The 63,240-nt window shown below is 43.5% G+C and overlaps 1 protein-coding gene across 1 annotated transcript; it reads right to left on the bottom strand.

Annotated features, from left to right (window-relative positions):
• Positions 1-2,869: 2,869 nt before the first annotated feature.
• Positions 2,870-45,797, bottom strand: tprg1 (tumor protein p63 regulated 1). Its single transcript, XM_041840710.2, has 6 exons — positions 45,693-45,797; positions 44,397-44,726; positions 40,979-41,067; positions 32,705-32,881; positions 6,903-7,056; positions 2,870-3,546 (listed from the first exon to the last, which is right to left on the bottom strand). The coding sequence occupies exons 2-6, from the start codon at positions 44,706-44,708 to the stop codon at positions 3,352-3,354; spliced, it is 927 nt and encodes a 308-aa protein (XP_041696644.2). The 5' UTR covers positions 44,709-44,726; positions 45,693-45,797; the 3' UTR covers positions 2,870-3,351.
• Positions 45,798-63,240: the final 17,443 nt, after the last annotated feature.

The raw sequence follows: 63,240 nt of genomic DNA, 5'->3' as shown, positions 1-63,240 counted from the left end.
CAGGCATGTAATAATAATAATAATAATAATAATAATATGGTTGTTATTCTTCCCAGTAAAGAAGTGGGTATAAAGTGACTGCCAGGCTGACACAGCCATTGTGTTATTTGTCTGACCATCAGGAGGCTTAACACATTTGAGTGAGAATATAACACCAGCGAGACCAGAGCTATGTTGTTATACATAACATCAGCGAGACCAGAGCTATGTTGTTGTACATAACATCAGTGAGACCAGAGCTATGTTGTTGTACATAACATCAGTGAGACCAGAGCTATGTTGTCGTACATAACATCAGTGAGACCAGAGCTATGTTGTTGCACATAACATCAGTGAGACCAGAGCTATGTTGTTGTACATAACATCAGTGAGACCAGAGCTATGTTGTTGTACATAACATCAGTGAGACCAGAGCTATGTTGTTGTACATAACATCAGTGAGACCAGAGCTATGTTGTCGTACATAACATCAGTGAGACCAGAGCTATGTTGTTGTACATAACATCAGTGAGACCAGAGCTATGTTGTTGTACATAACATCAGTGAGACCAGAGCTATGTTGTTGTACATGACATCAGTGAGACCAGAGCTATGTTGTTGTACATAACATCAGTGAGACCAGAGCTATGTTGTTGTACATAACATCAGTGAGACCAGAGCTATGTTGTCGTACATGACATCAGTGAGACCAGAGCTATGTTGTTGTACATAACATCAGTGAGACCAGAGCTATGTTGTTGTACATAACATCAGTGAGACCAAAGCTATGTTGTCGTACATGACATCAGTGAGACCAGAGCTATGTTGTTGTACATAACATCAGTGAGACCAGAGCTATGTTGTCGTACATGACATCAGTGAGACCAGAGCTATGTTGTTGTACATAACATCAGTGAGACCAGAGCTATGTTGTGCGTACATGACATCAGTGAGACCAGAGCTATGTTGTTGTACATAACATCAGTGAGACCAGAGCTATGTTGTTGTACATAACATCAGTGAGACCAGAGCTATGTTGTCAGTACATTACATCAGTGAGACCAGAGCTATGTTGTCGTACATAACATCAGTGAGACCAGAGCTATGTTGTCGTACATAACATCAGTGAGACCAGAGCTATGTTGTTGTACATAACATCAGTGAGACCAGAGCTATGTTGTTGTACATAACATCAGTGAGACCAGAGCTATGTTGTTGTACATAACATCAGTGAGACCAGAGCTATGTTGTTGTACATAACATCAGTGAGACCAGAGCTATGTTGTTGTACATAACATCAGCGAGACCAGAGCTATGTTGTTGTACATAACATCAGTGAGACCAGAGCTATGTTGTTGTACATGACATCAGTGAGACCAGAGCTATGTTGTTGTACATAACATCAGCGAGACCAGAGCTATGTTGTTGTACATAACATCAGTGAGACCAGAGCTATGTTGTTGTACATATGGTCTCACCCAGGCCGCACACAAACACACACTGTGGAGAGTGGTCCCATTGGAGATATAATGTACAGTATGATTAGGATCGTTTCTGTCACTTAATTCCTAGATATATACAGTGCTATGAAAAAGTATTTGCCCCCTTTCTAATTTTCTCTACTTTTGCATATTTGTGATACTGAATGTTATCAGATCTTCAACCAAAACCTAATATTAGATAAAGGGAACATAAGTGACCAAATAACACAACAATTACATATTTATTTCATAAACAAAGTTATGCAACACCCTATTCCCCTGTGTGAAAAAGTAATTGCCCCCTTACACTCAATAACTGGTTGTGCCACCTTTAGCTGCAATGACTCCAACCAAATGCTTCCTGTAGTTGTTGATCAGTCTTTCTTGTCGCTGTGGAGGAATTTTAGCCCACTCTTCCATGCAGAACTGCTTTAACTCAGTGACGTGTGGGTTTTCAAGCATTAACTGCTCGATTCAAGTCCTGCCACAACATCTCAATTGGGATTAGGTCTGGATTTTGACTAGGCCATTCCAAAACTACAAATTTGTTGCTTTTTAGCAATTTTCATGTAGATTTGATTGTGTGTTTTGGATAATTGTCTTGCTGCATGACCCAGCTGCGCTTCAGCTTCAGCTCACAGACGGATGGTCTGACATTCTCCTGTAGAATTCTCTGATACAGAGCAGAATTCATGGTTCCTTCTATTAAGGCAAGTCGTCCAGGTCCTGAGGCAGCAAAGCATCCCCAAACCATCACATAACCACTACCATGCTTGACCTTTGGTATGATGTTCTTACTGTGGAATGCAGTGGACATAAAATACTAAATTCACCAGGATTTCTTTTATTTAGGAAATCTGTTTCCAAGAATTCCACTCATAAATAGATAGGCATATGTCATCGCATCCCAATGTTATGAAGGTTTGAAATGATTCTGTTTTTTGGAAATACTATATCTGTTTGGGATTATTGCAGTGTAGAAATAATTTATTCAGGCCCCCCGACCGTCCACTCAAGGAAAAATCAGCCACCGGCTGAATGTAGCTGGGGGGGCCTACCTTGTGTACATATAGTCTCTCTCTCTCTCACTCACTCACTCACTCACTCACTCACTCACTCACTCACTCACTCACTCACTCACTCACTCACTCACACCAGCTTGGCATTGGTGAAAAGTAGTGCACTACATAGGGAATAGGTGCCCATTTGGGACACAGCCAATGACCGTAGAGGGAGAAGCTCCCGTTGAAAAGACTGGTGAATGATTATAGAGGTAAAGCTCATGGAAGAACGGGATCAATCATCCAGTGAAAGGACCTGGTGAAATGTGGATGTTTCTGTCTGTTTGTACACCAAGTTAAGTAATTCAGTTAGAGAATGGTAAATCAGAGCTGTACGTGAGAGTCACGGATGGTAATGTGAAAACTTTATTAACTCTGTGATGGCAGGAACAATTTGGCATGGTAATTGTGTATGAAATTACAGTAGACTATTCCTTAGCGCTTAGGGTAATCCAAATGATGGAGAACTACATACGTTTCAATTTCAGACTGACGGTAGTTGAACATGGAAAGTTAGAAAACAAACCAACAAATAACCTCTAAACCACATTTGAAATTAGGGTAAAAACTATTCCTTCCAGGTTGTGAACTATTAAATAGAAAATACACAATACTACTTCAAATCTGTAATTAGGACAAAAAAAATGTGAACAAAGCATTCAAAAACAGAAACTAATCAAGTACAAATGTACATTTAAAAATGTTTAAAACCCGATGTATACAAAAAATATACAATATTACTGCAAATCTTTAACTCGGCCACAACTGTAAACTATGATTAAGTAATCAAGTAGTAATGTACGTTCAAAAGCACATAGCCAAATCCTAGTTTAAAACCCAATGTTTCCCCGTGCCAGGCAGTACCCCAGTTTGTTCTGGTTGCCAATAAAGGACATGAGACCCACGTAGGCATCGATGAGCAGGGGCTGGTTCAGCACCAGGACCCCGTTGGCCTTCCCAGGGACAGGATTCTTTAGGTGGGCCTTCTGGGCTGCCTCCGTCAGCTGCTCACGGAAGCACTGGATCTGAGAAAGGGAAGGAGCGAGAGATAGCGGAAGAGTGGGAGTGAGAGAGGGAGGAAGAGAGAGAGAGAAGAGAGAGGGAGGAAGAGAGAGGGAGAGAGAGAGGAAGAGGGAGGGAGGGAGGGAGGGAGAGAGGAGGGAGAGAGAGAGGAAGAGGGAGGGAGAGAGGGAGGGAGAGAGGGAGGGAGAGAGAGGGAGAGAGGGAGGAAGAGAGTAGAGAGAGGGATGAGGGAGAGAGGAGAGATAGGATGGAGAGGGAGATGAAGAGAGGGAGAGAGGAAGAGAGGGAGGGAGGGAGAGAGAGAGGAAGATAGGGAGAGAGAGAGGAAGAGAGGGAGAGAGAGGAAGAGGAAGAGAGAGGAGGGAGAGAGGAGGGAGAGAGAGAGAGGAAGAGGGAGGGAGAGAGAGAGAGGAAGAGGGAGGGAGAGAGGGAGGAAGAGATGAGGGAGAGAGGCCGGCATACATTAGGGTGTGTGTTGTCGTTTGAGAAAGGGAGGGAGGGAGAGAAGGAGGGAAGACTCTACCATGTCTGGAGGAAGGAGGGAGGGAGAGAAGGAGGGACCCAGGCCACGTTAGATTAGACAACCCTAATGACTGGTTACATGATCTGGGAGGACACCTACATCAGATTCCTCACCTGCACTGTGGCCACAGCCCAAATGGCACCCTTTTCTCTTTATAGTGCTGGTCTAAAGTAGTGCACTAAATAGGGAGCAGGTTGCCATTTGGGATGCAGCCTGTGACTGAACTATGGGCCAGGGGTCCAGCCAGGTTCAACGAGAGGTGGGCCTGGAGGGGCCCCTGGAAGAGAGGTGGGCCTGGAGGGGCCCCTTCAAAGAGAGGTGGGCCTGGAGGGGCCCCTGGAAGATAAGTGGGCCTGGAGGGGCCCTTGGATGAGAGGTGGGCCTGGAGGGGCCCTTGGATGAGAGGTGGGCCTGGAGGGGCCCCTTCAAAGTGAGGTGGGCCTGGAGGGGCCCCTTGGAAGAGAGGTGGGCCTGGAGGGGCCCCTGGAAGAGAGGTGGGTCTGGAGGGGCCCTTGGAAGACAGGTGGGCCTGGAGGGGCCCTTTGGAAGAGAGGAGGGCCTTGGAAGAGAGGTTGGCCTGGAGGGCCCCTGGAAGAGAGGTGGGCCTAGAGGGGCCCCTGGAAGAGAGATGGGCCTGGAGGGGCCCCTGGAAGAGAGGTGGGCCTTGGAAGAGAGGTTGGCCTGGAGGGGCCCATTCTTTGCAACTCTGCCTAGGTCAGCATCCCGGAGTCACCTCTTCACTGTTGGGGCGGCAGGTAGCTTAGTGGTTAAGAGCGTTGTGCCAGTAACCGAAAGGTCGCTGGTTCTAATCCCCGAGCCGACTAGGTGAAAAATCTGTCGTTGTGCCCTTGAGCAAGGTCCTTAACCCTAATTACTCCTGTAAGTCGCTCTGGATAAGAGCATCTGCTAAATTACTGAAATGTAAAAATGATGTTGAGATATTTTGCGGGTACTATTTCATGAAGCTGCCAGTTAAGGACCTGTGAGGCGTCTGTTTCTCAAACTAGACACTCTAATGTATTTGTCCTCTTGCTCCCACTCCTCTTTCTATTCTGGTTAGAGCCAGTTTGCGCTGTTCTGTGAAGGGAGTAGTACACAGCGTTGTACGAGATCTTCAGTTTCTTGGGAATAGGGAATTTCTCGCAACAAGAATAGACTGACGAGTTTCAAAAGAAAGTTTGATGCTCCAGATACTGAACTAGTCTCAAGAAGGCCCGTTTTATTGCTTCTTTAATCAGCCCAATAGTTTTCAGCTGTGCTAACATAATTGCGAAAGGGTTTTCTAATGATCAATTAGCCTTTTAAAATGATAAACTTGGATTAGCAAACACAACGTGCCATTGGAACACAGGACTGATGGTTGCTGATAATGGGCCTCTGTACGCCTATGTAGATATTCCATTAAAAATCTGCTGTTTCCAGCTACAATAGCCATTTACAACATTAACAATGTCTACACTGTATTTCTGATCAATTTGATGTTATTTTAATAGACAAAAAATTTGCTTTTCTTTAGAAAACAAGGACATTTCTAAGTGATCCCAAACTTTTGAACGGTAGTGTACATCTACCCTACAACAGATATATACCTACCTCTACCCTAGTGTAGTGTGGTAGGGTGTAGGGTGGTAGGTGTAGGGTGGTAGGGTGGTAGGATGGTAGGGCGTGGGGTGGTAGGATGGTAGGGAGGTAGGATGGTAGGGTGGTAGGGTGGTAGGATGGTAGGGTGGTAGGGCTTAGGGTGGTAGGATGGTAGGGTGGTAGGGCGTAGGGTGGTAGGATGGTAGTGTGGTAGGATGGTCGGGTGGTAGGGCGTAGGGTGGTAGGATGGTAGGGTGGTCGGGTGGTAGGGTGGTCGGGTGGTAGGGTGGTAGGGCGTAGGGTGGTAGGGCGTAGGGTGGTAGGATGGTAGGGTGGTAGGGCGTAGGGTGGTAGGGTGGTAGGATGGTAGGATTTAGGGTGGTAGGATGGTAGGGTGGTAGGATGGTAGGGCGTAGGATGGTAGGGCGTAGGGTGGTAGGATGGTCGGGTGGTAGGGTGGTAGGGCTTAGGGTGGTAGGATGGTAGGGCGTAGGGTGGTAGGATGGTAGGGCGTAGGGTGGTAGGGTGGTAGGATGGTCGGGTGGTAGGGTGGTAGGGCGTAGGGTGGTAGGATGGTCGGGTGGTAGGATGGTCGGGTGGTAGGATGGTCGGGTGGTAGGATGGTCGGGTGGTAGGGTGTAGGGTGGTAGGGTGGTAGGATGGTAGGGTGGTAGGGCGTAGGGTGGTAGGATGGTAGGGTGGTAGGGCGTAGGGTGGTCGGTTGGTAGGGTGGTAGGGTGGTAGGGTGGTAGGGCTTAGGGTGGTAGGGATGGTAGGGCGTAGGGTGGTAGGATGGTAGGATGGTAGGAAGGTAGGGTGGTAGGCTTAGGATGGTAGGATGGTGGTAGGGCGTGTGTAGGGTGGTAGGATGGTCGGGTGGTAGGGTGGTAGGATGGTCGGGTGGTAGGATGGTAGGGTGGTAGGGCGTAGGGTGGTTGGATGGTTGGGTGGTAGGATGGTAGGGTGGTAGGGCGTAGGGTGGTAGGATGGTAGGGTGGTAGGATGGTAGGGTGTAGGATGGTAGGGTGGTAGGATGGTCGGGTGGTAGGGCGTAGGGTGGTAGGATGGTCGGGTGGTAGGATGGTAGGTTGGTAGGATGGTAGGATGGTAGAATGGTAGGATGATAGGATGGTAGGATGGTAGGGTGGTAGGATGGTAGGGTGGTAGGGCGTAGGGTGGTAGGATGGTAGGGTGGTAGGGTGGTAGGATGGTAGGGCGGTAGGATGGTAGGGTGGTACACATCACAAAACTCACCTCACAGAGAGCAGTGAACCTGTGGTCTATGTTCCTGACAGGGTGATTGGTAAAGGTGCTGAATGGGTAGTCTGTAGCGAACGGGTTCCATCTAGACGAGAACGAGGGTTCCCTTAGCCGGTCCCAGAACACACGCACACCCTCTCCTTCTCTCCTGAAAACATACACAACAACAACAACAACAACATCAACAGAACCATTCAACACAAATGATCAGCTAACAGTAAACTGCACATGTCTACTGTATGTAACCTCCTACTTTTGAGCAACAACAGCATTCTTAATACGTTTCCTTCTCTTCTCAGGAATACACAGGAAGCTGGGTCTCATCATGCGCCTACTACTGAACATTACTATCACGTTGAAACGTTACAGCAGTTTCTCAGCCTTCCTGCCTGGATGGACAGTCTTCCTGTCTGGATGGACAGTCTTCCTGTCTGGCCCGTATGAATGTGACAGACTATGGTCCTATATGAATGGACAGTCTTCCTGCCTGGCCCGTATGGATGTGACAGACTATGGTCCTATCTGAATGGACAGTCTTCCTGCCTGGCCCGTATGGATGTGACAGACTATGGTCCTATATGAATGGACAGTCTTCCTGCCTGGCCCGTATGGATGTGACAGACTAGGATACTATCTGAATGGACAGTCTTCCTGCCTGGCCCGTATGGATGTGACAGACTAGGATACTATCTGAATGGACAGTCTTCCTGCCTGGCCCGTATGGATGTGACAGACTAGGGTCCTATTTGAATGGACAGTCTTCCTGTCTGGATGGACAGTCTTCCTGTCTGGATGGACAGTCTTCCTGCCTGGCCCGTATGGATGTGACAGACTATGGTCCTATATGAATGGACAGTCTTCCTGCCTGGCCCGTATGGATGTGACAGACTAGGGTACCAAGGTCATATTGCAACCTAACTGCTGTTGTTCCATACATTCACAACCCTTTGACTTACACAGTATTTTTATAATATATATACAATGAGTTTACCAAACATTAGGAACACCTTCCTATTATTGAGTTGCACCCCCTTTGGCCCTCAGAACAGCCTCAATTTGTCGGGACATCGACTCTACAAGGAAATGTTGACGCCAGTGCTTCCCACAGTTGTGTCAAGTTGGCTGGATGTCTTTTGGGTGGTGGACTATTCTTGATAAACAATCCATGTCTCAATTGTCTCAAGGCTTAAAAATCCTTCTTTAAGCTGTCTCCTCCCATTAATCTACACTGACTGAAGAGACGTAAGTGGCAGGGTCTCCAGACAATCACGGATTACAAAGGGAAAACCAGCCACGTCGCTGACACCGACGTCTTGCTCTCAGACAAGCTAAACACCTTCTTCACCCGCTTTGAGGATAACACAGTGCCACCGCCGCGGGCTGCTCCCGAGGACTGTGGGCTCTCATTCTCCATGGCCGACGTGAGTAAGACATTTAAACGTGTTAACCCTCGCAAGGCTGCCGGCCCAGACATCATCCCTAGCCGCGTCCTCAGAAAATGCGCAGACCAGCTGGCTGGTGTGTTTACGGACATATTCAATCTCTCCCTATCCCAGTGTGCTGTCCCCACATGCTTCAAGATGGCCACCATTGTTCCAGTACCCAAGAAAGCAAAGGTAACTGAACTAAATGACTATCGCCCCGTAGCACTCACCTCTGTCATCATGAAGTGCTTTGAGAGACTAGTTAAGGATCATATCACCTCTACCTTACCTGTTACCCTAGACCCACTTCAATTTGCTTACCGCCCCAATAGATCCACAGACGATGCAATCGCCATCACACTACACACTGCCCTATCCCATCTGGACAAGAGGAATACCTATGTAAGAATGCTGTTCATTGACTATAGCTCAGCATTCAACACCATAGTACCCTCCATGCTCATCATTAAGCTCTGGGCCCTGGGTCTGAACCCCGCCCTGTGCAACTGGGTCCTGGACTTCCTGACGGGCCGCCCCCAGGTGGTGAAGGTAGGAAACAACACCTCCACTACGCTGATCCTCAACACTGGGGCCCCACAAGGGTGCGTGCTCAGCCCCCTCCTGTACTCCCTGTTCACCCATGACTGCGTGGCCAAGCACGCCTCCAACTCAATCATCAAGTTCGCAGGCGACACAACAGTGGTAGGCCTGATTCCCAACAATGACGAGACAGCCTACAGGGAGGAGGTGAGGGCCCTGCCGGAGTGGTGTCAGGAAAATAACCTCTCCCTCAATGTCAGCAAAACGAAGGAGCTGATGGTGGACTTCAGAAGGCATCAGAGGGTGCACCCCCCATCCACATCCGCAGTGGTGAAGGTGAAAAGCTTCAAGTTCCTTGGCGTACACATCACTGACAATCTGAAATGGTCCACCCACACAGACAGTGTGGTGAAGGCGGCGCAACAGCGCCTCTTCAACCTCAGGAGGCTGAAGAAATTCAGCTTGGCCCCTAAAACCCTCACAAACTGTTACAGATGCACCATCGAGAGCATTCTGTTGGGCTGTATCGCCGCCTGGTACGGCAACTACACCGCCCACAACCGCATGGCTCTCCAGAAGGTGGTGTCGTCAGCCCAACGCATCACCGGGTGCACACTGCCTGCCCTCCAGGACATCTACAGCACCCGGTGTCACAGGAAGGACAAGCAGATCATCAAGGACCTCAGCCACCCGAGCCACGGCCTGATCCCCACCGCTATAATCCAGAAGGCGAGGGCAGTACAGGTGCATCAAAGCTGGGACAGAGTGACTGAAAAACAGCTTCTATCTCAAGGCCAAACAGACTGTTAAATAGTCACCACTAGCCGGCCTCCACCCAGTTACTCATCCCTGCACCTTAGAGGCTGCTGCCCTATGTACATAGACATGGAATCACTGGTCACTTTAACAATGGAACACTGGTCACTTTAATAATGTTTACATACTGTTTTACCCACTTCATATGTATATATACTGTATTCTAGTCAAGTCCATCCTTTATAGCTATTGCTGTACATATACAGTGAGGGAAAAAAGTATTTGATCCCCTGCTGATTTTGTACGTTTGCCCACTGACAAAGAAATGATCAGTCTATAATTTGAATGGTAGGTTTATTTGAACAGTGAGAGACAGAATAACAACAAAAAAATCCAGAAAAAACGCATGTCAAAAATGTTATAAATTGATTTGCATTTTTATCAAGCATCAGGATAGATAATGATAAGGTATTTGAGGTAGATATGTACATGAAGGCAGGGTAAAGTGACTAGGCATCAGGATAGATAATAATAAGGTATTTGAGGTAGATATGTACATGAAGGCAGGGTAAAGTGACTAGGCATCAGGATAGATAATAATAAGGTATTTGAGGTAGATATGTACATGAAGGCAGGGTAAAGTGACTAGGCATCAGGATAGATAATAATAAGGTATTTGAGGTAGATATGTACATGAAGGCAGGGTAAAGTGACTAGGCATCAGGATAGATAATAATAAGGTATTTGAGGTAGATATGTACATGAAGGCAGGGTAAAGTGACTAGGCATCAGGATAGATAATAATAAGGTATTTGAGGTAGATATGTACATGAAGGCAGGGTAAAGTGACTAGGCATCAGGATAGATAATGATAAGGTATTTGAGGTAGATATGTACATGAAGGCAGGGTAAAGTGACTAGGCATCAGGATAGATAATAATAAGGTATTTGAGGTAGATATGTACATGAAGGCAGGGTAAAGTGACTAGGCATCAGGATAGATAATAATAAGGTATTTGAGGTAGATATGTACATGAAGGCAGGGTAAAGTGACTAGGCATCAGGATAGATAATAATAAGGTATTTGAGGTAGATATGTACATGAAGGCAGGGTAAAGTGACTAGGCATCAGGATAGATAATAATAAGGTATTTGAGGTAGATATGTACATGAAGGCAGGGTAAAGTGACTAGGCATCAGGATAGATAATAATAAGGTATTTGAGGTAGATATGTACATGAAGGCAGGGTAAAGTGACTAGGCATCAGGATAGATCATAATAAGGTATTTGAGGTAGATATGTACAGTGGGGAAAAAAGTATTTAGTCAGCCACCAATTGTGCAAGTTCTCCCACTTAAAAAGATGAGAGGGCCTGTAATTTTCATCATAGGTACACGTCAACTATGACAGACAAATTGAGAAAAAAATCCAGAAAATCCCATTGTAGGATTTTTATGAATTTATTTGCAAATTATGGTGGAAAATAAGTATTTGGTCACCTACAAACAAGCAAGATTTCTGGCTCTCACAGACCTGTAACTTCTTCTTTAAGAGGCTCCTCTGTCCTCCACTCGTTACCTGTATTAATGGCACCTGTTTGAACTTGTTATCAGTATAAAAGACACCTGTCCACAACCTCAAACAGTCACACTCCAAACTCCACAATGGCCAAGACCAAAGAGCTGTCAAAGGACACCAAAAACAAAATTGTAGACCTGCACCAGGCTGGGAAGACTGAATCTGCAATAGGTAAGCAGCTTGGTTTGAAGAAATCAACTGTGGGAGCAATTATTAGGAAATGGAAGACATACAAGACCACTGATAATCTCCCTCGATCTGGGGCTCCACGCAAGATCTCACCCCGTGGGGTCAAAATGATCACAAGAACGGTGAGCAAAAAATCCCAGAACCACACGGGGGACCTAGTGAATGACCTGCAGAGAGCTGGGACCAAAGTAACAAAGCCTACCATCAGTAACACACTACGCCGCCAGGGACTCAAATCCTGCAGTGCGAGACGTGTCCCCCTGCTTAAGCCAGTACATGTCCAGGCCCGTCTGAAGTGCATTTGGATGATCCAGAAGAGGATTGGGAGAATGTCATATGGTCAGATGAAACCAAAATATAACTTTTTGGTAAAAACTCAACTCGTCATGTTTGGAGGACAAAGAATGCTGAGTTGCATCCAAAGAACACCATACCTACTGTGAAGCATGGGGTTGGAAACATCATGCTTTGGGGCTGTTTTTCTGCAAAGGGACCAGGACGACTGATCCGTGTAAAGGAAAGAATGAATGGGGCCATGTATCGTGAGATTTTGAGTGAAACCCCTCCTTCCATCAGCAAGGGCATTGAAGATGAAACGTGGCTGGGTCTTTCAGCATGACAATGATCCCAAACACACCGCCCGGCAACGAAGGAGTGGCTTCGTAAGAAGCATTTCAAGGTCCTGGAGTGGCCTAGCCAGTCTCCAGATCTCAACCCCATAGAAAATCTTTGGAGGGAGTTGAAAGTCTGTGTTGCCCAGCGACAGCCCCCAAAAACATCACTGCTCTAGAGGAGATCTGCATGGAGGAATGGGCCAAAATACCAGCAACAGTGTGTGAAAACCTTGTGAAGACTTACAGAAAACGTTTGACCTGTGTCATTGCCAACAAAGGGTATATAACAAAGTATTGAGAAACTTTTGTCATTGACCAAATACTTATTTTCCACCATCATATGCCAATAAATTCATAAAAAATCCTACAATGTGATTTTCTGGATTTTCTTTTCTCATTTTGTCTGTCATAGTTGACGTTTACCTATGATGAAAATTACAGGCCTCTCTCATCTTTTTAAGTGGGAGAACTTGCACAATTGGTGGCTGACTAAATACTTTTTTTCCCCACTGTACATGAAGGCAGGGTAAAGTGACTAGGCATCAGGATAGATAATAATAAGGTATTTGAGGTAGATATGTACATGAAGGCAGGGTAAAGTGACTAGGCGTCAGGATAGATAATAATAAGGTATTTGGGGTAGATATGTACATGAAGGCAGGGTGAAGTGACTAGACATCAGGATAGATAATAAGGTATTTGAGGTAGATATGTACATGAAGGCAGGGTAAAGTGACTAGGCATCAGGATAGATCATAATAAGGTATTTGAGGTAGATATGTACATGAAGGCAGGGTAAAGTGACTAGGCATCAGGATAGATAATAATAAGGTATTTGAGGTAGATATGTACATGAAGGCAGGGTAAAGTGACTAGGCATCAGGATAGATAATAATAAGGTATTTGAGGTAGATATGTACATGAAGGCAGGGTAAAGTGACTAGGCATCAGGATAGATAATAATAAGGTATTTGAGGTAGATATGTACATGAAGGCAGGGTAAAGTGACTAGGCATCAGGATAGATAATAATAAGGTATTTGAGGTAGATATGTACATGAAGGCAGGGTAAAGTGACTAGGCATCAGGATAGATAATAATAAGGTATTTGAGGTAGATATGTACATGAAGGCAGGGTAAAGTGACTAGGCATCAGGATAGATAATAATAAGGTATTTGAGGTAGATATGTACATGAAGGCAGGGTAAAGTGACTAGGCATCAGGATAGATAATAAAGGTATTTGAGGTAGATATGTACATGAAGGCAGGGTAAAGTGACTAGGCATCAGGATAGATAATAATAAGGTATTTGAGGTAGATATGTACATGAAGGCAGGGTAAAGTGACTAGGCATCAGGATAGATAATAATAAGGTATTTGAGGTAGATATGTACATGAAGGCAGGGTAAAGTGACTAGGCATCAGGATAGATAATAATAAGGTATTTGAGGTAGATATGTACATGAAGGCAGGGTAAAGTGACTAGGCATCAGGATAGATAATAATAAGGTATTTGAGGTAGATATGTACATGAAGGCAGGGTAAAGTGACTAGGCATCAGGATAGATAATAATAAGGTATTTGAGGTAGATATGTACATGAAGGCAGGGTAAAGTGACTAGGCGTCAGGATAGATAATAATAAGGTATTTGAGGTAGATATGTACATGAAGGCAGGGTGAAGTGACTAGACATCAGGATAGATAATAAGGTATTTGAGGTAGATATGTACATGAAGGCAGGGTAAAGTGACTAGGCATCAGGATAGATAATAATAAGGTATTTGAGGTAGATATGTACATGAAGGCAGGGTAAAGTGACTAGGCATCAGGATAGATAATAATAAGGTATTTGAGGTAGGTATGTACATGAAGGCAGGGTAAAGTGACTAGGCATCAGGATAGATAATAATAAGGTATTTCAGGTAGATATGTACATGAAGGCTGGGTAAAGTGACTAGGCATCAGGATAGATAATAATAAGGTATTTGAGGTAGATATGTACATGAAGGCAGGGTAAAGTGATTAGGCATCAGGATAGATAATAAGGTATTTGAGGTAGATATGTACATGAAGGCAGGGTAAAGTGACTAGGCGTCAGGATAGATAATAATAAGGTATTTGAGGTAGATATGTACATGAAGGCAGGGTGAAGTGACTAGACATCAGGATAGATAATAAGGTATTTGAGGTAGATATGTACATGAAGGCAGGGTAAAGTGACTAGGCATCAGGATAGATAATAATAAGGTATTTGAGGTAGATATGTACATGAAGGCAGGGTAAAGTGACTAGGCATCAGGATAGATAATAATAAGGTATTTGAGGTAGGTATGTACATGAAGGCAGGGTAAAGTGACTAGGCATCAGGATAGATAATAATAAGGTATTTCAGGTAGATATGTACATGAAGGCTGGGTAAAGTGACTAGGCATCAGGATAGATAATAATAAGGTATTTGAGGTAGATATGTACATGAAGGCAGGGTAAAGTGATTAGGCATCAGGATAGATAATAAGGTATTTGAGGTAGATATGTACATGAAGGCAGGGTAAAGTGACTAGGCATCAGGATAGATAATAATAAGGTATTTGAGGTAGATATGTACATGAAGGCAGGGTAAAGTGACTAGGCATCAGGATAGATAATAATAAGGTATTTGAGGTAGATATGTACATGAAGGCAGGGTAAAGTGACTAGGCATCAGGATAGATCGTAATAAGGTATTTGAGGTAGATATGTACATGAAGGCAGGGTAAAGTGACTAGGCATCAGGATAGATAATAATAAGGTATTTGAGGTAGATATGGACATGAAGGCAGGGTAAAGTGACTAGGCATCAGGATAGATAATAAAAGGTATTTGAGGTAGATATGTACATGAAGGCAGGGTAAAGTGACTAGGCATCAGGATAGATAATAAAGGTATTTGAGGTAGATATGTACATGAAGGCAGGGTAAAGTGACTAGGCATCAGGATAGATAATAATAAGGTATTTGAGGTAGATATGTACATGAAGGCAGGGTAAAGTGACTAGGCATCAGGATAGATAATAATAAGGTATTTGAGGTAGATATGTACATGAAGGCAGGGTAAAGTGACTAGGCATCAGGATAGATAATAATAAGGTATTTGAGGTAGATATGTACATGAAGGCAGGGTAAAGTGACTAGGCATCAGGATAGATAATAATAAGGTATTTGAGGTAGATATGTACATGAAGGCAGGGTAAAGTGACTAGACATCAGGATAGATCATAATAAGGTATTTGAGGTAGATATGTACATGAAGGCAGGGTAAAGTGACTAGGCATCAGGATAGCTAATAATAAGTTATTTGAGGTAGATATGTACATGAAGGCAGGGTAAAGTGACTAGGCATCAGGATAGATAATAATAAGGTATTTGAGGTAGATATGTACATGAAGGCAGGGTAAAGTGACTAGGCATCAGGATAGATAATAATAAGGTATTTGAGGTAGATATGTACATGAAGGCAGGGTAAAGTGACTAGGCATCAGGATAGATAATAATAAGGTATTTGAGGTAGATATGTACATGAAGGCAGGGTAAAGTGACTAGGCATCAGGATAGATAATAATAAGGTATTTGAGGTAGATATGTACATGAAGGCAGGGTAAAGTGACTAGACATCAGGATAGATCATAATAAGGTATTTGAGGTAGATATGTACATGAAGGCAGGGTAAAGTGACTAGGCATCAGGATAGATAATAATAAGGTATTTGAGGTAGATATGTACATGAAGGCAGGGTAAAGTGACCAGGCATCAGGATAGATCATAATAAGAGTAAAATAAAGAACAGAGCAGCAGCAGATGATGAGTGTTAAAATGTTTGTGTGTTTTTGATGTGTGTGAATGTCAAGAGTAGTGCACTATATAGGGAATAGGGTGAAATTTGGGACACGACCCAAATGTTCTGCTGGGAGAAAAGGAGGGTACAAAGACCCAAAGACCCAAAGCCTTGGCTCATAGACAACTGATTATATTTCGCCAAAAGAGATGAGGGTGGAGGAGAGGGGATAAGGTTTGTATACCCTTCCCTTTGTGTGAGCGTGGAGCTATTGCCCTGGTATAAATGGAGATATAAAGAGTCTGAAGAGGCAGAATTCCTCAGGTAAGCACCAAGGTGGAGGGACCAGCCCAGACAGGCACAACAGGGCTGGGCTCTCTAACTCTCTAACCTGCCGGAGGCCTTGGAAGTCTTCACTGTGTTGGTAATACACCCCAACTAACACACTGCTAAGGGGTTGGACTTTCAGTGATCGCCCCAGGAGCTGTACGTAGCGATCCCTTTTAACGCAAGTCACTTCAAATGTAGACATACACACCCACACATTTACATTTTACATTTTTTAGTCATTTAGCAGACGCTCTTATCCAGAGCGACTTACAGTTAGTGAGTGCATACATTATTTTTTTACTTTTCATTCTGCCCCCGTGGGAATCAAACCCACAACCCTGCCGTTTGCAAACGCCATGCTCTACCAACTGAGCTACATCCCTGCCAGCCATTCCCTCCCCTACCCTGGACGACGCTGGGCCAATTGTGCGCCGCCCCATGGGTCTCCCGGTCGCGGCCGGCTACGACAGTGCCTTAGACCACTGCGCCACTCGGGAGATTACACAAGTTTCAAGTTTTATTAGCTGTATATACGGGAAACACATGGTATACATCGTCCAACAAAATGCTTACTGCAGGTTCCTTCTTGACAATGCAACAACAATAAGAAAAATAAATAATTATATATATATAAGAATACAAACAAGGTAAATTGAATAAACATTTTAGCATCAGGAAGGGGCAATTAGTATAATACAGGAAGGGGCAATTAGTATAATACAGGAAGGGGCAATTAGTATAATACAGGAAGGGGTAATTAGTATAATACAGGAAGGGGCAATTAATATAATACAGGAAGGGGCAATTAGTATAATACAGGAAGGGGCAATTAGTATAATACAGGAAGGGGCAATTAGTATAATACAGGAAGGGGCAATTAGTATAATACAGGAAGGGGCAATTAGTATAATACAGGAAGGTACAATTTATAGTCCAATATTTATACATGTTTTGGGAAAGGGGGGATTGGGGGCAATTGTTTACATTGTGCAACATTTAGCAATCATAATAAGAGTCTGGTTGCAGCAGTTGTGATGCGTGAATGTACGTGTGTGTATGTCTGTGCGTGTGTGTGTGTGTGTGTGTGAGTGAGGGAGTGCATGTGTGATAAGGTGCGGAGAATCAGAGCAGGTGGTCAGTCCAGTCTGAAGGCTTGTAGATAGAAACTGTCTCTGAGCCTGTTGGTATCAGACCTCATGCTCCGATACCATCTGCCTCACGGTAAGGGAGTGAACAGCTCGTGGCTGGGGTGTCTGGGGTCCTTGATGATGCTGCAGGCCTTCCTCAGGCACCGTTTCAAGTAGATGTCCTGGATGGGTGGGAGCACGGTCCTAGTGATGTACTGGGCCGTCTTCACCCACCTGTTGGAGGGCCTTGCTGTCGTGGATGGAGCATTTCCCGTACCAGGCCGTGATGCAACCGGTCAGGACGCTCTCGATGGTGCAGCGGTAGTATTAGGCCTACTACTGTTGTGTCGTCAGCAAACTTGATGACGTAGTTGGTGTCGTGCAAAGCCACGCAGTCGTGGGTGAACAGGGAGTCCAGCAGAGGACTGAGGACACACCCCTGGGGGGCCCCCGTGTTAAGAGTCAGTGAGGAGGAGGTGGTGTTGTCTATCCTCACAGCCTGTGGTCTGCCCGTCAGGAAGTCCAGGATCCTCACAGCCTGTGGTCTGCCCGTCAGGAAGTCCAGGATCCTCACAGCCTGTGGTCTGCCCGTCAGGAAGTCCAGGATCCAGTTGCAGAGGGTGGAGTCCAGACCCAGGGCTCTGAGCTTGGTGTTGAGCTCGGAGGGAACAATAGTGTTGAATGACGAGTCAATCTGTACACCCTCCTACTGACCTTCAAGGAGAGACCCCCGCAACCCTCCCCCCCAACACCACTCCACACAACCCTAGACACACAAACACACACTGACTGTATTCTTAGTTAAGCTGATGGGCAAGCGACTAGAAATTCCTGAGTCACCCTGCAGCACTCTGGAAGGAAGGTAAGTCAACAAACTACATGCATATCAGGACTAGTTCAGCTGTCATGGCAGTGTCTCACATTGTCTCTCAGCCAACACACAAATCCCCTGATTACTAAATACAGCCTCAGTCTCTCTCTCTCTCATATCCATCCATCCATCCATCCATCCATGTACCCAGCCAGCCAACCAACCAACCTCCAGGAGAGAGGGAGAGAGAGAGGGAGAGAGAAAGGTGTGGCCCAGTGTAACCAGCAGCACTGTAAAGGAGTCTGCATACTAGGTTGGGTTTGCTCCTAGCAGAACTGGGCGAGGTGAAGCAGTGTAACAGAGTACCATACTAGGTTGGGTTTGCTCCTAGCAGAACTGGGCTAGGTGAAGCAGTGTAACAGAGTACCATACTAGGTTGGGTTTGCTCCTAGCAGAACTGGGCGAGGTGAAGTGAACGCATACTCCCTTAAAAGACCTCGCTTGAAAAATTGAGAAAAGAAAAAGCGGCATTAGTATACAGTCACCTTACCCCTATACAAATCTACCTCCATCACTCCAGTCTCCCTGCACATTGTTAATATGGTATTGGAACTGACCCTGTATATAGTCACCTTACCCCTATACATATCTACCTCCATCACTCCAGTCTCCCTGCACATTGTTAATATGGTATTGGAACTGACCCTGTATATAGTCACCTTACCCCTATACAAATCTACCTCCATCACTCCAGTCTCCCTGCACATTGTTAATATGGTATTGGAACTGACCCTGTATATAGTCACCTGACCCCTATACATATCTACCTCCATCACTCCAGTCTCCCTGCACATTGTTAATATGGTATTGGAACTGACCCTGTATATAGTCCCCTTACCCCTATACATATCTACCTCCATCACTCCAGTATCCCTGTCCCCTTACCCCTATACATATCTACCTCCATCACTCCAGTATCCCTGTCCCCTTACCCCTATACATATCTACCTCCATCACTCCAGTATCCCTGTCCCCTTACCCCTATACATATCTACCTCCATCACTCCAGTATCCCTGTCCCCTATACATATCTACCTCCATCACTCCAGTATCCCTGCACATTGTTAATATGGTATTGGAACTGACCCTGTATATAGTCACCTGACCCCCTATACATATCTACCTCCATCACTCCAGTATCCCTGTCCCCTTACCCCTATACATATCTACCTCCATCACTCCAGTATCCCTGTCCCCTTATCCCTATACATATCTACCTCCATCACTCCAGTATCCCTGCACATTGTTAATATGGTATTGGAACTGACCCTGTATATAGTCGCCTTACCCCTATACATATCTACCTCCATCACTCCAGTATCCCTGCACATTGTTAATATGGTATTGGAACTGACCCTGTATATAGTCACCTGACCCCTATACATATCTACCTCCATCACTCCAGTATCCCTGCACATTGTTAATATGGTACTGGAACTGACCCTGTATATAGTCACCTTACCCCTATACAAATCTACCTCCATCACTCCAGTATCCCTGCACATTGTTAATATGGTACTGGAACTGACCCTGTATATAGTCACCTTACCCCTATACATATCTACCTCCATCACTCCAGTATCCCTGCACATTGTTAATATGGTATTGGAACTGACCCTGTATATAGTCACCTGACCCCTATACATATCTACCTCCATCACTCCAGTATCCCTGCACATTGTTAATATGGTATTGGAACTGACCCTGTATATAGTCGCCTTACCCCTATACATATCTACCTCCATCACTCCAGTATCCCTGCACATTGTTAATATGGTATTGGAACTGACCCTGTATATAGTCACCTGACCCCTATACATATCTACCTCCATCACTCCAGTATCCCTGCACATTGTTAATATGGTACTGGAACTGACCCTGTATATAGTCACCTTACCCCCTATACAAATCTACCTCCATCACTCCAGTATCCCTGCACATTGTTAATATGGTACTGGAACTGACCCTGTATATAGTCACCTTACCCCTATACATATCTACCTCCATCACTCCAGTATCCCTGCACATTGTTAATATGGTATTGGAACTGACCCTGTATATAGTCACCTGACCCCTATACATATCTACCTCCATCACTCCAGTATCCCTGCACATTGTTAATATGGTACTGGAACTGACCCTGTATATAGTCACCTTACCCCTATACATATCTACCTCCATCACTCCAGTATCCCTGCACATTGTTAATATGGTACTGGAACTGACCCTGTATATAGTATATTGTTCTTTTTTTGTATTACATTGATATTGATTACTGCATTGTTGGGTTTAGAGCTTGCAAGAGAGGCATTTCACTGTACTTGCGCACGTGACATTGAAACTTGAAACTTTTCTTGTGAGAAAACAGCATATGTGACATCGATATTAGTCAGAAACATTTAAAAAAGTGTAAGCAGGTTAATTCTGGTCATAAAGTCACCATCTTCCTAAACGGAGTTGTGAGATTTGAGTACAAGTGTTTTTCAGGACCTAGCTGAGGGTTGGGTTTTTGATCTGCCCACTACCACAGGTTGAAACACTGTGGTGATTCATCTCTATCCAATAACACAGACAGTGAGGCAGACCTGCCCCCGCAGCTCACACTTTGTTTACATAAGACAATGCGACGCACATTTTTTAAACTTGAGAAATACCTTAGCTAGATGTCAAAGTGTGTGACTAAAAGCTTCTCTGCAAAAATATCAACCTTAATTACAGACTTCTTGACTATTTTTGAGGAAGTGATACCTGCTTTATTCCTATGGTGTCTGGGACAAACATCAGTAACTGCCACACCGAACCACACCCCCAAGACCGGAATCTTGTTTTTTCAAAAGAAAAACAAATCGGTGCATTCAGTCGCTCTTTAAGAGGCAACTTCAGTATGTCCTAGAGCGCCCTCTGCTGTTTAATCTCATTAGCTGCTACTGGTTCCAGCAGATATAGTGAGGAAGCAGGTACAGTGAGGCCTACTTTCAAATATAGAAACAGAAATACACTCAATGAAGTACAACCAAATCCACCAGTGAGTGGGATATCTATCTATCTATCTATCTATCTATCTATCTATCTGTCTGTCTGTCTGTCTTTAGATACATGGCTTTGATTTTCTCTGTACCAAAAAGCTAGTAATACTAGAAATTGCATGAGCAAATTGACCAATCCATGGTTTAGGAAAGGTAAGGGTGTGTCTATTTGAAGGTGGGATCTCAGCAGGGTATCACTTATTCCCAGACAGACACTGTTTACAGCCACCTCTCTCTGTCTCTCTCTCTCTCTCTCAATTTCAAATGTCATATTATGGCTATGTACAGTGTTATAACGATGTGCAAATAGTTAAAGTACAAAGGGGAAAATAAATAAACATAAATATGGGTTGTATTTACAATGGTGTTTGTTCTTCACTGGTTGCCCTTTTCTTTTGGCAACAGGTCACACATCTTGCTGCTGTGATGGCACACTGTGGTATATCCCCCAGTAGATATGGGAGTTTATCAAAATTGGATTTGTTTTCCAAATCTTTAAAACATATATATATATATATATATATATATATATATATATATTATTATTATTATTTTTTTTGGGGGGGTAGATCAGCTTTAATATTGCAGATAGATTGTAACTTCCATCAATGTCATTGTCTGCATCACTTCCAATCCCCCATATGTTTATTTTTCCTCGCAAATATATATATATACACATACATACATATAAACACATATCCTTTAAAAATATATATTTCCCTTTATTACTTTCCAACCCCACCACCCCTTCCCTAATTTGAGTAAACTAGTGAACAACAACGCTTAGGCCTCTACTTCCAGTTGATACATACTATATACATTTTATGGACACAGTCAATTTTACAATAAATTATATTTTGTTTGTTTTTACTCCTGAACTTCCTCTACCCTCAACCTCGCCGATCATTTTCATGATGTCCATCCGGTTTGCTTCTATATGCCATATCTTTCTAACTGTGCTCTTTCACAAAAGCTCTCAACCTAGAACCTATATTCTTATTATGGACACAGTATGCTTTACATTAGTTATCTTGTTGTTATTAGTTGTTGTTAGTTGTTATTAGTCCCATCCTTCAGCTCCATTCAACACCTCCCATCTATCTCTTAACACCATCCATATTGGATTTCTATTTGCCATATATTTTTCAACTGTACTGTGAGGCAGGGGAGACATGGAGGGGGGAGAGAAAGGGGGAGGGATCTTAATGGTTGCCAGACCCTCAGGGGTATTGCATAATGGGTATTGCGTGACGTCTGCCCCCCCTAGAGAAGACCTGGAGTGCTCCAGGGCTAGTTCTCTGCTCCAGGGCTAGTTCTCTGCTCCAGGGCTAGTTCTCTGCTCCAGGGCTAGTTATCTGCTCCAGGGCTAGTTATCTGCTCCAGGGCTAGTAATCTGCTCCAGGGCTAGTAATCTGCTCCAGGGCTAGTTCTCTGCTCCAGGGCTAGTTCTCTGCTCCAGGGCTAGTTCTCTGCTCCAGGGCTAGTTATCTGCTCCAGGGCTAGTTATCTGCTCCAGGGCTAGTTATCTGCTCCAGGGCTAGTTCTCTGCTCCAGGGCTAGTTATCTGCTCCAGGGCTAGTTATCTGCTCCAGGGCTAGTTATCTGCTCCAGGGCTAGTTCTCTGCTCCAGGGCTAGTTCTCTGCTCCAGGGCAGGGTGGACAGTACACATGTCCCTTCCTTGGAATAGTACATGTTTTTAAATGCTTATAGGTACAAGTCCAACAGAGATTCCTAGTTACCTTCATGGCAATAAAGTTTTCTGATTCTGAAATCACAGCTATTATTTTAGAGTGCATCTTAGATCAATCAGACACCATCTTAGACTAAAAGCATCCCTCAGATTGACTCATCCTGTCTGTAAGATGAGTTTTGGGTTGGAACTAATGCACATCCCCAGAATGTAAATGGGATTGGACTTCACAGGAACAGAAAGTATGGCTATTTTCAAGTCTATAAATCAATAGGAAGTTCAGAGACAGCAGCTCAGTAGAAAGGATATTTAATTATGTCTGGTCTGTGTCCCAAATGGAACCCAGGCCCCTACATAGTGTACTACTTTTGTCAAGGGGACATCCTTATCTGCATGACAGCAGCACTTTAGAAGTAATTCCATTTAGCCAACTAACCCCTCTGAAAGGGGGCGACTCCATTGAGATGATATAAGGAAGTAAATAACAGAGAGAGAGAGAGAGAGAGAGAGAGAGAGAGAGAGAGAGAGAGAGACAGAGAGAGACAGAGAGAGAGAGAGAGAGAGAGACAGAGAGAGAGAGAGAGAGAGAGAGAGAGAGACGAGACAGAGACAGAGACAGAGACAGAGAGAGAGACAGAGAGAGAGACAGAGAGAGACAGAGAGACAGAGAGACAGAGAGACAGAGAGACAGAGAGAGAGAGAGAGAGAGAGAGAGAGAGAGAGAGAGAGAGAGACAGAGACAGACAGAGAGAGAGAGAGAGACAGAGAGAGAGACAGAGAGAGAGAGAGCAGAGAGAGAGAGAGAGAGAGAGACAGAGACACAGAGAGAGAGAGAGAAGAGAGAGAGAGAGAGAGAGAGAGAGAGAGCAATAGAGAGAGAGAGAGAGAGAGCAATAGAGAGAGAGAGAGAGAGAGAGAGAGAGAGAGAGAGAGAGAGAGAGAGCAGAGACACAGAGAGAGAGACAGAGAGAGAGAGAGAGAGAGAGAGAGAGAGAGAGAGAGAGAGACAGAGACACAGAGAGAGAGACAGAGAGAGAGAGAGAGAGAGAGAGAGAGAGAGAGAGAGAGAGAGAGAGAGAGAGACAGAGAGAGAGACAGAGACACAGAGAGAGAGACAGAGAGAGAGAGAGAGCAGAGAGAGAGAGACAGAGAGAGAGAGAGAGACAGAGAGAGAGAGACAGAGAGAGAGAGCCATGTGTTTTGTACAGATGTTTAAAGAACAGAATCGTATTTCTTAAAGCTGTAATATCTCTGGAAGCTTTAAGGAAGCTGCAGCTATCTCCATCTCCGTTAAACTTTAATGTCATGAGGTCCTGACGTGGCCCAGTGGTGTTATGTCTCTCTCGCTCTCTCTCTATTCAATTTTTCAATTTAAGGGCTTTATTGGCATGGGAAACGTATGTTAACATTGCCAAAGCAAGTGAAGTAGATAGTAAACTAAAGTTAAATAAACAATAAATATTAACAGTAAACATTACACTCAGAAGTTCCAAAAGAATAAAGATATTTCAAATGTCATATTATGTCTATATACAGTGTTGTAACAATGTGCAAATAGTTAAAGTACAAATGGGAAAATAAAAAAACATGGTGTTTGTTCTTCACTGGTTGCCCTTTTCTTTTGGCAACAGGTCACAAATCTTGCTGCTGTGATGGCACACTGGTTTTTCACCCAGTAGATAAGGGAGTTTATCAAAATTGGATTTGTTTTCCAATTCTTTGTGGGTCTGTGTAATCTGAGGGAAATATGTGTCTCTAATATGGTCATACGGTTGGCAGGAGGTTAGGAAGTGCAGCTCAGTTTCCACCTCATTTTGTGGGAAGTGTGCACATAGCCTGTCTTCTCTTGAGAGCCAGGTCTGCCTACGACGGCCTTTCTCAATAGCAAGGCTATGCTCACTGAGTCTGTACATAGTCAAAGCTTTCCTTAATTTTGGGTCAGTCACAGTGGTCAGGTATTCTGCCACTGTGTACTCTCTGTTTAGGGCCAAATAGCATTCCAGATTGGTACAGTCTTTCCAATGTGTCCAGTAATTCTCTTTTTGTTTTCTCATGATTTGGTTGGGTCTAATTGTGTTGCTGTCCTGGGGCTCTGTGGGGTCTGTTTGTGTTTGTGAACAGAGCCCCAGGACCAGCTTGCTTAGGGAACTCTTCTCCAAGTTCATCTCTCTGTAGGTGATGGCTTTGTTATGGAAGGTTTGGGAATCGCTTCCTTTTAGGTGGTTGTAGAATTTAACGGCTCTTTTCTGGATTTTGATAATTAGCGTGTATCGGCCTAATTCTGCTCTGCATGCATTATTTTGTGTTTTACGTTGTACAAGACTCAATAGTGCATTGAAGCCAAATAAATTTGGCAAAGATGGCGTCTCATGGAGACATAGCTCAGTGCTGCCCCCTCTCATTGAGTGACTCAAGTTGAAGGCCGACCGGGGTACTGCAGGCTGACATTAGCGACTAAATTATCCTTATAACTTCTTCTGTGTGCGATTTTTAAATAATCAATTCAAGGACACACAGTGAGTGTACAAAAAATTAAGAACACCTGCTCTTTCCATGACTTTAGACTGATCAGGTGAATCCAGGTGAAAGCCATGATCCCTTATTGATGTCACCTGTTAAATCCACTTCAAATCAGTGTAGCTGAAGGGGAGGAGACGGGTTAAAGAAGGATTTTTAAGCCTTGAGACATGGATTGTTTATGTGTGCGAGTCAGAGGGTGAATTGGCAAGACAAAAAACATTTAAGTGCCTTTGAACGGGGTATGGTAGTAGGTGCCAGGCGCACCGGTTTGAGTCAAGAACTGCAACGCCACGCTGCACAGTTTCCCGTGTGTATCAAGAATGGTCCACCACCAAAAGGACATCCAGCCAACTTGACACAACTGTGGGAAGCATTGGAGTCAACATGGGGCCAGCATCCCCGTGGAACGCTTTCGACACCTTGCATTCCATGCCCCGACGAATTGAGGCTGTTCTGAGGGCAAAAGGGGGTGCAACTCAGTGTACATCTGGTGTATTAGAAGCAATTATTGGTACCATGATCGTCTTAGAATTATGTATTTTTTTACAAGAAGATTGACCACGAAGATTGCAATTTTTCCATTAACTATAATGGGGATCCTGTTTTCTGAACTCCTGTGGCATCAATGAGAGGAGGCAATCGTTCTTCCCTGCACCCAAATCAAGCTTTGGAATCAGTTCAAACATGTCATTATTACTAACAAAGACCATTTCATGCACTGCATCCCAAATTGAACCCTATTCCCTGTACAATTCACTACATAGGGCCCTGGTCAAAAGTAGTGCACTATGTAGGGAATAGGGGGCCATTTGGGACGTACCCAGTGTAATAATGGCATGAGATATGATGATGAAAGTTTACATGTAAACAACAGTTGCTTACGGGTCCTTTTCCAACGAGACAGAGTTAAAGATCAAGACACAAAATTAAACTGAATAAGAAATAGTGACATGAGGAAAATACACAGAATAACAACTACTGTTAATACTGCCTCCTCTAACCACTACCAATACATCCACCTCCAACTACTGTTAATACTGCCTCCTCTAACCACTACCAATACTCCCACCTCCAACTACTGTTAATACTGCCTCCTCTAACCACTACCAATACTCCCACCTCCAACTACTGTTAATACTGCCTCCTCTAACCACTACCAATACATCCACCTCCAACTACTGTTAATACTGCCTCCTCTAACCACTACCAATACATCCACCTCCAACTACTGTTAATACTGCCTCCTCTAACCACTACCAATACTCCCACCTCCAACTACTGTTAATACTGCCTCCTCTAACCACTACCAATACTCCCACCTCCAACTACTGTTAATACTGCCTCCTCTAACCACTACCAATACTCCCACCTCCAACTACTGTTAATACTGCCTCCTCTAACCACTACCAATACATCCACCTCCAACTACTGTTAATACTGCCTCCTCTAACCACTACCAATACATCCACCTCCAACTACCGTTAATACTGCCTCCTCTAACCACTACCAATACATCCACCTCCAACTACTGTTAATACTGCCTCCTCTAACCACTACCAATACATCCACCTTCAACTACCGTTAATACTTCCACCTCCAACCACTGCTAATAAACACTATTAATACTTCCATTTCCAACCACTGCTAATAAACACTATCAATACTTCCATTTCCAACCACTGCTAATAAACACTATTAATACTTCCATTTCCAACCACTGCTAATAAACACTATTAATACTTCCATTTCCAACCACTGCTAATAATGCCTCCTCTAACCACTGCTAATACTTCCACCTCCAACCACTGTTAATACTTCCACCTCCAACCACTGTTAATACTTCCACCTAAACCACTGCTAATACATGCACCTAAAATATTGCCAATACTTCCACCTCCAACCACTGTTAATACTTCCACCTACAATCATTGTTAACAACCACTGTTAATACTTCCACCACCAACCACTAATAAGCACTGTTAATACTTCCACCTCCAACCACTTTTAAAACTTCCACTTCCAACCACTGCTAATACTGCCACCTAAAACCACTGCTATTACTGCCACCTCCAACCACTGTTATTAAGCACTGTTAAAATGTACACCTCCAACAACTGCTAACACTTCTACCTCCAACCACTGCTAAAACTACTACCGTTAACCACTGCTAAAACTTCCACCTCCAACCACTGCTAAAACTTCCACCTCCTACCACTGTTAATACTTCCACCTCCAACCACTGTTAATAACCACTGTTAATACTTCCACCTCCAACCACTGCTAATACTTCCACCTCCAGCCACTGCTAATAACCACTGTTAATACTTCCACCTCCAGCCACTGATAATACTTCCACCTCCAACCACTACTAGTACTTCCACCTCCAACCACTGCTAGTACTTCCACCTCCAACCACTGTTAATAACAACTGTTAATACGTCCACCACCAACCACTGCTAATAACCACTGTTAATACTTCCACCTCCAACCACTGCTAATGCTTCCACCACCAACCACTTAATACTTCCACCTCCCAGCACTGCTAATACTTCCACCTCAAACTACTGCTAATAACCACTGTTAATACGTCCACCTCTAACCACTGCTAATACTTCCATCTCCATGTACTGCTAATAACCACTGTTAATACTTCCACTTCCAACCACTGCAAATACTTCCCCCTCCAACCACTGCTAATACAACCTCCTCCAACCACTTGTAATACTTCCAACTCCAACGACTGCCAATACTGCCTCCTCCAACCACTGTTAATACTTCCACCTCCAACCACTGTTAATACCTCCACCTTCAACCACTGTTAATACTACACCTTCAACCACTGCTAAAATGTCCACCTCCAACCCCTGCTAAAACTTCCACCTCCAACCACTGTTAATAACCACTGTTAAGACTTCCACCTCCAACCACTGCTAATAAGCACTGTTAAAACATACACTTCCAACCACTGCTAATCCTTCCACCTCCATCTACTGCTAATAACCACTGTTCTCTAGCCATTGTTAACACTTCCACGTCCAACTACTGCTAATACTTCCACCACCAACCACTTAATACTTCCACCTCCCAGCACTGCTAATACTTCCACTTCAAACTACTGCTAATAACCACTGTTAATACTTCCACCTCCAACCACTGCTAATACTGTCACCTTCAACCACTACTAATACTTCCACCTCCAACCAACGTTAATACTTCCACCTCCAAACATTGATAATACTTCCACCTCCAACCACTGCTAATACTTCCACCACCAACCACTTAATACTTCCACCTCAAACTACTGCTAATAACCACTGCTAATAATTCTACCTCCAACCACTGTTAATAACCACTGCTAATACTTCCACCACCAACCACTTAATACTTCCACCTCCCAGCACTGCTAATAATTCTACCTCCAACCACTGCTAATAACCACTGTTAATACTTCCACCTCCAACCACTGCTAATAACCACTGTTAATACTTCCACCTCCAACCACTGCTAATAATTCTACCTCCAACCACTGCTAATAACCACTGTTAATACTTCCACCTCCAACCACTGCTAATAACCACTGTTAATACTTCCACCTCCAACCACTGCTAATAATTCTACCTCCAACCACTGCTAAAACAGCGCCGGAAGAAGATGGCTGCCGTTTTACAGCCCTCTAACCAATTGTACTATTATGTGTGTTTTTCCGCGTTATTTGTAATTTATTTTGTACATAATGTTTCTGCCATCGTCTCTTATAACCAAAGAGAGCTTCTGGATATCAGGACAGCGATTACTCACCTCGCGTTGGACGAACACTTTTTCTTCAACGAGGCGTTCGCGAAGGATATTCTACAGACTCCCGACAAGGCCCAGATCCCCGTCATTCGCGTGAGGAAGAGACGGAGATATCGTGGACGTAGGTCGGGGGTGCCTTGTAAGGATCCGACGGCGAACGAGTAAACTGCCTCTCCCATCAATCCTATTAGCCAACGTTCAAGCTTTGGAGAATAAAATGGACGATTTAAGATTACGGTTATCCTACCAACGGGACATTAAAAACTGTAATATCTTATGTTTCACGGAGTCGTGGCTGAGCAGCGACAACGATAACATTCAGCTAGCAGGCTATACGCTACATCGGCAGGACAGAACGGCAGACTCGGGTAAGACGAGGGGTGGCGGTCTCTGTATATTGTAAACAACAGCTGGTGCACCAAATCAAATACTAAGGAAGTCTCAAGGTTTTGCTCGCCTGAGGTAGAGTATCTTATGATAAGCTGCAGACCACACTATTTACCAAGAGAGTTTTCATCTATATTTTTTTCATAGCTGTCTATTTACCACCACAAACCAATGCTGGCATTAAGATTGCACTGAATGAGTTGTACAAGGCCATTAATCAACAGGAAACGCTCATCCAGATGCAGCACTCCTAGTAGCAGGGGACTTTAATGCAGGGAAACTTAAATCCGTTCTACCTAATTTCTACCAGCATGTTAAATGTGCAACCAGAGGGGAAAAAACTCTAGACCACCTTTACTCCACACACAGAGACGCATACAAAGCTCTCCCTCGCCCTCCATTTGGCAAATCTGACCATAACTCTATCCTCCTGATTCCTGCTTATAAGCAAAAACTGAAGCAGGAAGCACCAGTGATTCGGCTAATAAAAAAGTGGTCAGATGACGCAGATGCTAAGCTACAGGACTGTTTTGCTAGCACAGACTGGAACATGTTCCGGGATTCTTCAGACAGCATTGAGGAGTACACCACATCAGTCACTGGCTTCATCAATAAGTGCATCGATGATGTCGTCCCCACAGTGACCGTACGTACATACCCCAACCAGAAGCCATGGATTACAGGAAACATCCGCACTGAGCTAAAGGGTAGAGCTGCCGCTTTCAAGGAACGGGACTCTAACCCGGACGCTTATAAGAAATCCCGCTATGACCTCCGACGAACCATCAAACAGGCAAAGAGTCAATACAGGTCTAAGATTGAATCATACTACACTGGCTCTGACGCTCGTCGGATGTGGCAGGGCTTGAAAACTATTACAGACTACAAAGGGAAGCACAGCCGCGAGCTGCCCAGTGACACAAGCCTACCAGACGAGCTAAACCACTTCTATGCTCGGCCGAGGCAAGCAACACTGAAGCATGCATGAGAGCACCAGCTGTTCCGGGACGACTATGTGATCACGCTCTCCGTAGCCGATGTGAGTAAGACTTTTAAGCAGGTCAACATTCACAAGGCCGCAGGGCCAGACGGATTACCAGGACGTGTACTCCGAGCATGTGCTGACCAACTGGCAAGTGTCTTCACTGACATTTTCAACATGTCCCTGACTGAGTCTGTAATACCAACATGTTTCAAGCAGACCACCATAGTCCCCGTGCCCAAGAACTCTAAGATAACCTGCCTAAATGACTACCGACCCGTGGCACTGACGTCTGTAGCCATGAAGTGCTTTGAAAGACTGGTCATGGCTCACATCAACAGCATAATCCCAGAAACCCTAGACCCACTCCAATTTGCATACCGCCCCAACAGATCCACAGATGATGCAATCTCTATCGCACTCCACACTGCCCTTTCCCACCTGGACAAGAGGAACACCTACGTGAGAATGCTATTCATTGACTACAGCTCAGCATTCAACACCATAGTGCCCTCAAAGCTCATCACTAAGCTAAGGATCCTGGGACTAAACACCTCCCTCTGCAACTGGATCCTGGACTTCCTGACGGGCCGCCCCCAGGTGGTAAGGGTAGGTAACAACACATCTGCCACACTGATCCTCAACACGGGGGCCCCTCAGGGGTGCGTGCTCAGTCCCCCTCCTGTACTCTCTGTTCACCCATGACTGCATGGCCAGGCACGACTCCAACACCATCATTAAGTTTGCCGACGACACAACAGTGGTAGGCCTGATCACCGACAACGATGAGACAGCCTATAGGGAGGAGGTCAGAGATCTGGCCGTGTGGTGCCAGGACAACAACCTCTCCCTCAACGTGACCAAGACAAAGGAGATGATTGTGGACTACAGGAAAAAAAAGAGGACTGAGCACGCCCCCATTCTCATCGACGGGGCTGTAGTGGAACAGGTTGAGAGCTTCAAGTTCCTTGGTGTCCACATCACCAACGAACTATCATGGTCCAAACACACCAAGACAGTCGTGAAGAGGCACGACAAAGCCTATTCCCCCTCAGGAGACTAAAAAGATTTGGCATGGGTCCTCAGATCCTCAAAAAATTCTACAGCTGCACCATCGAGAGCATCCTGACTGGTTGCATCACCGCCTGGTATGGCAACTGCTTGGCCTCTGACCGCAAGGCACTACAGAGGGTAGTGCGTACGGCCCAGTACATCACAGGGGCAAAGCTCCCTGCCATCCAGGACCTCTATACCAGGCGGTGTCAGAGGAAGGCCCTCAAAATTGTCAAAGACTCCAGTCACCCTAGTCATAGACTGTTCTCTCTGCTACCGCACGGCAAGCGGTACCGGAGTGCCAAGTCTAGGTCCAAAAGACTTCTCAACAGCTTCTACCCCCAAGCCATAAGACTCCTGAACAGCTAATCATGGCTACCCGGACTATTTGCACTGCCCCCCACCCCATACTTTTTACGCTGCTGCTACTCTGTTAAGTATTTATGCATAGTCACTTTAACTCTACCCACATGTACATATTACCTCAACTACCTCAACTAGCCGGTGCCCCGCACATTGACTATGCAGTACGCCCCCTGTATATATAGCCTCCCCTACTGTCACTTTATTCTATTGTATATATAGCCTCCCTACTGTCACTTTATTTTTACTTCTGCTCTTTTTTTCTCAACACTTTTTTGTTGTTGTTTTATTCTTACTTTTTTTGTTTAAAATAAATGCACTGTTGGTTAAGGGCTGTAAGTAAGCATTTCACTGTAATGTCTGCACCTGTTGTATTCGGCGCATGTGACCAATAAAATTTGATTTGATTTGATTTAATAACCACTGTTAATACTTCCACCTCAAACCACTGCTATTACTGAATTGGCCCCCTAACAGTATACCTTCTGGCCCTGAATATACAGACATACAGCATAAACAGTTGGGACTTGGGATGGTTAGCATTGTAGGTTATCATTGTAGGTTAGCATTGTAGGTTAGCATTGTAGGCCTGTGGAAATATGACCACAGACACAATCAGCTGTTAGAATTGGATGCTTGCAGGACAGAGCATTGCTGCGAATAGTTGGGCAGGGGGAAATGACTGTAGATGACTATTGAACAAAGGGAGGAGGAAGATGAGAGGAGAGGGGTACTCACGTGAGGAGAGACCGCTGAGGGAAGCTGAAGTTGCCGTGGGAGATGCGGTCTACAAAGTTGAGAGGGATTCTCTGTATCTGCTCACAGTTGAGCATGACGAAGTCGTACTTACAGACCAGCAGGGAGTTGTCTGTGATCAGCACCACACGCTCTTTCTCGTTGTTCCAATGGTCAACCCTGGGGAATAGAGGTACGGATTTTTTATCAATCATTTGCTTAACAAAGTAAGGGCTCTATTCAATCTGTATGGCAGAAGTTCAGCGTTACAGCGTGATTTAAATGTAAAGGCAATGTTCCCGCGTTAGCGGAGACTGCATTCACGGTAAACGCTGCATGTGTCAGCACAATCGGAAATGACCTTTAAAGGCCCAGTGAAGTCAAAAACGTGATTTCCCACACTATGAGGTTGGAATAATACTGTGAAATTGTGAAAATGATGATAATTCCCTTTTAGTGTAAGAGCTGTTTGAAAAGACCGCCTGCAATGTCAGCCTGTTTTGGTGGGATGGAGTTTTGGCCTGCCTGGTGACATCACCAGGTGATAAATTAGTTAATAGACCAATAAGAAAGAGAGTTCCAAATCTCTCTGCCAATAACAGCTAGTTTTCAGTTTTCCCCTCCCCATTCAGAGCACTTTATAAACGTGTAGACTGATCTGGATTAGGTTGCTTTCATACAACTTTTTGATATCTTTTATACTTTTTAAAACTATTAAACATTTGATATTTCTTGTTGCACGTCTTCATTCACTTTAAATGGGACTTTTTTCTCAGCGTTCTAAAGCGCCCCATTGTGACATCATCACTTCCAACGTTCACTGTAAATGCAACAATGTAACTTTTGACACAGATCAGCTACTTTGACAACAACTCAGAAAAAAAGTCCAAGCGTATGAAATCTTCCTCTATAATAACTGAATTATCTGGTACCGATCAAACGTTACAGCTGTTTAAGTAGCCGCATCAACAACATTTTCTCTAACTTTTTATAAACAACATAACTTTTGACCACTATCCGAATGAGTTATACATTAGGTTAGAGGGTATGACATCTTGGTCTACCTCTCTGCTATTCAAATCTGTTCACGGAACAAATATATCCACGACGGATCTAACGATACAGCTGTTTTAGTAACTGCATTAACATATTTTCCCCAACTTTTTCCAAACAACTGCCATTTTGACCACTCCCCCAATAAGTCAGACAAAAACTTTGAGCATATGAAATCTTCCTCTACTTCTATGCTTTTCAAATCTGAAAATATTCGGAATAGCTTCTACCAATCAATAGATAGAGCTGTTGTAGTAACCCATCAACTGCTCTCTTTCTAGATGCAGTAAGTCATGTCAGAAGCTAGCAAATTCATTACTTACCAACAACAGCTGCAAATTCCAATAAAACTACATAACGTTTTGAAGTGCATTTTATTTGCTTTGACTAACAACACTATCATGAATCTAGCAAATATGTTTTGTGGGTCAGAGTGAAGTATTTACTTAGTTTCAAAGCACAAGCTTTAGCCATGGAGGAGCAGGCCTGCCAAGGACCGTTGCCTAGCAACACAGTCACTCCCCTTTATATTTCACCCAATCACTTCTTTCAGTTTTCACATGCAACAACTGTAGTTTAGACACTAACCACAACCACACAACTACTGACCACAACCACACAACTACTGACCACAACAACAACACAACTCCTGACCACAACTACTGACCACAAAAACAACACAACTCCTGACCACAACGACTGAAACACACAACAAATGACCACAATTACTGACCACAACCACAAAACTGTTGACCACACAACTCCTGACCACAACTCCTGACCACAACTCCTGACCAGAACTACTGACCACAACTACCCTATAGGGAGATTATCAGTGGTCTTGTATGTCTTCCATTTCCTAATAATTGCTTCCACAGTTAATGTCTTCAAACCAAGCTGCTTACCTACTGCAGATTCAGTCTTCCCAGCCTGGTGCAGGTCTACAATTTTGTTTCTGGTGTCCTTTGACAGCTCTTTGGTCTTGGCCATAGTGGAGTTTGGAGTGTGACTGTTTGAGGTTGTAGACAGGTGTCTTTTATACTGATAACAAGTTCAAACAGGTGCCATTAATACAGGTAACGAGTGGAGGACAGAGGAGCCTCTTAAAGAAGAAGTTACAGGTCTGTGAGAGCCAGAAATCTTGCTTGTTTGTAGGTGACCAAATACTTATTTTCCACCATAATTTGCAAATAAATTCATTAAAAATCATTTTTTGTCTGTCATAGTTGACGTGTACCTATGATGAAAATTACAGGCCTCTCTCATCTTTTTAAGTGGGAGAACTTGCACAATTGGTGGCTGACTAAATACTTTTTTTCCCCACTGTATATATATATATATATATATGGGTGGATAGTATATATATATTATATATATACAGTGCATTCCGAAAGTATTCGCACCCCTTGACTTTTTCCACGTTTTGTTACAGCCTTGATGTCGTGTCTCACACACACACACACACACAGTCCCTTGCCCCTGTGCACACAAGTAATCAACGGTGGCATGGATTCTCTCTCTCTCTCTCTCTCCCTCTCTCGCTCACTCTCAGCTCGGTGAGCCGGTAGGACGTGGCCTAAGCGTCCGCCTCCTCCGACACTCAGATTTCTGCTAGAAGCCTTCAGGGTCGCTGGGTGGATAGTTCACTAAGCAGCCAAGCTGAGCCGAGCCGAGCCAAGACAACAGCAGAAGAAAGAGCTGAAGTAACTTTGACTGGGTTAATAGAATGACTTTAACCTTGACTGGGCAGAGCAGAGAGCAAGGGGCTGTGTGGTGCGGAGAGGGGGAGGAGGGAGCTGGGTTAAAGCATGATCCCAACAACAGAGTAGCTCCTCAGGCAAGCAACCGTGTGTGTCTCTTTGTGTCCATAATGCCTTCCTACTGCTAGCTGCTCCAGGAAGTGAATGGCTCTGGTCAAGAGTACTACATTGGTTCGTAAACTTTTTTGGCCGACGACCCCATTTTGATATCTGAAAATTCTCGCGACCCCACCCATTATGTAATTAACAGGCCAAATTGTGTAATTAACAGCCAATGTTTTTTTTGGGGGGGTGGGGGGCTATGGCAGTCAATTGCAAAACATTCTAACAGTATTTCTGTTCGTATTCTCAACTCACCATCACATACTTTTAATGTGGGGCTTTGACAGTCAACTGCAAATTAGTCTGACATAATGTATCTTATCTCGCCACCACTAATGAGATGGGTGTGGCTTGATGCATGACGCGTCGGAGCTTCTCAAAGTCAGGGGGCGTGGTCAACAGGGCGCACCTCATCTCATCTCTGTCACGTCCAACCTGGATCAATGTTTGGTTTTAATGCAGACGAGAGCACTGAATCCAGCTTCACACAGATATGAGCTGGCGAAGGGTATCATGAGTTTTATGGTGCTTTCAAGACAACTGTGAACTCTGAAAAATACGAGGTCAAATCATGACGTCAGTGATCTTCAGGTCGGAAAGTCGGAGCTCTAGAAAGAGGCCCGAGTTCCCGAGTTGGAATTCCGAGTTGGATGACCGTTCAAAAATATTTTTCCCAGTCGGAGCTCGTTTCTATCCGAGTTCCCAGTTGTCTTGAACGCGGCATTAATGTTCAGAGGGAGACAGCAGGGTATTCCCTTTCAGTCGGGAACCAAAACTCCTCCGTAGTGATCCGTGAATGCGTTGTCTGCAGTCACATGACAGCTCGATCAGCTGTTCGATTTCACTTACCGGCATGTCACCTGAGCCAGGACCACGGTCAAACGGATTGGGAAGTAGGTCCCAAAGTGCTCTTCCAAGCGTCTGGAGGTGAGCAGTCATCACTCGTGTGGGACACTTACTGATGCTGTTTCCTGTTCTTTTCTTTTCATTACACAGAAAGTCAACCAATTCTGTTTTTTTTACATCCATTGTGAATGACAACAGTTCCAATCTCAACACTCTCTCTCGATAACCACCAAGCCTCGGTGTGAAATAGAACATTGTCATGCTCTGATCCCACATCTCCACTTAGTTTTGCGAGCAGGCGTGCGAGCAGTGGATGTGGTTTGATGTAGTTTACAATCGAAGTTACCTGCTGCATATCTCCGAGTTCTGTTGCTCTCGGTGTATCCATTATAGCTCAGTGGGTGTATCATACAATGCGTCCATATGGCAGCGGGAAACACAATCATAACTAGAGTGCAGAAGCCTGCCCGCCGTCCCGTGATAGATGGAGCCCAATTTGTACAAAGGCCCACCACTCGATCCCATATGGAATCTGTTTTTCAATCAATGTAGCCACGTAGCACACTGAACATCCCCTATGCCGTTTCATGCTCGGGAATCGTGAGACAGAACAATATGTCCTCGTGAATAGCATCCCCCCGACATGTAGCGAACAAAAGTCAATGCATGGGCATCTCTGCCCTCACAGCCAACGTCCATCTGGAGAGCATAAGGTGGGGAGTTTGAGTCGTTCAATCAGTTTCCTCTTGATCGCTAGCTATAGCATCAATTATTTGTTTAACAGTGTTATCTGACAAAAGGTATTGATGGGAGTTTCTGTGCCTCTGCCTCCCCACACATTGTTTTCACCATATCAGTTGCGTCCGGTAATATCAAAGTCTCTGCAATAGTGTGTGGTTTCATAGCGTAGCGTAGCCTAGCCATTCACTGTGGGAATGATTCAAGCGCAACGGTCAAGTGCGGCCTTTTCCCCATGATCTAAGGGCACTCCCTGGTTGAATTTTATCTTTCAGATTTGAATTATTTTCATTTAGATTTTTAAGGTTAACCACATTACAATGATTTTTAGATACAAAAGACGGTATTGTAATATATATATATTTTTCTATATATATATATTTTCTTCTTCAGGATTTAGGAAATTCTCCCGCAACCCCATTTTCATATTCGACCCCTAGTTTGGGAACATCTGAATAGGGAATAGGGTGCCATTTGAGATGCAGATACTATTTAGTCAGCTGGTGGTCTCTCTCTCTCTCTCAAAGCAACCTCTCTTCCTACAGGGAACTAACTAATTACAGAACACCAGATACTAGAATCAATACATGATCAATACACACCATGCTGAGTAGTGATGGGGGGGGGGATCGATACCGTTATATTTCGCAATATTATTTGGGACGATATTCTATGGATACTTTGACTCCAAGTATCATTTGTAAAATAATATGCTAGATAGCGTCAGCCATAGCTTGTTCTCCATCTTCTTTTTAAATAGTGATCCAACCTGTTTTCAGCATTTTTAGTTCCATGACTGATCAAAGCTAATTTTATCATGCTCTCTCGTCTCTCTGCAGCAGACATACGGTATAGTGAGCAATATGTCTGGAACATCAAATCGCAATACAATCACAGTATCAAATCACAATACATATTAGAAATCGTGAGAATCACACAATCCATATCATATCGGCACCTAAGTATGGCGCTATCGTATCGTGAGGTCCCTGGCAGTTCCCTAATGCTGAGCGTGACCAGGTTTGCAGTTACTCTGTTCCAGAGAAAAGCGATTGTCCATCATGTCCATACTGTGATCAGTGGTTTGCTTCAGTTGCACCTATGATGGGAACACAGCAGGCAAACCCCAGTTGGTTGTAACCTGATAATAAATAACGTCAATCTCAACCAGAAAACCTGTTTACAACCAGCTCGCTCTGCATAGAACGACCATGGAAACAAGGAGATATAAGAGACATAGTGATCATCTATAATAATCTATATCGCTGCTCTGGCCTGCTAGCCCCTCCTACCTCTGGCCTGCTAGCCCCTCCTACCTCTGGCCTGCTAGCCCCTCCTACCTCTGGCCTGCTAGCCCCTCCTACCTCTGGCCTGCTAGCCCCTCCTACCTCTGGCCTGCTAGCCCCCTACCCCTCCTCTGGCCTGCTAGCCCCCTCCTACCTCTGGCCTGCTAGCCCCCCTACCTCTGGCCTGCTAGCCCCCTACCTCTGGCCTGCTAGCCCCCCTACCTCTGGCCTGCTAGCCCCCTCCTACCTCTGGCCTGCTAGCCCCCCCTACCTCTGGCCTGCCCTAGCCCCCCTACCTCTGGCCTGCTAGCCCCCTACCTCTGGCCTGCTAGCCCCCTACCTCTGGCCTGCTAGCCCCTCCTACCTCTGCGGCCTGCTAGCCCCTCCCTACCTCTGGCCTGCTAGCCCCTCCCTACCTCTGGCCTGCGGCCCTGCTAGCCCCCTCCTACCTCTGGCCTGCTAGCCCCTCCTACCTCTGGCCTGCTAGCCCCTCCTACCTCTGGCCTGCTAGCCCCTCCTACCTCTGGCCTGCTAGCCCCTCCTACCTCTGGCCTGCTAGCCCCTCCTACCTCTGGCCTGCGGCCTGCTAGCCCCCCCTACCTCTGGCCTGCTAGCCCTCCTACCTCTGGCCTGCTAGCCCCCCTACCTCTGGCCTGCTAGCCCTCCTACCTCTGGCCTGCTAGCCCCCCTACCTCTGGCCTGCTAGCCCCCTACCTCTGGCCTGCTAGCCCCCCTACCTCTGGCCTGCTAGCCCCCCTACCTCTGGCCTGCTAGCCCTCCTACCTCTGGCCTGCTAGCCCCTCCTACCTCTGGCCTGCTAGCCCCTCCTACCTCTGGCCTGCGGCCTGCTAGCCCCCCTACCTCTGGCCTGCTAGCCCTCCTACCTCTGGCCCTGCTAGCCCCTCCTACCTCTGGCCTGCTAGCCCCTCCTACCTCTGGCCTGCTAGCCCCTCCTACCTCTGGCCTGCGGCCTGCTAGCCCCCTACCTCTGGCCTGCTAGCCCCCTACCTCTGGCCTGCCAGCCCCCCTACCTCTGGCCTGCTAGCCCCCCTACCTCTGGCCTGCGGCCTGCTAGCCCCTCCTACCTCTGGCCTGCTAGCCCCTCCTACCTCTGGCCTGCGGCCTGCCTAGCCCCTCCTACCTCTGGCCTGCTAGCCCCCTACCTCTGGCCTCGGCCTGCCAGCCCCCTCCTACCCTCTGGCCTGCTAGCCCCCTACCTCTGGCCTGCTGGCCCCCTACCTCTGGCCTGCTAGCCCCCTACCTCTGGCCTGCTGGCCCCCCCTACCTCTGGCCTGCTAGCCCCCTACCTCTGGCCTGCTAGCCCCTCTACCTCTGGCCTGCTAGCCCCTCTACCTCTGGCCTGCTAGCCCCTCCTACCTCTGGCCTGCTAGCCCCCCTACCTCTGGCCTGCTAGCCCCCCTACCTCTGGCCTGCTAGCCCCCTACCTCTGGCCTGCTAGCCCCCTACCTCTGGCCTGCTGGCCCCTCCTACCTCTGGCCTGCTAGCCCCCTACCTCTGGCCTGCTGGCCCCCTACCTCTGGCCTGCTAGCCCCCCTACCTCTGGCCTGCTAGCCCCCCTACCTCTACGGAAGCACAGTTCCCGCTCAGCCCAGTCAAAGCTATTCGCTGCTCTGGCACCCCAATGGTGGAACAAGCTCCCCCACGACGCCAGGACAGCGGAGTCACTCACCACATTCCGGAGACATTTGAAACCCCACCTCTTTAAGGAACACCTGGGATAGGATAAAGTAATCCTTCTACCCCCCCCCTTACCCCACCCCACCCCACCCCCCAAAAAATAAATAATAATAATAATAATAATTGTAAAGTGGTTGTCCCACTGGCTATAAGGTGAATGCACCAATTTGTAAGTCGCTCTGGATAAGAGCGTCTGCTAAATGACGTAAATGTAAATGTATAATCTCTTTCTTTGTGATAAACTCCCTCAGCCATGAGCCGGACACCGTGGATACTGCTAAAGGGACACTTCGGGATTTTGGCAATAAGACCCTTTTATCTACTTCCCCAGAGTCAGATGAACTGGTGGATACCATTTTTATGTCTCTGCGTGCAGATTGAAGGAAGTTGCTAACTAGCGCTAGTGCAATTGTTAACTAGCGTTAGCACAATGACTGGAGGTCTATGGGTATCTGCTAGCATTGGCTCGCGAAACTACCTCTAACTTCCTTCTTACTGGACAAAGAGACCAGAAGATTACATATTTTATATCTATCTATTATATATTTTATATCTATCTACCGAAAGATTATACACAGAGACCAGAAGATTATATCTAGGAGTTCATCTGACTCTGGGGAAGTAGATAAAGTGCTTCATTGCCAAGATACCCTGTTATATGAATAGTGTCCCTATTTTGAAAAGGTCATGTTAACATGTCAACTCTCAATTTAATACATGTGAAAAAGCAAATTTGACATGTTTTTTTTTTGTTGTTGTAAGGGATAGGAGAGATGGGTAATAATGTAACTCACTCAGCCATGAGCCAGGCACCGTGGACAGATCCGTCCTCCTGACTGATCAGAGCCTTGATGTCTTCCAGGGCTTGGTCCAGGGTCCCAGGCTGCACAGGGAAACAATGTGTTAGATTACAATTCAACCTTTAAAATGGGACAATATCCACACTTAAATATACGTTTTGCAGTCTTGAGAGCTGAAAAAACTGAAACTTCACTTTAATTAGACCAATTAGCGATCATCATCATCTGAGTCACAGTAACCCTGATTTTATTGTGCTCTGTTGAGAGGGACTCGGGAGGCTGAATTACTGCATACGTCATATAAAAAAAAATATATATAAAATAAATGCAGCATCATACGAGGATGATTTCTGTATTTTGAAAGTTTCATATCTTGAAAACTTGATTGCTGACAAGCAAAACATTTTTGGGACTATGTCAACAATGGAGTAGTGAAACAAATACCAAAATATAGTTTTTGGTGGAGTTTTCCTTGAATACTTTTGAGTTTATGTTTTGATTGCAATACTAATTTTGTTCTCGACTTCAGAAGATTTTTCTTGATATTAAATGGCACAAAAGCGAAAGTGCGATTTTTCACGTGGAGTTCTTACATGTGAAGGTGCAAATTGGATTTTCACATGTGAATGTTTTTCACATGTAAAAATGCAATTCCACATGTGAAATTGAGATTTTCACATGTGAAACTGCATATCCGAAGAGGGTGCCATTTGGCTCAGAAGCAGTGCACTATATAGGGATAGGGTGCTATTTGGGATGCATTCAATATTTTGACGTGTCAGCAAATACAGTGCATTCGGAAATAATTCAGACCCCTTCACTTTTTCCACATTTTGTTACGTTACAGCCTTATTATAAAATGGATTAAGTCGTTTTTTCCCCTCATCAAGCTACACACGATACCCCATAATAACAAAGCAAAAACAGGTTTTAAAATGTTTTGGCAAATGTATTAAAAATAAAAACTGAAATATCACATTTACATAAGTATTCAGACCATTTTCTCAGTACTTTGTTGAAGCACCTTTGGCAGCGATTACAGCCTCGAGTCTTCTTGGGTATGACGCTACAAGCTTGGCACACTTGTATTTGGGGAGTTTCTCCCATTCTTCTCTGCAGATCCTCTCAAGCTCTGTCAGGTTGGATGGGGAGCATCGCTGCACAGCTATTTTTAGGTCTCTCCAGAGATGTTGGATCGGATTTAAGTCTGGGCTCTGGCTGGGCCACTCAAGGACATTCAGAGACTTGTCCTGAAGCCACTCCTGCGTTGTCTTGGCTGTGTGGTTAGGATCGTTGTCCTGTTGGAAGGTGAACCTTCGCCCCAGTCTGAGGTGCTGAGTGCTCTGGAGCAGGTTTTCATCAAGGTTCTCTCTGTACTTTGCTCCGTTCATCTTTCCCTCGATCCTGACTAGTCTCCCAGTCCCTGCCGCTGAAAAACATTCCCACAGCATGATACTGCCACCACCATGCTTCACCGTAGGGATGGTGCCAGGTTTCCTCCAGACGTGACGCTTGGCATTCAGACCAAAGAGTTCAATCTTGGTTTTATCAAACCAGAGAATCTTGTTTCTCATGGTCTGAGAGTCCTTTAGGTGCCTTTTGGCAAACTCCAAGCGGGCTGTCATGTGCCATTACTGAGGAGTGGCTTCCGTCTGGCCACTCTACCATAAAGGCCTGATTGGTGCTGCAGAGATGGTTGTCTTGTCCTTCTGGAAGGTTCTCCCATCTCCACAGAGGAACTCTGGAGCTTTGTCAGAGTGACCATCGGGTCCTTGGTCACCTCCCTGACCAAGGCCCTTCTCACCCGATTGCTCAGTTTGGCTGGGCGGCCAGCTCTAGGCAGAGTCTTGGTGTTTCCAAACTTCTGCCATTTAAGAATGATGGAGGCCACTGTGTTCTTGGGGATCTTCAATGCTGCAGAAATGTTTTGGTACCCTTCCCCAGATCTGTGCCTCGACACAATCCTGTCTCGGAGCTCTACGGACAATTCCTTCGACCTCATGGCTTAGTTTTTGCTCTGACGTGCATTGTCAACTGTGGGACCTTATATAGACAGGTGTGTGCCTTTCCAAATAATGTCCAATCAATTGAATTTACCACAGGTGGACACCAATCAAGTTGTAGAAACATCTCAAGGATGATCAATGGAAACAGGATGCACCGGAGCTTAATTTTGAATCTTATAGCAAATGGTCTGAATACTTGCTAAAATGGATAAAAACCAGTTTTTGCTTTGTCATTATGTGGTAGTGTGTAGATTGATGAGGATTTAATCAATTTTAGAATAAGGCTGTAACGTAACAAAATGTGGAAAAAGTGAAGGGGTCTGAATACTTTCTGAATGCACTGTAAGAGCTCAGATTCATGTGGTTAGTTTAGGAGTGTCTCGCTGGCCTGGCAGCTGATTCATTATTACTATATTTACTGTAGGCGTGGACAGACACAGCCGGTTGAGGGGGACGTTAATCTGGAGTCTTAATCTGATCAAATTGCCCTGAGAGTAAATAAACGCGGCATTGTGGATCACTACAATAATTCAAATGTAATTAATATGTGCAGTAGAACTATCGAAATGTTCCATATAATGGGATTAGTGGATTTCACTATACATTAGTAGGTCTACTCTATGTATACAGTAAACCTTTACAGTAGGTCTACTCTATGTATACAGTAAACCTTTACAGTAGGTCTACTCTATGTATACAGTAAACCTTTACAGTAGCGCTACTCTATGTATACAGTAAACCTTTACAGTAGGTCTACTCTGTGTATACAGTAAACCTTTACAGTAGCTCTACTCTATGTATACAGTAAACCTTTACAGTAGGTCTACTCTATGTATACAGTAAACCTTTACAGTAGGTCTACTCTGTGTATACAGTAAACCTTTACAGTAGGTCTACTCTATGTATACAGTAAACCTTTACAGTAGGTCTACTCTGTGTATACAGTAAACCTTTACAGTAGGTCTACTCTGTGTATACAGTAAACCTTTACAGTAGGTCTACTCTAGGTATACAGTAAACCTTTACAGTAGCTCTACTCTATGTATACAGTAAACCTTTACAGTAGGTCTACTCTGTGTATACAGTAAACCTTTACAGTAGGTCTACTCTATGTATACAGTAAACCTTTACAGTAGGTCTACTCTGTGTATACAGTAAACCTTTACAGTAGGTCTACTCTAGGTATACAGTAAACCTTTACAGTAGGTCTACTCTATGTATACAGTAAACCTTTACAGTAGCTCTACTCTATGTATACAGTAAACCTTTACAGTAGGCCTACTCTATGTATACAGTAAACCTTTACAGTAGGTCTACTCTATGTATACAGTAAACCTTTACAGTAGGCCTACTCTATGTATACAGTAAACCTTTACAGCTGAGCATAAAAAGTAGGCTATTATTACCCTCAAAACAAAGAACCTCTTGAGTTTGAACTGATTTAGTGCAGAAGTCCAACGGTTCCCATTGGCCCCGGCTCCGGCTCCGGCTCCGGCTCCGGCTCCGGCTCCAGCTCCATCTCCAACACCAGCCCCAGTATCAGGTGTGGGGGCAGCAGGCCCTCTCTCCTCTGTCTCTATCTCGGGATGAGCACCACTCTCCGGTGCCTGAGGGGGGGTCTGGGTCGGGTCCAGGTGAGAGGAGGACTGGGTCTCTGGTCCTAGTTCTGGGTGCTTCAGCTCCACAGCCTTGGAAGTGACTGTTTTACCCTCAGACATGGTGTCCTACGATGAGATCTGATAGGAATATCCAGGTGAACAAAAAATTAGAGCAGTCGTTGATAATATCAATACAAAATCTATCCGGTTTATTACAAGTTGCAACTGGGAGACACCTCCAGAACAGAAGCAGAGAAAACGTCTAACTGGCCTCTTGGAGACAGGCCCTTTCTATTCCAAATCAGACATATTCAAATGTTATGTAAATACCAGCCCGAGAGGCTTGTAGGAAGTCAAAACAAAACGCAGCGACGTTGTCAGCTGCTACAGAATCACACAGTGTACAACATAATACAACAATAATCTATCAGTGTCCTCTGTCCTTGTACCTCCAGTCTGGCTTCAATCCCTATCAACAGAATCTTGCACAAACAGATGCCTGTAAAATCATGTGTATTACAGAACGAGAAAAACCTATCAATATGCCAAGCATTGTGTTAATCAGCCTTTACTGTATATTAACTTTATCAATATTAAATATTTCCCATTACACATGCCATTTTACAGACTAACCCACCAGCGACACCCATGAGATTTAAGATGTCCCAAATGGCACCGTATTTTCCTTTGTTTGACCAGGGCTCATAGAGTTCACGTCAACAGTAGTGCACTGCACTGTAGGGAATAGGGTGCCACTTGGGACAAACACTTGCACAAACGTAAGCTGCATTGGTTCCCATGTTCTGTTGGCAATTCATGTTTGATAGTTTATGTCACTGATTAGGCAATGTCTACCTGGATTCAATCCCCCCCTAAAGTGTGCATCCGTCAATTAAATAGGCTATAATTAGGCCATGTAGGTTTCATTACGCTTCGGTCTTGAATCAAAGGTATTAGACTTTAGGGCTGAGAGTATTTTATAGAACAGAGCCATTCGGCTACATTACGGAAATTTTGTTATGCTGTTTCTTTATTGAAACAATATCGGAATAAAACTCATTATTTCAAAGAAATTCGGATAGTATACTAGTATATCCTACTTACCAGTTGGTATTTGTGAACTCTGGGACGTATTTTTGTCAGAAGAAAACTAGTGGTTTGAGAGTCAGTGAAAGATGCGCAACTGCAGTGCAACAGGTGTTTCCTTGTTCCGTGTTTTAGTTAAATGGGCGGACACGGAGACGTACACGGAAACACAACACACTTGCTGTTCACGGTAGTTTCGGTCCAGGTAGTTCCGTACACTGGGCCGGTAGCGAAGGAAGGCGCACTACTCCCTGGGCCAGAGCTATTTAGCCTGAACGAGCAAAAGGCTTCAGTAAAAAATAACGCTGCCTTCATGTAGCCTAAATAGCTGAACCGCTTGAGAAGGCTGTAGCCTGCAGTCAGCTATGCTATATCTGATACCAATTCAATGTAAAGTTCTATATTAAAATGTGGCTCAGATATTGTGGTTGCAGGCCTAGCTTATAGCTAGCTGTTCACCCCACAACAATAAACATTTAATGGGTATTTAAATATTTAAAGCCACCCACAAATGTGCCTACAGTCTATAAAAATTGCCCACAGTGATTTCTATCAAATATAATTTTCTAGGCTGTATTTTACTTTCCAATATTAACACTGTTAGGCCTTGTGTATGACAAATGTATGAAGAATATGTCTTAGGATACTATACATGCTATTCAGGTATGTTAGTGAAATAATAAATAGTTTTGCCTTGGCTTTTCCCCCTTTTCAGACTTATGTTCCCACTGATGTGTTTTTGTGCCTAAATTACCAATATTTAATTTCACCAGGTTTGACCGTGAGAGACAGACATTCATCTTTAAAACAGTTTAGTGACGGGGATGTAGTGATGCATTTAGATTGAATGGGCCTAGCATCAACCACCACTGAAGCATCGTTCATCCATTTGGGCTAATCGTTTCTGACATGGCATGCCGTACGGCTGTAAGGCCACTCATTCCTTCTCCTGTAATTCTTTGAAGGAGCTATTCATATATTCTGTAAAGGCTTGAAGTTTAAACCCAAATCCAGTTATAATCCCGAGGAACCATCAAAGCCATGTTGACAGGCAGCAGGCAGCGTTCTATAAAAGGCTTTGTGCTCAGTGGGGCATGTTATTTAGCCACGCATACGCATGGTAGGTCTGTATTCTATTTACAGACAGAATAAAGTCTGAATTCAGTGTTAATCTATTCTCTATTCTCAGACAGCATCAACTTCAGCGTTGTTAACTATAGCAGAATGCCCTGGAGCTGAAAGACCAGGGATCGATGGGTTATGGCAAGATTCATGTCATTACTGCTCATTAATCTGATCACTGCTTTGTTATTAATATGTTAATAAGTGTCTTGTTTTAAATTTCTAAATGCTAAATAAACATTTAATTAGATAACCAGAACCGTTACTGATGGGTTCCCGGACCCAGTGCTTTAGGACATCTGGAAATCATGTTGTATTTGCTTTTTATATACACTACCGGTCAAAAGTTTTAGAACACCTACTCATTCAAGGGTTTTTCTTTATTTGTACTGTTTTCTACATTGTAGAATAATAGTGAAGACATCAAAACTATGAAATAACACATATGGAATCATGTAGTAACCAAAAAAGTGTTAAACAAATCGGAAGATATTTTATATTTGAGATTCTTCAAATAGCCACCCTTTGCACACTCTTGGCATTTGAAAATTAACTTTTAAAAAAATCAAAATACGTTTTGTGGCAGAAATGCCTTGTGGAACATGTGAACTTTCATGCGCCTTAATAACAAACTTGTATGCCATCTGTAAATACAAATACAATTGTTAAATTACGAGCCTAGTTGGTTTAGCCACGGAAACAGACAGCAACCTTCCCGCTAGCCATGATTGGCTGAGATAATGAATGGGCTGGACATGCAGCGCGCTTCTGTCTATAATATGAGCTGGTCAGTATGTGTAGGTAATCCTTTCTAACACAGCTTTTTTGAAAGATACTACGTAGTAGAACTGCATAAGTGTTGCTCTCCACTTTCTGGAGGACCGATTTTTGAAATCAGTGGAATTAGAGTATGATAGCTAAGGAGATGGAGAAAATTCTGGCGTTTGATTGCAAATGTGCAGACGGAGTCGAAAAGAGAACACACAGAAGGCTGTTGTATAAAACACCTGTCTCTGGATTACATCTTCAAACTAAGGGCAACCATGGCATCCTGTAAGGGTTGGTGTGAGGTGTGACCCAGGTGCGGTGCAGGATAGACAGTAGGCAGTAGGCAGAGATGGTGAAACAAGGATGTTTACTGGTGGTCCCTAAAGCCAGGATACAAAACAACAGACTTTTAACGAAAACAAATGAGGAGCCCAAAGGTCTCCTAAAAAAACAGGCTGACAGCAAACAATATGAAATATAACTCTGACTGGAAAAACACAATGACACAGGGAGAACACTTCTCGAGCACCTGTAACTCCGTCACGTGATCCGACACTGATACGTACCGCTTGACATAAAGGAACTAGCAGAGAAAACAGGGAAGTGAGGGCATAAATACACAAGTGAATCAGATAGACACAGGTGACACCAATAGGCAGATAATTAGTCCCGACTGTGAGTGAGGGGGTGCCTGTGGGTTGTCGGAGGATGACACCTAGTGGGTCGCTCCAGAACTGCGACCCCACTCCTGTAACAATCTACATGTATTAGCAATGTGACTGAGACTAGACAGCCTTATGGACCAAACAGGGTGGAATATATCAATACGTTCTCCATCAATAACCTAGTAACTACGTGGTAAGCACTTCTTCTACAACCTGACAACCCCCTATAAACTCTGGAAGGTAGACCTGTTGAATCAACCCCCTATACACTCTGGAAGGTAGACCTGTTGAATCAACCCCCTATACACTCTGGAAGGTAGACCTGTTGAATCAACCCCCTATACACTCTGGAAGGTAGACCTGTTGAATCAACCCCCTATACACTCTGGAAGGTAGACCTGTTGAATCAACCCCCTATACACTCTGGAAGGTAGACCTGTTGAATCAACCCCCTATACACTCTGGAAGGTAGACCTGTTGAATCAACCCCCTATAAACTCTGGAAGGTAGACCTGTTGAATCAACCCCCTATACACTCTGGAAGGTAGACCTGTTGAATCAACCCCCTATACACTCTGGAAGGTAGACCTGTTGAATCAACCCCCTATAAACTCTGGAAGGTAGACCTGTTGAATCAACCCCCTATACACTCTGGAAGGTAGACCTGTTGAATCAACCCCCTATACACTCTGGAAGGTAGACCTGTTGAATCAACCCCCTATACACTCTGGAAGGTAGACCTGTTGAATCAACCCCCTATACACTCTGGAAGGTAGACCTGTTGAATCAACCCCCTATACACTCTGGAAGGTAGACCTGTTGAATCAACCCCCTATAAACTCTGGAAGGTAGACCTGTTGAATCAACCCCCTATACACTCTGGAAGGTAGACCTGTTGAATCAACCCCCTATACACTCTGGAAGGTAGACCTGTTGAATCAACCCCCTATACACTCTGGAAGGTAGACCTGTTGAATCAACCCCCTATACACTCTGGAAGGTAGACCTGTTGAATCAACCCCCTATAAACTCTGGAAGGTAGACCTGTTGAATCAACCCCCTATACACTCTGGAAGGTAGACCTGTTGAATCAACCCCCTATACACTCTGGAAGGTAGACCTGTTGAATCAACCCCCTATACACTCTGGAAGGTAGACCTGTTGAATCAACCCCCTATAAACTCTGGAAGGTAGACCTGTTGAATCAACCCCCTATACACTCTGGAAGGTAGACCTGTTGAATCAACCCCCCTATAAACTCTGGAAGGTAGACCTGTTGAATCAACCCCCTATACACTCTGGAAGGTAGACCTGTTGAATCAACCCCCTATAAACTCTGGAAGGTAGACCTGTTGAATCAACCCCCTATAAACTCTGGAAGGTAGACCTGTTGAATCAACCCCCTATAAACTCTGGAAGGTAGACCTGTTGAATCAACCCCCTATACACTCTGGAAGGTAGACCTGTTGAATCAACCCCCTATACACTCTGGAAGGTAGACCTGTTGAATCAACCCCCTATACACTCTGGAAGGTAGACCTGTTGAATCAACCCCCTATACAATCTGGTGCATCCGTGACAGAGAGGGAGAAGCGTCCATCCATGTATACGGGTAAGATAGTCTAGCTAGCTACATTTTCAGATATTACACATTTCTAATTTAGTCAGAAAGTTGTTTTCATTTCAAGTTAAAGTGTACTGTTAGCTACGTTACGTGTATGATCTGTGTAGTAATATTATTTGTATCTCAGAGCCATTTGCATTGCTAGTTATAGCCTAATGTTAGCTAGCTAGCTAACATTGAACCTGGTTGGTTAGCTACCTGCAGTTTCATGCAGGGTAGTAATGTTATGAGTTGGGATTATGGTTCATTGTTTAGCTAGCTAGCTTCATGTCTAAATAAAAGACTCCACTATGCAAGTAAGTATCTCAATAGAATGTTTATGATGTCACTGCGACAACTGTCGATAGACGTAGCTGGTAAATACACTCTGTCTATCTACTCCGATTTCAGAGCACTCTCGTCTGAGTGTGCCAGAACACAGAATAACTGATTAATTTAAAAACGCTCAACACCCGTTGAATATGGCCGGTGTCAGTAAACGTTGGCAAAAAAGCATAATAAAATTGTTGCTAGCAGCACAGTTAGTCACCAACGCTCTGGATAACATGAAAACAGCCTAACCTGCTCTGCTAGGGCGAGTAAAATGGTCAGAGTGAGCTGTTCTCTCATTTGTGTCTGGAAGTAGCTAGCAAGCTAGCCAACGTTAGCCAGTTAGCTTGGGTGCTTGACTGCTGTTGTTAGGTCAGAACGCTCGGATCAACCCTACTTTTTTTGCGCTCTGAACGCTCCGAGAGCGAAACGCTCTGAATTTACGAACGGACAATCTGACAAACGCTCTGCGTTTACGAACGCCCGAGCACACTCTGGCACTCCAGATTAAATGTACGAACACACCCGTAGTATAAGGCAGCCTTTAGTCTTGATATCTTTGGTTGTTTAGTACATAGCCTCACATGTGAATCCTTAAAGAGATGGGTGGGGCTAAAGCTTTTAAGAGGGTGTGAACGATGCTGAATGGGTGTAGACAAAGAAGAGCTCTCCAGTAGGTGTCCCAAAACATTCAAGGGCCATTTTCTCAAAAGTGAGGTTACAAATTTATCAACTTTGTTACTTTCCCATTGTTCCTCAACTGTAGTGTATGATATACCATTTTCTAGCTCTGAGTCTCTACTTTTATCCAATGTAAAAAACACAATTTCAAATGTTGCTACATAAGACCGAATCGAGCCGGTCGGTCACATATCTACTCGCATTGGATGGGTTGATTGGGATTCAAACCTTCTCTCAAACAGCCTAATACATACTCTTAAAGTAGGTTTAATCCCATTAATGTACTTGGTGATATAAACATTGATTAATGAATAATATAACTCATATAATAAATGTCTCATGAACTTAGTCTAATTGTCATACCCCATCAGAACCCCAAATATAGGCTTGTTGTACCCAATTGTTCGTACACAATGTAATTTTAAACAAACACTGTTTAGCCTCTGAATATGGTTCAAGTTGTCATTTTGTATCCATAGCTCTATCGATGAATTTGAGAGTGGTTACGTTAGACTGGCTAGGCCACTCCAGGACCTTAATGTGCTTCTTCTAGAGCCACTCCTTTGTTGCCTTGGCCGTGTGTTTTGGGTCATTGTCATGCTGGAATACCCATCCACAACCCATTTTCAATGCCCTGGCTGAGGGAAGGAGGTTCTCACCCAAGATTTGACGGTACATGGCCCTGTCCATCGTCCCTTTGATGCAGTGAAGTTGTCCTGTCCCCTTAGCAGAAAAACACCCCCAAAGCATAATGTTTCCACCTCCATGTTTGATGGTGGGAATGGTGTTCTTGGGGTCATAGGCAGCATTCCTCCTCCTCCAAACACGGCGAGTTGAGTTGATGCCAAAGAGCTCCATTTTGTTCTCATCTGACCACAACACTTTCACCCAGTTCTCCTCTGAATCATTCAGATGTTCATTGGCAAACTTTAGACGGGCATGTGTATGTGCTTTCTTGAGCAGGGGGACCTTGCGGGCGCTGCAGGATTTCAGTCCTTCACGGCGTAGTGTGTTACCAATTGTTTTCTTGGTGACTATGGTCCCAGCTGCCTTGAGATCATTGACAAGATCCTCCCGTGTAGTTCTGGGCTGATTCCTCACCGTTCTCATGATCATTGCAACTCCACGAGGTGAGATCTTGCATGGAGCCCCAGGCCGAGGGAGATTGACAGTTATTTTGTGTTTCTTCCATTTGCGAATAATCGCACCAGCTGTTGTCACCTTCTCACCAAGCTGCTTGGCGATGGTCTTGTAGCCCATTCCAGCCTTGTGTAGGTCTACAATCTTGTCCCTGACATCCTTGGAGAGCTCTTTGGTCTTGGCCATGGTGGAGAGTTTGGAATCTGATTGATTGATTGCTTCTGTGGACAAGTGTCTTTTATACAGGTAACAAACTGAGATTAGGAGCACTCCCTTTAAGAGTGTGCTCCTAATCTCAGCTCATTACCTGTATAAAAGGCACCTTGGAGCCAGAAATATTTCTGATTGAGAGGGGGTCAAATACTTATTTCCCTCATTAAAATGCGCCACCCCATGGGTCTCCCGGTCACGGCCGGCTACGACAGAGCCTGGATTCGAACCAGGATCTCTACTGCGCCACTCGGGAGACAAGTGTCATTTCACTGTAATGTCTACACCTGTTGTATTCGGCGCATGTGGCAAATACAATTTGATTTGATTTGATTTGAACTCAGTAAAATCGTTGAAATTGTTGCATGTTGCATTTATATTTTTGTTCAGTATAATTAAAGGATGTACAATGCCTTCAGAAAGTATTCATACCCCTTGACATATTCCACATTTTGTTGAGTTACAGCCTGAATTCAAAAAGGATAAAATATTTTTAAAACTCTCACCCATCTACAAACAATTCCCCATAATGACAGTGAAAACATATTTTTAGATTTTTTTTCTAATTTATTGAAAATTAAAATCTACAGAAATATCTAATTCACATAAGTATTCACAACTGAATCAATACCTAGAAGCACTTTTAGCAATGATTAGAGCTGTGAGTCTTCCTGGGTAAGTCTCTAAAGCTTTCTACACCTGGATTGGACCATTATTCTTTTATGTGTTTGAAATTGCACTGCTTTGCTTTATCTTGGCCAGGTCGCAGTTGTAAATGAGAACTTGTTCTCAACTGGCTTACCTGGTTAAATAAAGGTGAAATAAAAAAAAATTAAAAATTAAAAATTTCACTCCTTGACTGTGGACCTTATGGATAATTGTATGTGTGGGGTACAGAGAAAATGTTAAAATAATTTGTAAACATTTCTAAAAAACATAATTCCACTTTGACATTATGGGGTATTGTGTGTAGGCCAGTGAAACAAAATCTCAATTTAATCAATTTTAAATTCAGGCTGTAACACAACAAAATGTGGAAAAAGTCAAGGGGTGTGAATACTTTCTGAAGACACTGTATATCGTTAAGCGTTTTATTAGGTCCCACTGCTTTAGTTAAGTTAAAACTGTAATACTTATTTTCCACCATAATTTGCAAATCAATTCATAAAAAATCCTACAATGTGATTTTTACTTGTAAAACTGTAGGTTGTCCCCTTATTTGTGAACATCTATCTAGTCATAGAATACCTGGTATAGGATAAAGTAATCCTTCTACACCGCCTCACCCCACCCCCCAAAAAAAAAAATATATATATATATATATACAGTGGGGAAAAAAAGTATTTAGTCAGCCACCAATTGTGCAAGTTCTCCCACTTAAAAAGATGAGAGAGGCCTGTAATTTTCATCATAGGTACACGTCAACTATGACAGACAAATTGAGAAATGAAACAAAAATCCAGAAAATCACATTGTAGGATTTTTAATGAATTTATTTGCAAATTATGGTAGAAAGTAGGTATTCGGTCAATAACAAAAGTTTCTCAATACTTTGTTATATACCCTTTGTTGGCAATGACACAGGTCAAACGTTTTCTGTAAGTCTTCACAAGGTTTTCACACACTGTTGCTGGTATTTTGGCCCATTCCTCCATGCAGATCTCCTCTAGAGCAGTGATGTTTTGGGGCTGTCGCTGGGCAACACGGAATTTCAACTCCCTCCAAAGATTTTCTATGGGGTTGAGATCTGGAGACTGGCTAGGCCACTCCAGAACCTTGAAATGCTTCTTACGAAGCCACTCCTTCGTTGCCCGGGCGGTGTGTTTGGGATCATTGTCATGCTGAAAGACCCAGCCACGTTTCATCTTCAATGCCCTTGCTGATGGAAGGAGGTTTTCACTCAAAATCTCACGATACATGGCCCCATTCTTTCCTTTACACGGATCAGTCGTCCTGGTCCCTTTGCAGAAAAACAGCCCCAAAGCATGATGTTTCCACCCCCATGCTTCACAGTAGGTATGGTGTTCTTTGGATGCAACTCAGCATTCTTTGTCCTCCAAACACGATGAGTTGAGTTTTTACCAAAAAGTTCTATTTTGGTTTCATCTGACCATATAACATTCTCCCAATCCTCTTCTGGATCATCCAAATGCACTCTAGCAAACTTCAGACGGGCCTGGACATGTACTGGCTTAAGCAGGGGGACACGTCTTGCACTGCAGGATTTGAGTCCCTGGCGGCGTAGTGTGTTACTGATGGTAGGCTTTGTTACTTTGGTCCCAGCTGTCTGCAGGTCATTCACTAGGTCCCCCCGTGTGGTTCTGGGATTTTTGCTCACCGTTCTTGTGATCATTTTGACCCCACGGGGTGAGATCTTGCGTGGAGCCCCAGATCGAGGGAGATTATCAGTGGTCTTGTATGTCTTCCATTTCCTAATAATTGCTCCCACAGTTGATTTCTTCAAACCAAGCTGCTTACCTATTGCAGATTCAGTCTTCCCAGCCTGGTGCAGGTCTACAATTTTGTTTCTGGTGTCCTTTGACAGCTCTTTGGTCTTGGCCATAGTGGAGTTTGGAGTGTGACTGTTTGAGGTTGTGGACAGGTGTCTTTTATACTGATAACAAGTTCAAACAGGTGCCATTAATACAGGTAACGAGTGGAGGACAGAGGAGCCTCTTAAAAAGAAGTTACAGGTCTGTGAGAGCCAGAAATCTTGGTTGTTTGTAGGTGACCAAATACTTATTTTCCACCATAATTTGCAAATAAATTCATAAAAAATCCTACAATGTGATTTTCTGGATTTTCTTTCCTCAATTTGTCTGTCATAGTTGACATGTACCTATGATGACAATTACAGGCCTCTCTCATCTTTTTAAGTGGGAGAACTTGCACAATTGGTGGCTGACTAAATACTTTTTCCCCCCACTGTATATATATAAATATTGTAAAGTGGTTGTCCCACTGGCTATCATAAGGTGAATGCACCAATTTGTAAGTCGCTCTGAATAAGAGTGTCTGCTAAATGACGAAAATGTAAAATGAAAATGTAATCTAGTCAATTATTTTTCAGCCCATAATTTAAATGTGTCATCAATCATACTTGGCTTAAAGTTGCCGTCCATTACAATTTCTCACAGGTAGATCAGGTCTGTTTGAATGCCTTTTATTTTGGTGATCTTTGTCCAGACCTTTGTGGTGTTATTTATGCAGGTATTTTCTAACTTCCTACCAGTCTTCATTAATATAGTTGTTCTTATTGGTTATTCCACTTGTTAGATATCCACCTGTCTCCATTTAGCTGTTGATGACAGATTCATCCATACAATAATAGATTTTATTTGGGCGGCTATGTAAACATTCATTAGGTTTGGTAATGCTAGTCTCCCTGCTTGTTTACATTGTTTGATTGTTTTAAGTGTGACACAGGCTTTTCTTCCTCCCAAAATACATTTACTCGGGAGTTTGTCCCACTGTTTAAAAGTGTTTGGAGTAATAGTTATTGGTAGATTCTGGAACAGGAATACACATATTTTAATAGTTTAAAATATTCCTGTTATTGTTAAAGGCACTAATGTCCATCTGTGTATAAGCTGGTTTTCAAATGTTCCAAAGTTATACTGATGTAGTTTTGTCATTTCTTGAGGAAGAGTAATCCCTAAGTATTTCAGTTTATTTTGATCCCATTTAAGTTCAAACTTAGTTTTGATGTCTTGGGCTATTGGTTGACCTAACATCATAGTTTCTGATTTCCCTGTATTTAGTCTGTACCCAGACATGACACTGGATTGTTTTATTGTGTCCATAGAGGTGAGAACTGACTGTTTGTTAAGTAGAGAATCACACGTTGCTAATTTGTGTTCTTCCTGATTGATCTGTAGACCTTGTATTTTCAGATCGTTTCTTATATTTTCGGTGAACGGTTCCATACTTAAAATTAAAATTAAGGGCTACAGAGGATCTCCCTGTCTTGTCCCCCTTAGGAGGTCAAAATAATGCGATAATGTACCATTTACCCTTTATTCTGGCACTTGGTGTTTTGTACATAATATGGCAGCCAGTTCAGGAAAGTTTCACAAAAGTTTAAATGTTTTACATATTTCGAAGATGAAAGGCCATTGACTTTATAAAGTCAGTGATTGGATGAGGTCATCTTACAAAGGACGCATCTTACAATAGACAATGTGCAGTTTAAATAAACAGTTGTCGATCACAGGAATCTATTCCCTTAGGTGTAGGAATCTTAAAGTGACTCTAAGTCATTAGAGGGATATCCTGAACTTTAATCGAGTGTGTGTGTATATGTGTATTTATATATGAATTATTCCTAATGTGCATCATTACATTGTTTCCTATGAATAATGCCATGTATGCATGATATATGAAAGATCCACTTCCTTCCGTAGTCCCACTGTATGTAAACATAGGATTCATCCAACTAGATGATATGGTTAGCCCCAGTTTGACCACATATGCTAGGGGTTGTGTTTGACGTGGACAGTTCCTAACAAGGCTTACGCCCAAATACTGAGGAATGAATATCCCAGATGGTTTATGGTCCAATGTGTATATTGACATGATTGGTCAACTGCTTTCAGTCTGTTTAAGGCTTACAAAGACACACGGAGGTTTTCCGATGCTTCGCAAAGAAGGGCACCTATTGGTAGATGGGAAAAATATAGAAAACATACATTGAATATCCTTTTGAGCATGGTGAAGTTATTAATTACACTTTGGATGGTGTATCAATACACCCAGTCACTACAAAGATACAGGCGTCCTTCCTAACTCAGTTGCCGGAGAGGAAAGAAATTAACTTTATGTCCTCAACGCAAAGCATTATGTTTGGGGCAAATCCAACACAACACATCACTGAGTACTGCTCTTCATATTTTTCAAGCATGGTGGTGACTGCATCATGTTATGGGTATGTTTGTCATCGGCAAGAACTAGGGAGTTTTTTTTTTTTTAGATAAAAAGAAACGGACTAGAGCTAAGCACAGGCAAAATCGTAGAGGAAAACCTGGTTCAGTCTGTTTTCCAACATACACTGGGAGAGAAATTCACCTTTCAGCAGGACAATAACCTAAAACAAAAGTACAAATATACACTGGACTTGCTTAGCAAGACGACATTGACTGTTTCTGAGTGGCCTGGCTACAGTTTTGACTTAAATCGGCTTGAAAATCTATGGCAAGACTTAAAAATGGCTGTCTAGCAACGATGAACAACCAACTTGACAGAGCTTAAATAATTTTTAAACGAATAATGTGCAAATATTGTACAATCCAGGTGTGCAAAGCTCTTAAGAGACTTACCCAGAAAGACTCACAGCTGTAATCACTGCCAAAGGTGCTTCTACAAAGTATTGACTCAGGGGTGTGAATACTTACGTAAATGAGATTTCTGTATTTCATTTTCAAACATTTCTAAAAACATGTTTTCACTTTGTCATTATGGGGTATTGTGTGTAGATGGGTGAGGGAAAATATATTTTTAATCAATTTCGAATTCAGGCTGTAACACAACAAAATGTGAAATAAGTCCAGGGGTATGAATACTTTCTGAAGGCACTGTAAATATATGATTCATCAAAATAGCCAGAGTGATACACTTAATGGCACCTAGTAGCTAATGAATTTGCGCTCAGGAACAGTCTCATAGCCATCAGAGAAAAATAAACAATTGGCGACGCAAAGTGAACCAACAAGCACCGGAGAAAGAAAACAAAACGTTGTATTTGCTTTTAGTCTGCTGCTGAAAGGTTATTAAGAATTGACCTCACACAGTCAAAAGGTCAAAAGATCTGCCATTTGATACAAGCTGGAATAGTTGGAGGCTATTGAAACAATGGGTGATTCTGGGGTCGTAGCAACAACAACAAAATAATCTTTGCATTTAGATAAGTCCTTGAGTACTGTATGTTTGATGTAATCCCAGAACCCTACCTTACATTTCTGCTTCTGCATCCTTTGTGTAAACCGTTATATATTCTCCAGATGTAAAACCGATGAATGTAACAAACCCTTTTGCCCCCAAACCCCATCCCCATCCACGTGATGCGTTACATTATGCATCGGGAGAAGAGAAGCTAGTGAGGATCGGAATAATTCATATTGCTGTATCTGGGCCAAGCAATCAAACACACTGCTGCTTGCTGGAAACGTTGCCTGTTTCCAAGCAGTGTGTGTCTGCGTGGTGTGTGTGTGTGTGTGTGTGTGTGTACACGTCTGTCTGTGAACGATACGTGTGCATGCATGCGTGGTGTGTGTGTGTGTGTACACGTGCGCATGTGTCTTTGTAAGCCTTAAAGGCTTAAACAGACTGAAAGCAGCTGACCAATCATGTCTAATATACACATTGGACCATAAACCATCTGGGATGTTCATTTCTCAGTATTTGGGTGTAAGCCTTGTTAGGAACTGTTTTCATATCAAACACAACACTAGCATATGTGGTCAAACTGGGGCTAACCATATCATCTAGTTGGATGAATCCTATTTTTACATACAGTGGGTCTACGGAAGGAAGTGGATCTTTCATACTGCATAGCATGCATACATGGCATTATTCTTAATAATCATATTATTCATCACAACATAACAATCAAGATGCACATTAGGAATAATTAGATGGGACTTGCGACGCAAAAGTCCCGACTTTAAATCTTCATCATACTTCTTCTCCTTACACCGTTAAATCTAGAAACGCTGTTCGAACTTTAAAACTTGCGGACTGTTCTGGATTGAGTTACTTATAAAACTATTCAACTCTTTGTCCTTTTTGTCCTTCAGCCACTTTCATGGGATTCCCTCAACATTCTAAAGCTCCCCACTGTGACATCATCCCTTCAACATTCACTGTAAACAATGTAACCTTTGACACAAATCAACTTTTTTGACCACTTTTCCAACAAGTTAGCTAAAAAAGTCTGAAGTATGACATCTTGGTCTACTTCTCTACTATTCAAATCTGAAATCGGAACAGAAATATATTGTACAGATCTAACGATACAGCTGTTTTAGTAACCACATCAACAACTTTGTCTCAATTTTACGTTTTTCGAACTGCTGTTTTGACTACTATCCGAACAAGTTAGACAAAAAGTTAGATGGTAGGAAATATTCCTCTACTTCTCTGCTATTCAAATCTGGAAATAAGAACATAAATATCTACCACCAGTCACCAGGTACAGCTGTTTTAGTAACTACAGTGGGGAAAAAAAGTATTTAGTCAGCCACCAATTGTGCAAGTTCTCCCACTTAAAAAGATGAGAGAGGCCTGTAATTTTCATCATAGGTACACGTACATGTACATCAACTAATTTAGTTAACTTCCCACTGTTGAATTAACTGCCATGGAACTTTCAGAACTTTCAAATTATAACAATGGGGGAGAACATTCTAAGCATGAGACAATGAGTAAACGTTGTGTCTTTTGACACAAATCGGCTACCTTGACCATCTTTTCCAAACAAGGCATCGTAGATAAAACCTTAAAGGGTATGGCACCTTGGACTACTTCTCTGATATTCAAATCTGAAATAAGAACAGCAATAACCACAACTAATCACTACACCCCGCCCCCACACACACACACACCTTCAACCATACATTCATTCCTTTACCAATCAGTCCTACTGAACATCCTTTCATCCCATCGTCCTTCCATCATTAGGTCTTCCATCCCTGTAGCCAAGACAATGCAGGAATGGCTTCGGGACAAGTCTCTGAATGTCCTTGAGTGGCCCAGCCAGAGCCCGGACTTGAACCCGAACGAACATCTCTGGAGAGACCTGAAAATAGCTGTGCAGTGACGCTCCCTATCCATCCTGACAGAGCTTGAGAGGATCTGCAGAGAAGAATGGGAGAAACTCCCCAAATATAGGTGTGCCAAGCTGGTAGCTTCATACCCAAGAAGACTCGAGGCTGTAATCGCTGCCAAAGGTGCTTCAACAAAGTACTGAGTAAAGGGTCGGAATACTTGCAGGCTATACTGTCATATCAACCAATCAATCAATCAATCAATCTTTTCATCTACCTACTCTTTCAACTACAACCAGTCACCACCATTACTACTGCAGTCACTACCACTACTATAACTATAACCAGTCACTACCACTACTATAACTATAACCAGTCACTACCATTACTACTGTAGACACTACCACTACTATAACTATAACCAGTCACTACCACTACTATAACTATAACCAGTCACTACCACTACTATAACTATAACCAGTCACTACCATTACTATTGCAGTCACTACAACTACTATAACTATAACCAGTCACTACCACTACTATAACTATAACCAGTCACTACCATTACTACTGTAGACACTACCACTACTATAACTATAACCAGTCACTACCACTACTATAACTATAACCAGTCACTACCACTACTATAACTATAACCAGTCACTACCACTACTATAACTATAACCAGTCACTACCACTACTATAACTATAACCAGTCACTACCACTACTATAACTATAACCAGTCACTACCATTACTATTGCAGTCACTACCACTACTATAACTATAACCAGTCACTACCACTACTATAACTATAACCAGTCACTACCACTACTATAACTATAACCAGTCACTACCACTACTATTACTATAACCAGTCACTACCATTACTACTGCAGTCACTACCACTACTATAACTATAACCAGTCACTACCACTACTATAACTATAACCAGTCACTACCATTACTACTGTAGACACTACCACTACTATAACTATAACCAGTCACTACCACTACTATAACTCTAACCAGTCACTACCATTACTACTGTAGACACTACCACTACTATAACTATAACCAGTCACTACCACTACTATAACTATAACCAGTCACTACCACTACTATAACTATAACCAGTCACTACCGCTAGTATAACCAGTCACTACCACTACTATAACTATAACCAGTTACTACCACTACTATGACTATAACCAGTCACTACCACTACTATAACTATAACCAGTTACTACCACTACTATGACTATAACCAGTCACTACCACTACTATAACTATAACCAGTCACTACCATTACTATAACTATAACCAGTCACTACCACTACTATAACTATAACCAGTTACTACCACTACTATGACTATAACCAGTCACTACCACTACTATAACTATAACCAGTCACTACCATTACTATAACTATAACCAGTCACTACCACTACTATAACTATAACCAGTCACTACCATTACTACTGTAGACACTACCACTACTATAACTATAACCAGTCACTACCACTACTATAACTATAACTATAACTATAACCAGTCACTACCACTACTATAACTATAACCAGTCACTACCATTACTACTGTAGACACTACCACTACTATAACTATAACCAGTCACTACCACTACTATAACTATAACCAGTCACTACCACTACTATAACTTTAACCAGTCACTACCATTACTACTGTAGACACTACCACTACTATAACTATAACCAGTCACTACCGCTAGTATAACTATAACCAGTCACTACCACTACTATAACTATAACCAGTCACTACCACTACTATAACTATAACCAGTTACTACCACTACTATGACTATAACCAGTCACTACCACTACTATAACTATAACTAGTCACTACCATTACTATAACTATAACCAGTCACTACCACTACTATAACTATAACCAGTCACTACCATTACTATAACTATAACCAGTCACTACCACTACTATAACTATAACCAGTCACTACCACTACTATAACTATAACCAGTCACTACCATTACTACTGTAGACACTACCACTACTATAACTATAACCAGTCACTACCACTACTATAACTATAACCAGTCACTACCACTACTATAACTATAACCAGTCACTACCATTACTATAACCAGTCACTACCACTACTATAACTATAACCAGTCACTACCACTACTATAACTATAACCAGTCACTACCACTACTATAACTATAACCAGTCACTACCACTACTATAACTATAACCAGTCACTACCATTACTACTGCAGACACTACCACTACTATAACTATAACCAGTCACTACCATTACTATAACTATAACCAGTCACTACCACTACTATAACTATAACCAGTCACTACCATTACTATAACTATAACCAGTCACTACCATTACTATAACTATAACCAGTCACTACCACTACTATAACTATAACCAGTCACTACCATTACTATAACTATAACCAGTCACTACCACTACTATAACTATAACCAGTCACTACCATTACTATAACTATAACCAGTCACTACCACTACTATAACTATAACCAGTCACTACCACTACTATAACTATAACCAGTCACTACCATTACTACTGTAGACACTACCACTACTATAACTATAACCAGTCACTACCACTACTATAACTATAACCAGTCACTACCACTACTATAACTATAACCAGTCACTACCATTACTATAACCAGTCACTACCACTACTATAACTATAACCAGTCACTACCACTACTATAACTATAACCAGTCACTACCACTGCTATAACTATAACCAGTCACTACCACTACTATAACTATAACCAGTCACTACCATTACTACTGCAGACACTACCACTACTATAACTATAACCAGTCACTACCACTACTATAACTATAACCAGTCACTACCACTACTATAACTATAACCAGTCACTACCATTACTATAACTATAACCAGTCACTACCACTACTATAACTATAACCAGTCACTACCGCTAGTATAACCAGTCACTACCACTACTATAACTATAACCAGTCACTACCATTACTATAACTATAACCAGTCACTACCAATACTATAACTATAACCAGTCACTACCATTACTATAACTATAACCAGTCACTACCAATACTATAACTATAACCAGTCACTACCACTACTATAACTATAACCAGTCACTACCATTACTATAACTATAACCAGTCACTACCACTACTATAACTATAACCAGTCACTACCACTACTATAACTATAACCAGTCACTACCACTACTATAACTATAAC

The sequence above is a fragment of the Coregonus clupeaformis genome, unplaced genomic scaffold (genome assembly GCF_020615455.1).
Source record: "Coregonus clupeaformis isolate EN_2021a unplaced genomic scaffold, ASM2061545v1 scaf0008, whole genome shotgun sequence".
In the NCBI taxonomy this organism is placed as follows: Eukaryota; Metazoa; Chordata; class Actinopteri; order Salmoniformes; family Salmonidae; genus Coregonus; species Coregonus clupeaformis.
Note: the sequence above shows the minus strand (reverse complement) of the source record. Positions and strands in the feature narration are given on the sequence as shown.

Coding starts and splice junctions, on each gene's coding strand:
- tprg1 (XM_041840710.2), bottom strand. CDS start 44,708: ATGTCTGAGGGTAAAACAGTCACTTCCAAGGCTGTGGAGCTGAAGCAC. Junction 41,068..44,396: donor AGAGGTTCTTTGTTTTGAGG/GTAATAATAGCC, acceptor TTCCCTGTGCAG/CCTGGGACCCTGGACCAAGC. Junction 3,547..6,902: donor GGTTCACTGCTCTCTGTGAG/GTGAGTTTTGTG, acceptor TCCCTTTCTCAG/ATCCAGTGCTTCCGTGAGCA.